This window comes from Triplophysa rosa, linkage group LG16 (assembly GCF_024868665.1).
Source record: "Triplophysa rosa linkage group LG16, Trosa_1v2, whole genome shotgun sequence".
In the NCBI taxonomy this organism is placed as follows: domain Eukaryota; kingdom Metazoa; phylum Chordata; class Actinopteri; order Cypriniformes; family Nemacheilidae; genus Triplophysa; species Triplophysa rosa.
The window spans coordinates 23719841-23775933 of record NC_079905.1 but is presented as its reverse complement, the minus strand read 5'-3'; the positions used below and the strand labels follow the sequence as shown (position 1 = coordinate 23775933).

The 56093-nt window shown below is 44.0% G+C and overlaps 1 protein-coding gene across 1 annotated transcript; it reads left to right on the top strand.

Moving 5' to 3' along the window:
* Positions 1 to 16155: 16155 nt before the first annotated feature.
* LOC130567112 (CMP-N-acetylneuraminate-beta-galactosamide-alpha-2,3-sialyltransferase 1-like) lies at positions 16156 to 55287 on the top strand. Its single transcript, XM_057355025.1, has 7 exons — positions 16156 to 16224; positions 18904 to 19231; positions 19426 to 19616; positions 33148 to 33327; positions 33892 to 33937; positions 34040 to 34159; positions 55123 to 55287. Exons 2-7 carry the CDS (start codon positions 18989 to 18991, stop codon positions 55285 to 55287), a joined length of 945 nt encoding a protein of 314 aa, XP_057211008.1. The 5' UTR covers positions 16156 to 16224; positions 18904 to 18988.
* The last annotated feature ends 806 nt before the right edge of the window (positions 55288 to 56093 follow it).

Here is a 56093-nt window from a genome sequence, read left to right as displayed (position 1 = left end):
ATCACGTGAACCAGGTTATCTGACTCTGTCCTTTTTCTTAGTTCCTGCAAAATAACATCTTCTCAAAACATACATCCTGTGGTCAGTCGCTAGTTTTGAGGAATGTTCTCTAGGGACAGTTTCTTTTGGGGAGTGGTCTCCTAGAGACAGTTTCTTGTGGCCGGACAACATACCAACATTCTTAACATTCTTTTAGTAAAAAGAAAACACTCAATCATCTAATGCTTTTAATTATGTAGCGTTGTTTCTTAATCCTATGATTCATTAAAACACATCACAACTCATGATTATACTTAAAACATATGCAGTGGATTGATTCATAACATTTCTGTGTTGTGTGCTGTGTTGCGTGTGTGTGTGTGTGTGTGTGTGTTGGTTGTTGTGTGTGTGGTGTGTGTGTGTGTGTGTGGTGTTGTGGGTGGTTGTGGGTGGTGATTTAGATAATTTATGGTTCCAACCCCCACTTATCCTGTCTCACTTCGTTTGCCACAGTAACTTTCCACTGAGTAAAATAGAAAGCACATGACAAAAGCACACAGCTTAATGATTTAATGAAAGAAAACACTTATTGATTATATTGATAATTAAATCATACTTTTTATATGAATAATATTCCCACATTTCTCCCTGTTTCTCATTCCACACTGATTTCCTTCTCTTCTTAATTCTCGTGCTTCTCCCAGTCTGTGTCGGATCGTTAGTGTTTGCAGCACAAGCGTAGCCAGTCTTGACTACCTTAAGTATCGTGTCCGGAAATATTGTTCCAGTCTAGTCGTGATATCTTGCCTTGAAATCTTGTTATCTTGTCTTGCTACTCAGTACTCACCATTTGTCCTGTCTGGCTCCAGTGCTGTTACCACTACCGGGTGTCTGCATTTTTCTGCCTTGTTTACCCCAGCGACCACGGCTACCGGACCTCACCTCTCGTCTATCTGGGGAAGCAGGAACAAGTTCTCTCACGGAGTGCCTAAAGCATATAAGGTGGCTGTTATAAGGCCCCTTGTCAAAAAACCCCAACTCGACCCTAGAGAACTAAGGAACTACAGGCCTATATCAAATCTACCTTTCATATCTAAAGTTCTGGAAAAAGTAGTTTCAACTCAATTATGCTCCTTCCTCCAAAGGAATGACATCAATGAAGAATTCCAGTCTGGATTTAGAGCATGTCACAGTACAGAGACTGCTTTGATCAGAGTTACAAATGATCTGCTATTGGCGTCTGACCGAGGTTGTATCTCGTTATTGGTGCTGCTAGACCTTAGTGCTGCATTCGATACCATTGACCACAGCACACTCCTACATAGACTCGAAAATTATGTCGGCATTAAGGGAATAGCTTTGAAATGGTTTAAATCTTATTTATCCGACCGTTTTCAATTTGTAGCAATAAACAATGAGGTGTCACGCAAATCGCAAGTCCAGTACGGTGTACCACAGGGCTCAGTCTTAGGGCCTCTGCTCTTCGCATTATACATGCTACCTCTAGGAGATATAATAAAGCGACACGGAGTTAGCTTTCACTGTTATGCTGATGATACTCAACTTTATATTTCCTCGAAGCCTCATGAAACACAGCAGTTCCATCGAATAATGGAATGCATAGTCGATATAAAAAACTGGATGAGTAACAACTTTTTATTACTGAACTCGGACAAAACGGAAGTGTTACTTATTGGACCGAAAACTGCTATAAGTAACAACCAAGAATACTGTTTAACTATTGACGGATGTTCCATAAAACCCTCGTCGTCAGCAAAGAATCTTGGCGTTCTATTCGATAGTAATCTGTCATTTGAGAGCCACGTCGCCAAGAGACACTCGGATTTAACGCTATTGGAGACTTCTCTCTAGCACCATCATTGTGACGTATGGTCTACTCACCTCTCGAGGCAAGTCCCGGCCTTGTCACCTCTCCCCTACAGTCTTTACGGCCGAGCGCTCGAGCCATTTTTCCCAAGCCCTGGTTGTCCCACATTGTCTGTTCTGTTGTGGAGTTAATTTCATGCCAGTTACTGTCTGATTGTCTTTGGGAAATAAATCTGTTAATCTGCTTTTGACTCCGGTTCCTTCCTTGACAGAACGATCCGACCAGTATGGAGTCAGCAGCACCAGATCCCATTCGCACCGCCCTCGCTCAACAGGGAGCTATGTTGGGGCAACAAGTCAACCGGCTCAATGCCACCGCTCAGAAGGTTAGCGCTCTCAATGCTCAAATGGCCAATCTCGTGGCACTCACAGGGGAGCTCCAGTCCAGTCTCAGCACCGGGAACCCATTTCGCCAGGAACCCGAACCTCGGGCCAACAACCCCCCCATCTACAGTGGTGATCCCAACTCATGCCGAGCTTTCCTTCCCCAGTGTGCTCTGGTTTTCACCCTGCAACCTCGCCGCTACCCTACTGAGAGATCTAAGGTGGCATACGTCCTTACGCTCCTATCCGGGTCTGCCCGGGATTGGGGAGGAGTAGCAGTCTGGGACGCTGAGGACCCCTGTTGCGCAGTGTTCAAGGTCTTCCGCAAGGAGATGATCAGTTTGTTTGATCGCACAGCCCAGGGGGACGAGGCCTCGGCTCAGCTGGCTCGACTATCTCAAAGGGGAGATTCCGTGACTGAGTACGCCATCCACCTCAGAACTCTTGTTGCAGCCTGTGATTGGAATGAGAGCACCTTACGCGCCCGTTTTCTTGACGGTCTAAACGCCGATATCGTGGATGAGTTGGCTCCCTTAGATTTACCCATTGACCTCAATTCCCTTATCAGCCTTTCAGTACGAGTGGAGAGACGCTTGACTTGCCGTCGCCAACGACGCCTTACCAACCCCTTTCGGCACCCCCACACCCAGCCAGTCATGTCTATCCCTGTGAATTCCACCTCGGAACCTGAGCCTATGCAACTGGGGCGATTACGTCTGACCCCGCAACAGAAACAACAACGTTTTTCTCAGGGACTGTGCCTATACTGTGGCAGAGCCGGCCATTTCGCCCAGGGTTGCCCGCTAAAATCCAAAGCCCACTAGTAATCCGGAGAATCCTAGTGGGCGCTATTACATCAACTTCTCCAAGCAATCGTTCCTGCCTATCCTTTCGTCTGCTGTTCCAGGGGGCCAACCACACGGGGCATCCCTCCTAGACTCTGGAGCCGAGGGCAACTTCATCAATGAAACCACGGCTCAGCAATGGGGAATTCCGGCTATTCCCCTCTCCCAACCCGTGGAAGCCTGGTCAATCGCGGGTAGACTCCTCTCAACTATCACGCACGCCACACCTCGTGTAAGTCTTTTCCTTTCTGGGAATCACCACGAGAGTATTGTGCTGTACATCATTGATTCCCCAAGCAACCATATTATCTTGGGCCATCCATGGCTGGTACAGCACAATCCTCACGTGGATTGTGGTAATTGTTCTGTTTTAGCCTGGAGCCAATCGTGTCATGTGTCTTGTCTTGGTCCTGCTGCCTCTCCTCTCTCTGTTTCTTGTGTTCCGCAGGTGCGATCCGCAGATCTGACCAATGTCCTGGAGGAGTACCACGATCTCGGCATGGTCTTTTGCAAGTCCCGGGCTACCTCTCTTCCTCCACATTGCTCCTACGACTGCACCATTGATCTCCTCCCGGGCACTTCTCCGCTCAAGGGCCGGCTATATTCCCTTTCTGGTCCTGAGAGAGGGGCCATGGACAAATACATCCAAGAATCACTCCAGTCTGGTCTCATCCGGCGCTCGTCATCCCCTGCGGGCGCGGGATTATTCTTCATTCAGAAGAAGGATGGCTCCCTGCGTCCGTGTATTGACTATCGAGGTTTGAATGACATCACTGTTAAGAATAGGTACCCCTTGCCTCTTATGTCATCCGCCTTCGAACTCTTGCAGGGAGCCCAGGTCTTCACCAAGTTAGACCTCCGTAATGCTTATCTTGTCCGCATTCGTGAGGGTGATGAGTGGAAGACGGCGTTCAACACCCCTACAGGACACTTTGAGTATTTGGTTCTTCCTTTTGGTCTGACCAATGCTCCGGCCGTCTTCCAGGAGCTCGTTAATAGCGTTCTGGGTGACATGATAAATGAGTTTGTCTTCGTGTACTTTGATTACATTCTAATTTTTTCCCCTTCTCTCCAGGTACACACCCTGCACGTTAGACGGGTCCTCCAGCGCTTGCTTGAGAACCAGCTATTCGTTAAGGCGGAGAAGTGCGATTTCCACGCCGAGTCTGTTACGTTCCTTGGCCACATCGTTTCCTCGAGCGGAGTCAGAGCTGATCCTGTTAAGATTAAGGCTGTCGCCGAATGGCCCATCCCCGACTCTCGCAAGGCACTGCAGCGCTTCCTTGGTTTCGCCAACTTCTATCGGCGATTCATTAGGAATTTCGGCGTAACCGCCACGCCACTCACGACATTGACCTCCACCAAGATGCCGTTCAGATGGAACCATGACGCTCAGGTTGCCTTTGACATTTTAAAGTCCCGTTTTGTCTCTGCTCCTGTTTTGTCTGTTCCAGATCCTACACGCCAATTCATTGTTGAGGTCGATGCATCGGATGTCGGGGTCGGTGTAGTACTGTCTCAGCGATCCGCCTCTGATGAGAGGGTTCACCCATGCACCTTCTTCTCTCACCGCCTTAGCCATGCTGAACGTAATTACGACATTGGTAATCGGGAGCTGTTAGCGGTACGAATGGCCTTGGGAGTGTGGCGCCACTGGCTGAAGGGGGCAGCGCAGCCCTTCTTGGTCTGGACGGACCATAAGAACTTGGAATACATCCGTTCAGCCAAGAGGGTGAGCTCGCGCCAAGCCCGATGGGCACTCTTCTTCGGTCGGTTCAACTTCACCCTCTCTTTCCGGCCTGGGTCCAAGAACGTGAAACCCGATGCTCTCTCGCGTCAGTTCGAGGCTCCAGAGAGGGAGTTCCCGATCGAGACCGTCCTTCCTAAGGGATTGGTAATCGGGGCTCTCTCTTGGGGTATCGAACAGCGAGTGGCAGAGGCCGGACGGGGGGTGCAAGTACCAGTTGAGTGCCCAGAGGGCAGGTTGTCGGTGCTGACTGCGCTGCGCTCGGATGTCCTCCGGTGGGGTCATTCTTCTAGGTTAGTCTGCCATCCAGGTATTCGGGGAACGTCGGCAGCCATCCGCCAGCGGTTCTGGTGGCCTTCTATGGCTGCCGATGTCAAACAGTTTGTGTTGGCCTGCACCATATGCGCTCAGAACAAGTCACTCAATCGCCCTCCTGCTGGTCTGCTTTGTCCCTTGCCCATCCCCTCCCGCCCATGGTCTCATATAGCCCTTGATTTTGGACTTCCTGTATCCATGGGGAACACCGTGGTCCTCTCGGTGGTGGATCGCTTCTCCAAGGCGGTCCATTTCATTCCACTCCCCAAACTCCCCTCAGCCCGGGAGACTGCTCAACTGATGGTAGACCACGTCTTCCGCCTCCATGGCCTGCCTGTCGACGTCGTGTCTGATAGGGGCCCTCAGTTCTCATCCCGGTTCTGGAAGGAATTCTGTAGACAGATCGTGGCCTCTGCGAGTCTGTCTTCAGGGTTTCATCCTCAGACCAATGGGCAATGCGAGCGGGCCAACCAGGATCTAGGAAGAATGCTCCGCTGTTTGACATCCTCTAACCCGAGTTCCTGGTGCTCTCAGCTCTCGTGGGTAGAGTACGCCCACAACTTCCACCCCTCGGCCGCGTCAGGTATGTCCCCATTCGAATGTTCTATTGGCTATAACCCTCCGTTGTTTCCATCACAGGAACCCGATGCTGCAGTTCCATCCGCTCTGGCCTTCGTCCAGCGTTGCCGCAGCACCTGGGAGAAGGCCAGAGGGGTTCTGGCCCGAACTGGAGGACGAACTAAGGCAGCAGCCGATCGCCACCGGTCCTCTCCTCCAGCTTACGTTTGTGGTCAGCAGGTATGGCTCTCCACCAAGGACCTGCCCCTCCGAGCACCTTCTCGCAAGCTGGCGCCAAGGTTCATTGGCCCATACCGCATCACTAAAGTGGTTAATCCGGTGGTCGTCAGGCTCAGACTTCCTCCCTCCCTTGGTCGGGTTCACCCTGTTTTCCATGTGTCCAGGGTTAAGCCTGTGCTTTGATCACCTCTCCATCCTGCAGGCAATCGCCCTTCCCCCCGCCCCCTCGTCTAGTGGATGGCTCCCCGGCCTACTCGGTCAGGAGACTACTGGACGTCCGTCGCTGGGGGAGGGGCGTTCAGTACTTAGTGGACTGGGAGGGATATGGTGCGGAGGAGAGGAGTTGGGTCCCATCCCGGGACATTCTGGACCAGGCCTTGATCAGGGACTTCTACCGGAGACAAGGTAAGCCCCCTCCTAGGACGCCCAGAGGCGCCGCTGGGGGGGGGAGTACTGTCGGGTCCCGGGTCTAGCACTTCCGTTTTTGTTCGTCCTCTGTGTGTGTTGTTTACACTAGATCTCGCCTGACAGTTTACCATGTGCTCAGCTCCGCGTTCTTGACCCCGTCCCTCTTGTCTACTAATCATTAGCCACTTTTGCTCTCTTCGCATCACCTGGTGTCACTCTCTTTCTCCAGCTGTTTCTCATTCCACACTGATTTCCGTCTCTTCTTAATTCTCGTGCTTCTCCCAGTCTGTGTTGGATCATTAGTGTTTGCAGCACAAGCGTAGCCAGTCTTGACTACCTTAAGTATCGTGTCCGGAAATATTGTTCCAGTCTAGTCGTGATATCTTGCCTTGAAATCTTGTTATCTTGTCTTGCTACTCAGTACTCACCATTTGTCCTGTCTGGCTCCAGTGCTGTTACCACTACCGGGTGTCTGCATTTTTCTGCCTTGTTTACCCCAGCGACCACGGCTACCGGACCTCACCTCTCGTCTATCTGGGGAAGCAGGAACAAGTTCTCTCACGGAGAGAGGACTATCTCTGCCGGTCTTCTCCTCACCAAGAATCCTAGCGCCAGGGCTACGGTATTGGCTTCAACCGCCATGGGTCCGGGTTCGGGCATACTACTTCGGCCGGACTGTCTTCCCTTCTGTTGAGGACTCCCTGCCTCATTAACTCACACGAGACACTCGGATTAATGCTTCTCTTGGAGGACTCGTTAACTCACACGAGACACTCGGATTAATGCTTCTCTTGGAGGACTCTTTAACTCACACGAGACACTCGGATTTAACGCTATTGGAGACTTCTCTCTAGCACCGTCATTGTGACGTATGGTCTACTCACCTCTCGAGGCAAGTCCCGTCCTTGTCACCTCTCCCCTACTGTCTTTACGGCCGAGCGCTCGAGCCATTTTCCCCAAGCCCTGGTTGTCCCACATTGTCTGTTCTGTTGTGGAGTTAATTTCATGCCAGTTACTGTCTGATTGTCTTTGGGAAATACATCTGTTAATCTGCTTTTGACTCCGGTTCTTTCCTTGACACTAACTTCCTACCACTTGACATGTGATACACCACAATCTTCACATCTAACCCCCTCTCAAACCTTGAAACATGATTAAATCCTACACAATCTTGAGATGTAAGACCTGCAGCCGTCTGTATATCCCTAGCTCTGCTTTCTAAGTCATGATGCTCTGCCAATGTATCTAGAAAATGTGCTAAACAAATTGCAAAACACAAATTATTTGTCATGTTGCTGGGGGAGAATAAATCTCTTAATCACCTCATTATGGGCTATATCTGTTAGTTTCTTACGAACCCCACCATTCCTACTTCTAGCTATGGACACATGTAATTGCAAGTTGTCATCGGCCATCACCTGATCATTACTTTGTGCGACAGCTTCAAACTGATCTACAAAAAACCTCTCATCATAGCCATTGTCGGGGCACAACACAGTGTTCACATCCGATTTTAGACTGGGGCTTCTGAGACTGATATTGATAAAGGACCCTTCACAACCCATCTGTCTGGAGAACGTCACAATTTCTGACAAAACATTTTGTACGAATATAGTGTAAGCGGCCATATCTGTGGACGTGATTTCTCTCAAATTCGTATTTCTGTGAATCTCTAAACCATTAATATAGGGTCTTTGGACGATAGTGTAATCACCTACTGTACCATCATCATGCACAAGTGTGTCTAAATCATTCTGACTTAAACCCATAGGGGTATCTGTCAATGGATCTGGAGAATTATTCATTTCACCATTACCGTTTGTAACAAGTTAGCTTGTGTTTCAAAATACAGATTTTGCATCTGAATAATTTCTTCTATCCTTTCACAGATGTTAGGGGGTGATGATTCATCTATTTCAGCCTCTGAGACCGACAGATCTTGTAAAACCCTATCAAAATTTAGTCAGGCCCCAAAACGTCGATCTGATGATCGATAATGTCTTGTAACTGTTCAGTTATAGACACCTCCGGAACTGCCGAGACGACCAGGGGAGAGTCGCTGCAGGAAGGGACAGTCCACTGCACCACGTCATACCGATTCCAGCAGAAATAGATCAGTAGAGACCGTAGAATGATCATAAGATCGAAGGCTCCTAAGAACAAAAGGTGAATGAATGAGCACGCCGACTTCCGGGAGCATAATGCACTTGAATGACTGTAATACAAGAGGAGTTCACTCAAGTACTGAGGAGCTAAACCATGTAGGGTTTTATAGGTAATAAGCGAGATTTTAAATTTAACGTGATGCTTTATAGGTAACCAGTGCAAGGTTGACAGAACCGGGCTAATGTGTTCATACTTTTTTGTACGAGTAAGAACTCGAGCTGCCGCGTTTTGGACCAGTTGGAGTTTTTGTAATAAGCCTGCAGGGCAACCACCTAACAGTGCATTACAGTAGTCTAGTCTTGATGTCATAAATGCATGAATTAACTTCTCTGCATCTGACATTGACAGCATATGACGTAGTTTAGATATATTCTTAAGATGTAAAAACGCAATTTTACAGGTGTTGGCGATGTGGCTCTGAAATGACAGATCACTGTCGAATAGAATGCCAAGATTCTTTGCTGACGACGAGGGTTTTATGGAACATCTGTCAATAGTTAAGCAGTATTCTTGGTTGTTACGTACAGCAGTTTTCGGTCCAATAAGTAACACTTCTGTTTTGTCTGAGTTCAGTAATAAAAAGTTGTTACTCATCCAGTTTTTTATATCGACTATGCATTCCATTATTCGATAGAACTGCTGTGTTTCATGAGGCTTCGAGGAAATATAAAGTTGAGTATTATCAGCATAACAGTGAAAGCTAACTCCGTGTCGCTTTATTATATCTCCTAGACGTAGCATGTATAATGCGAAGAGCAGAGGCCCTAAGACTGAGCCCTGTGGTACACCGTACTGGACTTGCGATTTGTGTAACGCCTCATTGTTTATTGCTACAAATTGAAAACGGTTGGATAAATAAGATTTAAACCATTTCAAAGCTATTCCTTTAATGCCAACGTAATTTTCGAGTCTATGTAGGAGTGTGCTGTGGTCAATGGTGTCGAATGCAGCACTAAGGTCTAGAAGCACCAATAACGAGATACAACCTCGGTCAGATGCCAATAGCAGATCATTTGTAACTTTGATCAAAGCAGTCTCTGTACTGTGACATGCTCTAAATCCAGACTGGAATTCTTCATTGATGTCATTCCTTTGGAGGAAGGAGCATAATTGAGTTGAAACTACTTTTTCCAGAACTTTAGATATGAAAGGTAGATTCGATATAGGCCTGTAGTTCCCTAGTTCTCTAGGGTCGAGTTTGGGGTTTTTTGACAAGGGGCTTTATAACAGCCACCTTATATGCTTTAGGCACATGTCCTAATGTCAGAGATGAGTTAATAATACCAAGAAGAGGATCTATAATTTCTGGGAGCATCTCTTTCAGTTGATTTGTAGGTATAGGGTCTAGCATGCATGTTGTTGATTTAGATGATCTAATAATTTTAGACAGCTCATCTTGATCCACGGTATAAAATAATTGCATTATCTCCTTAAGGGCGCTGTAGTTAGTTTGTTCAGCGGGTTTCACTTCTGATTGCATTGTTATAATTTTTTCTCTAATATCTTGGATTTTATATGTGAAGTAGTTCATAAATTCATCACTGCTATGCTGATATACAGGATCAGAAGTCACTGACGATTTATTTTTTGTTAATTTAGACTCTGTGTTAAATAAAAACCTAGGGTTGTGCTGGTTTTCTTCTATTAGTGATGAAAAGTAGGTGGACCTAGACGTTTTTAGGGCTTTCCTGTATTTTCGAATACTATCCTTCCATGCTGTACGAAATACCTCTAAGATAGTTTTCTTAAAGTTGCGCTCCATTTTTCGGGCCGCTTTCTTTAGAGCTTGAGTGTGTTCTTTACGTTATTTCTCATGCTAGCGATTTGAGACAATTCGGGCAGATTATCGAGAAACGCATCTTTGGCAGTTGAAGTTATTGTTCTACCATATTTGTAACAATGAGTTTTATTTGCAGCCGTAGGCCAGTGAAGCAAACATAATACCAGATAATGATCCGAAATGTCTTCACTCTGCTGAAGGATTTTAACGTCGTCCACAATTTATACCATAAGACAGTATTAAATCTAATGTATGATTATGAAGGTGAGTGGGTCCTGACACATGTTGACTAACGCCCATGGAGTTAAGAGTGTTTTTGAAAGCCATTCCTAAGGCATCTGTATCGTTATCTACATGCATGTTAAAGTCACCAACGACAAGGACTCTATCTGCGGCCAGTACTAGTTCTGATAAGAACCCACCAAATTCTTTAATAAAATCTGTGTGGTGCCCTGGAGGCCTATATACAATAACTAGAATAAATTTAAAAAATGTTTTATCCTTATTATTAGGTGTTGAAACATGAAGTACCATGACTTCAAAAGAATTATATTTAGAGTTAGACTTCTGGGAAATGCTAAAAGAGTTATTGTAAAGTGCTGCGACACCTCCCCCTCTGCCTTTTAGACGAGGCTCGTGTTTATAATAATAATCTTGGGGGACAGATTCATTTAAAGCAATATAATCATCTGGTTTTAGCCATGTTTCTGTCAAACAGAGCATGTCTATTTTATGATCTGTTATCATATCGTTAACAAAAAGTGCTTTATTAGAGAGAGATCTAATATTTAGCAATCCGAGTCGTAACAGTTGATTATCTGTATTTTGTTCATGTTTAGTTTGTTTAACGTTTATTAAATTACTTTCAAGAGGTTTACGCATTATTTTATGTTTGCTAATCCGGGGGACAGACACAGTCTCTATTTTGTGATGTTTGGGAGAACGGATTACTACATGTTGTACATTTTGTGTATTCTGCGACGTGAGACGGCAAGCAGACAGTTGGTTAAGCCATACTGTCTGCTCCCTGACCTGGGCCCCAGCGAGTCAAGTTTTAGCATTAGCATTAAGACTTTTTGCCATATTTCTAGACAGGATGGAAGTCCCAGCCCAGGAGGGATGGAGACCATCTCGTTTCAACAGGTCAGGTCTGCCCTCAAAACTCTTCCAGTTATTTATAAAAACTATATCATTCTGCAGGCACCACTCAGACAACCAGCCATTTAGTGATGATAATCTGCTATAAATCTCATCACCACGATAAGCAGTGAGGGGGCCAGAGAATATTACAGTGTCTGACATCATGCTTGCGAGCTCACACACCTCTTTAATGTTATCTTTTGTGATCTCCGATTGACGGAGTCGAACATCATTTGTGCCGACGTGAATGACAATCTTACTGAATTTACGATTAGCCTTAGCCAGCACATTTAAATTTGACTTGATGTCAGGCGCTCTGGCTCCCGGTAAACATTTGACTATGGTGGCTGGTGCCTCTATGTTAACGTTCCGAACAATAGAATCACCGATAACTAGGGCACTTTCAGCAGGTTTCTCAGCCGGTGCGTCACTGAGCGGGGCAAACCTGTTCGAGACTGTAATCGGAACGGTCGAGTGATGTTTTGTCCTGCGACTACGCCATCTCACAGTCACGAAGTTTCCCAGCTGCGGGGAATTTTCAACCGGAACCGAGCTGTGTGTGCTAATGTTGCTCGCATCCAAAGTGTTTTCTATCGTCGTTAAACTCTTACTATCCTCAGATAAGGATTGGAAGCGAGACTCTAATTCTAAGATCTTCTCTGTCAGCCTAACTATTTCCCTGCATTTATCGCATATGAAACCCTCGTAGCTGACAGAGAAGGCTAAGCTAAACATATGATATTAGGTGCAAGTAACAATAATAGGAATAGAAGCCATAACTCACCGGGTTTGAAGTGCAATTCCAACTTACCAAGGTTTCTCGATGTATCGTAGTATACTCGCTTAAAAAGAGAAACAGTTAGCACACAAGACAAACCAGAGGCAAGATGATATTCCACAGTGTGAACAGAAAGCAAGCTAACACGCTTATTGCTATGCTAACGGCGTTAAGTTAATTATCAATTTTGGTTTAGAATCTTCAAGTAAATAACAGAACAGGGTTATTGAGATATCAGGATAAGTTAGCAACGACAATGATAAGTAACGATAATAAAATACACTAATATTAGAGCCAAGTGTAAGTGCAGGGATACAAACAAACTGCCGGCAGTGATGTAAAAAGGTAATCCTATTGTAAAAATATATAGTGTTTTGTGTATACCAAATGAATATAATCATACAATAATGAGTGATTTACTCACCACTATAAATAGAAGAAGGTATACATTTAATGATCTTAAATAACAAGAGTATAAAAAACTAAATAGTATAAATTATGCACAAGAAAAGCAGGATGGAGACCGCAAGTCTGTAGGATTAATCAGACAGGACGGAATCCTATAACTTTGTTAATTGTTTAACTCTTTGGTTTAAATCTTGAACACTAAACATTGCCTTGTTTAGTCTAACAAAAACACACATTTAGTTCCAGTTCTAGAGTTGGGAGACAGACAGGCCGGGTGGCAGACCGGTAGGATGGAAACATCTTTTGCCAGGTGATGTGTGGGGTTAGATAGGCAGATCGTAAAGCCAGAAACCAGAAGAAAACTAACCTTTGATGACCAAATCATAAAAACACACACATATAAACCTTGTTTGGGATAGCTTGATAAGAAGACAGACCCTAGATTCCATGCTGTGTTGGAAGATAGGACCCCCACTGTCAGGCAGGTGGGATGGTACTAAGTTTTTTTGCCATGTGGGGTCGGATTAGGCAGTTCATAAAGCCAGAAACCAGAAGAAAAACTAAGCTTTGATGACCAAGTCATAAAAACACACAAAGCTAAACCTCCTTTGGGACATGTTGATAAGACAGACCCAAAGTCTCAAACACTTTTTATCATTCGTCAGATAAAAGTCAAAACCAACTCGCTCTTAGAAAAAACGTCACAAGCATAAACATTAAATGCATCTCTCTCTAATTTAGAAATCACCCACAGCAGACAGACTTCACACTGGGGTTGGGAGACAGACAGGGTGAAATCACCATCTTGGTTTGGGGGTGGAGGGGTGTGTGGGTAGGATGGGGACAGAGGATCCCCCAACATAGCTGGAACTTCATTTTAACAACTGACTGCATGCATCACACTTCAACAAAGATAAGTTATTCTTTAACTTAAAACCTGATTTCAAAATGCTATTTTATCTTATTTCAGTTAATCACTATTTATCTATTTTATTAGCGTCAGTGCTTCTTATTTCTTTAACTCATCTTGTATTGCTTTATTTTCCCAGACATTATGGTCAAAGACCAAGCATTCTCAAACCAAATCCTTATCTCTTATACAACCCGGGGGGTCAGGAAACAACAAGGTCTGGAAAATATAATATTTTTTTCCTGAACAACAGCAAAGGGTCATAAATGTATACAGGATGCACGATCAAAGGGGTCATAATCATATACCTGGCAGGGGGGAATAAATTATGGGTAATAAATCACGTTTTGACATTCGGTGTATCATATTTACTACTCACATAGAATGCAACATTGAGAACATGATTTATTATTACCCGGCTGGAAGCTGTGGCTTAAAATATGAATTTACTCATTTGTGCATGGTTGTGATGAGCACAGACACCTCTCCTTCTTCTGTTTTGTAGCTTGATATCTCCCATTTAGAAACACTAGATGATACGTGTCACCAGAAACAAGTTTGAGCCAGAGTCACTGGAACCATGCTCCTCACTTTCTCAAGTCACCACACCCGCTACACCTGCTGTGGTAGATATGTCATTTACCGGATGTTCATCGAGGGCCTCTTCACCATCTGTGACTTGTGTTGATGAAATTCCTTCAGCAGACCTGTCAGCCATCCATAAGGACTCTTCCAAGCATTCAAATAAACGCAAGAAAATCCATAGAACTTTTTAAACTTTTGCAAATACATGTGGCATTGAATTGACTTCATAGATAGTGCTTTTTATTACAAATACTGTGATGAACCATCAACTTTTACCATTAAAAGAATGATAAAACTCCTTTCTGAGATATGTTTGGGTCTTATTACAGTTCTGTTGGTTTTCATCCCACAGATAATATCACTCCAATAGAATCCAGCAGTGACCATCAGAACCATGATACTGTAGTTAATATCTACTGTCATTCTCACTATGTAATCATTCAGTCAAGTTTCTGTAATACTTTCTTTTGTTTCAGCAGTGGTTTTAGACAGGACTGCTGACTGTGGTCAGCAGTGATTTTAGACAGGAGGTGGGGTACTCGAACTTGGACTCGAGTCTTGTCACGAACTCGGATGAACTTGTACTTGCACTTGTCACGGACTTGGACATTTTGGACTCCGAAATTAGGGTCCAGACACTGGATGAGTAAAAACAAAATTACTTAAATTATTATTTACATTGTGTTGTCACAGCATTGAGCATAGGCAATGGTTGACATTTCTGTTCTTACGCATGGGGGTCGGCATGCACAGAATTTGCTCTAACAGGTGTTCAGCAGCAGCAGATTTATTTCCCCTTATAACCAAGATGCCATGTAATAAGAGATTCACTGTTTAGTGAAGACAGCTTGCAAAAGTAAGAGTGCAGAACGTGGTAAGTGACGGCTTAAAAGCGAGCGCTTGCCTATTGACAACTAGAATATTTTTCATGCTACTTAGAGCAGAGTCCTACATGGGCCTGTTTGGTAAACCCACACCTGACCAACAGATTGTGCAATAATCACACCATAGGGCCATTTATTGATGCTCAAGCAACATCCATTAAGAGGTGTAAACTTTTGAATGGGATGATCTGTGTAAATTGTTTGTACTTTGTTTAATTTATTTTACTTTGTTTAATTTATTCATTTAGTAGAGGCTAAATAAGATGTAAACATTTTAAAACTAAGAAAAGTGTACACATCACCATCACCTTGACCTTGACCTTTTGAGCATGCAGGTAAACGTATGATTGAACTGGATTAAAAGTAAATATAAAAAAAAATGATTTAAGAGCTCAGTGCTGAGTTTACAATTGACCTTTCACCAGAGTTTGATTGACAGGCAATCTGACCAATCATAATGAAGATATATGCCAAACAAACCAGACAGGTGAGTCAGTAGATTACCTTAGTAGATACTGTATGTGCATTGGCATATTTCCACAGTTCTGATGTTCTTTCATGTTTAATTCGGGCATACAGCATACATACTATATGCTGCTTAAACTGAGGCTCTAAACATTAAAGCACCACAAAACAGTATTTATTGTTTGAATTTATTACAAATTACAAACTTTGAAAGCTGAGACTTTATTCAATACCTAAAGATCTTCTCTGTCGGCGCTTTGTTACTATCCTTTTCACTGTATATAAAAATGCAATATCAAATCATATAAACCTTCTGGACTTGACTCGGACTTGGATGTTAAGGACTTAAATCCAACTCGGCCCCTTTGGACTCGAACTTGGTCGCGGATTTACCTAATAAGGACTTGGACTTGACTTGGACTCGACAAAGGTAGACTCGGACCCAACACTAGGACTTAAATCTTATAGTTTATATATCCAAACATTTTAACTTTCAAATGAATGTCAATGTTTTTCACACTTGAAAGGGAAAGCAAAAGATTAGAAGCCGTGTTGAAAGTGGAGAAGGTGTTCAAAAATTCGGCCAGGCCCATTTGGAGTTATTCAAATTTTCTCAGTGCAGCGTAAAACAAACACCACAGAGACACACACACACACACACACACACACACACACGTCTGGCCATTTACCAGCAGAACTGCAGGACTTCAGTTTGACTGACGCACTATAATCTGCTCCTGAAACAGCATTCATGATGAAACATGTGCAATGTGAATGCGTCTTTCTTCTCTCTACACCGGCACAGGTGAGTTCACATCATTCAATGACATCACATCAGCTATTCAGTCTCAGTGCATGCATCTTGTGTCTTTTCATTGGATAACTGACAGTATGCCGTGTTTGAGTTCTGTCAAGATATCAGAGGTTTAACCCAAACAGATATATATGCTTATTATTCATGTAAATGCAACTAAAGAGAACTAATGAGTAGTCAAAAGCGTTATAGCCCAGTAACTGTGAGGGTCGGAGTCAATGGCATAAGCGCGGTTTTGCAATTCTTTCGTACAAACCTAATATGATCATATTTGTGCTGTAGCTGTTGAGTAAACATGCAAACACAATAAAATCAGAGTTAGACAAATATTCTTTTATAGTCAACTTTTACTGTATTACTGTCAATGGAATGGCTCAGAGATGACGTGTTTTTGTAGGCTAACCCGGAAGTAAGTGCCGCGACTTTTGGAAGATCGCAAAAAATAAGCTCTGTGATTAACAAAGGTTTATGATGTTTACATCTTTTGTCTATCAAGATAATCTTTACAAATAAACACAGCAGTTGTTACTTTTGAAGCGGAAATACAATGGGCTAACAGCTAACAAAAAAAGCTAACAGGATGCTATCTGTCACGGAATATGTGGGAGAACCCAAATGCAGGCAGGCAGAGGTGAAGGGGTTACCAAAGAGGATTTTATTCTTTTAACAAAACAAAAGGGTACAAAACAAAACACCCTCGATGCGGGAAAACGACAGGGCACAAAATAACAATACAAACAACAGGACGCAAGCTAACTGATACTAAACTAAAAAATAAACACTAAGACAAAAACTAGACTGAACACTTACTACTGGGTGGGGAATTTCACAGACAACAGGAACACATGGCAGACGAAGGGCACTCGACGACACTATATACATACGTAATACAATAGCACAGGACAATGAAACATGAGGGTATATAAAGGGAAGACAAACGAGGGATAATTACACGGGGCAGGTGTGGGACATTAGACATGAGAGGAAAGCAATACAAGAAACGAGAGGGGCGGGGCTGACGACAAGACATGAGAAAACACATGAGATGTCAAAAAACAAACATCTCATGGCTTCCTCACATGTAACCTAAGGCTTTGCCATGGCTCTGCTACAGGACCAAGAAAAACATGACTAAAGGAAGAAGAGCCATGACAGCTATCAACAGACTACACTTAAGGTCGCTTGATATCAACGTCATGCACCACCACCAAGCCTCCAACAACTCTTTCAAACTTTATTAAAAATGTGTTCCATGGTAAGTAATTACTCTGTGAATGAATTCACATCTACGTTTGAAGAGATTTGTGCCATTGTTGCATTATTTGTGAGTTTTATATGCGTGATGACCTCTAACGTTTAAAAAAAATCACAAGCGGTTATAACTGGTGTGATTTATGTCATAAACCCTATTCGCACGGGATTAGTATTATCTGGGGACCTCTGGTCATTTGTAATAATTGCAGAGATTGTCTGTGATCATGTTGCGCATTCGCACTGGATAAGTGAACTCTGTGATTTTACTCGAATTTACTGACTTATCTCCCGGAAATGACGTGAAGGCGCTTCCCTCTTTCTAAACATGGCACGAAAGAGAGCTTAACACGGATGCGCTGTCTGACAGAGATTCACCGACGCAGCCTTTAGCCCTTTACTGTACACACCAGGCTGGACCTCGCGTTGCGTTTTGCCTCGTCCCACAGTTTAGAAGCTGTCTATCTTCATTGAACATGTCAAAGCAACTGTTAAGAGCGTGATTACATAATGTAACGCTAGACAAAGGCTGTCAAAACAAACGGATGCTGCGTTAATTGCGTTAAATATTTTTCACGCGTTAATTTGAAATAATTAATCGCATGCGTTACCGCGTTACCGTTGACAGCCCTACTTGAAAGTCTTGTCGTTGTAGGTGTATTTGTATGTAAACAGAAGAATGTTCCTTACCGCATGCTGCCATGCATGTCATCCATCTCCATATATTCCTTCTTTTTTGTTTCGCTCTTCTGATCCTGTCATGTTTTTTTACAGTGAATATTTTCTCTCTGCCAATATTATTGTTGTCTGGTATGTAGCGACATAACCCAGCACCCAAAATACTGTGAAAACACTCCAACGCAGCTTCCATTCTTTGCGAAAGATGACTGAAAATGTGCACAGAAACCTTGAAAAAATGAGATACGATCCCGCCAAATCTTGTTCAAAATTTCAAATCGCAGAGATGCCGATTCGCACTGGACTAATATTATCACAGGGCCTCTGTGTTCGTCAAAATATGGTAGGTAATTTGTGGGGGAATTTTTACTTGACAAATTACAGACATGGCCGTTTCGCACGGGATTAAGATCATAGACAATCTCTGCAATTATTACAAATGACCAGAGGTCCCCAGATAATACTAATCCTGTGCGAATAGGACTATAGAATAAAACGTGATGATATTTAGAGGTTTTGTTTACCAAAAACCCACAGACTTTGGAGCGATGGAACCAGAAGTCCTAAAATGCTAACTCGCTTCCGGGGTTTGCATACAAATATACCTCATCTCTGCGGCTCCCTATTTTTCAATGACTCATTTTATGTTTCAATTTAGTCCATTGTGACCACTTACCACACATATTGTCAAAAATGAAGGTCACCACATTTTGAATGAACTGAATCTTTTTCCGAATGAAGGTGGAAGTGTTCACTGAATATAAGACGACCTAAAGATCCAGAGCTTTCTCACTTAAGGACTTAAAGGAGGGAGGAAGAGTAAAAGATGTCGGGCTGTGTCACCAAAAGAGTCAGAAACATCATGCTTTGCATCAGTGTGGTCGTCTCCCTGTTTATATTCTCTCGACCGACCACGCGTCGGCTGATATTCGGAGAGTGTGCATGCAGTCAGTGCGTCATGGACCTCAGATATGACCCCTGGTTTAAACAGCGCTTCAACCCCCATGCCCAACTATTACTGACCAAAAAAAACAGTGTACTCAGCAACGCCCTCTATCTGTGGTGGCAGGTACGTGTGGAATAGTTTCTCTATGTCTGCAAAACCACCTGTTCATTAGCAGCACCTTTTTACAACGTCTTTTTGGTGCCTCTGGGTGTAGAAATCTAGACGACATCTGAATGGTAGCCACTGAGTTTAATGTGGAGTCCATCAGGTAAACAGTTAACCTGTTCTTTACCAGTTCTTCCAAAATATTTCAACAGAAACTCCAATATAAGAGTAAAGTAAACTACACGATGGTGGCAGAGATGTTATTTTCCATTTTCCCAAATGAAGAAGATTATTCAGACGCTGGACCAGGACGCTGCAGGACTTGTGCTGTGGTGGGGAATTCTGGGAACCTGAAAAACTCGCACTATGGTCCTCTCATCGACGGCCATGATCTTGTCATTAGGTGAGTCTTCGTGCCTTAAAACAGTCGTTAAATATCATAAAGATGACCATTTCAAAATTGACACAAAATCACATCGCAACTATAATGATAGTTGTTGGGATCACCTTTTTGCAGCTGATGAACGATTAATCAAACGATAAAAATCCTGCGGAGCGAGAGAGTTTAGAATAAACATAACACTATGATCCTTTGGTGTGGACGCTCGTACAGTTATCATTGTAATTATTAGTCTTGTTTTGAGTAGTGCGGATTATTGTTTGCACATTTACATAAACTCTACTCCTGCCATTTGTAACTAGATTTGTATGTTGGTTCAACAGTAGTCAGTGGTATGAGGTGTTTCTATGTGGTCTATACGTTTCACTGTAAAGCCTACAGTACGTCAGCTGACGGTTTGAACTTTGCATACGTTTTGGATAGTAAATGATGTATGGTGGGGTCCTGAAGTCTGAGACCACATCTGGTCAGAAAATCTGGTAATCAGCTTCAAACTGGAAGCAAACAGAAAGAAACATTACGACTTCAAACACATGACCTTGGTTGACCAGATTATTCCAAACCTTACTTCAGGGTGTCATGTTGATAAATGTTTACCATCATACCAACTTATTTTCTCCATACAATAAAAGTGAATAGCAACTCACTCTGCCTCGTCTGCTTTCGTGTTGGAGCACCATTAGTGTCAGTGTATGATGACAACATTTTCAATTTTGGGTGAACTGTCTCTTTAAGACTCACAAGGAAACCACCTGAACACCTTTGGACAAAACCTCAGATGTCCTCATGTCTATGATATTGATAAACCAGCTGTTCTCAGCGAGACGATCAGATTATGTTGCGTGTTTGTGTAATTATTTCTCTCTCTCTTTTGCTTCCGGCTTTGCTACTGTTTGGACGCATTTACTAGCGCTCCGTGCTTTGCGCTTCTGCTTTTATGCTTTATCTTATTTAAACACCAGCAGTTCAGTACAGTGCTCAGACTAAACAATTAAGAACTAAAACCAAAGACTCTGTGAAATACTTCAAAACTTTTGGAATGCTCAGCAACCAGGATTTTTTCTAGGATAGTGGTCTACCATCTTACTGCCGACAATTGAAACTCTTAAGGAAAACTCCGCTGCCCACACTCAAACTGGTGTGAAAATGCCTTCTTTTGGATCAACAACCACCTGCTGCTCAAACTGCTACAAACTTCTACAAAAGATTGCATTTCTCGAAACAAAGTTATTTTCGATACTGCCGTCTCTGCAGGAACACACAGCTGAGCCTCGCCGTGGACCCCCTCAGCATACAGCCGGTGAGTTCTGTGAACCCAGTACTTCTCAACAGATTATATTGAGCTCAGACAAACCTGTACAGATGCAAACAAAGGTAACTGAGGACACAAACCGTTGGCAGAAACAGGGCACAAGACCTAAAGGTGCTCGTAATATTAGACTGTCAAGAGTTTCACAAATTGCTGCATTAGCTTCATCTACCCCAGATATGGCTAAGACTCGACTAGACAATGTTGGTATTCTACCACCCCCTGTACATCTTGAAAATAGATTTGAGGCACTAATGAATATGGGTGAAGAATCCCCAAATGTGGTCAGGAAAAAATCAAAAGTGGACACTGCAGCTGGCAGACGCTCTGTGTCAAACAGGCAACGGCACTCTGCTCAGAAAGCAGCCGAGCCCAATACTCTGATAGTGGGGGACTCTATTATCAGAAACCTTCGTAGCAGGGCTATACTTACATACTATTTCCCTCAAGCAATGATTACTGATGTAAGCAAGGAACTGTCCATCATCCTGACACAACATAAGTCTGTAAATCGGATTGTCATACATGTGGGGAAAAATTATATTCGAAAAGAGCAGTCTGAGCTCCTAAAAAGGGATTTTAATGAACTCTTTGACATGCTTGGAAAACTGAAAGTTCAATCGTTCATCAGTGGACCTCTCCCAGCTCGGGGAACAAATATGTTCTCTCGGCTACTCAGTCTGAACACATGGCTGCAAAAAACCTGCAACATGAGAGGACTGAACTTCATTGACAACTTTAATCTCTTTTGGAGTCAAAGACAACTTTTTACAACAGATGGCCTCCACCCAAACAAACTTGGTTCAAGAGTGCTAAAGGACAATATCCTCTTCTCCCTCCTTCACTCATCAGCAGAGTGTGCCAGTCCACTCCTGAATGGCACACATACACCCGGCCTCAGTGACCCACCTCAGCAGTCGGATGGACATTTGGGTAACACCACTCAGGCCGTACCCTGCCCAGTGACATCACATCAGTTGGACGATGACGAAGACTCAACACCCAAGGACATTTCTGTGGATAACAACCGGGAGAGCCAAAACAACATACTTCAGCCTTCAGAAACACCAGACTCACAGCCCCTCTCACTGCACACTCTCTCCCTCTCTCCTACATCATCTCTTTTGAGCTTCTCAGAGAAAATGGAGGAACTAGTGTTTGCTGTAACAAAACTCTCCCACTCTATTGTCGCGAGTCCACAAGTTTCAACTAAAAAGCGACGGGCCCCACAACCACCAAAGCCTCTGGGTCAACCTAGCCAACCCGTTCCCTCTGAAAGAGCTGTCCGGCCTCTGCCACAACGCCAGGGATCACACAAACCCCCTTCTGCTGGAGGTGGACTAAACAGGACTGCAAAGAGCACTGGTAACTGATATGAATTGGGTCCCCGCTATGATAACAGCAACAATCTCAAATATTTACAGAACAAGTGGGAACCCAGTGTTCCTTTAGTTTTCCCTATATCTGTCCTGATAAGTAAGCCAAAAACTAAGACCCTTTCCAGTCGTATGGCAAACCTATCTAATCTACTACTTATTAGACGTCACTCTGAGAATGACAGGGGTAAAAAACAAAAAACTGTTACTATTAAATTAGCACTTTTAAACATTCGTTCACTAAAAAACAAATCCTTTTTGGTCAATGACCTCATCACCAGTAACAAACTGGACTTCATGTTTCTAAATGAAACTTGGTTAGATGATTGTTGTAGTGCTACAATCCTCAATGAATCTGCCCCCCCAAACTTTACTTTGATAAATGTTTGCAGAGCTATTGGGAGAGGTGGAGGAATAGCTGCTCTATTTAAAGATCTCTTTCAATGCAAGCAAGTGTTACTTGGTGACTACCTGTCCTGTGAATACTTGAGTATTGCTTTAAAAGGTTCACCACTCATTCTGTTTACAATTATTTACAGACCTCCCAAATACTCTTCAGTCTTTGTTGATGACTTTACAGAACTGCTATCAGCTATTTCCTCAGAATTTGACTGCTTTGTTATTGCTGGAGATTTTAATATTCATGTAGACAAGACAGAAAGCAACACTGCAAATGAACTCTTAAATGTTTTAAACACTTTTGATCTGATCCAACATGTGCACGGTCCCACACACAATCGTGGACACACTCTAGATCTGCTCATTAGCAAAGGCCTAAACATTTCTTCCACTATTATTAGAGATGTGGCGCTGTCTTATCATTTCTGTATTTTCTTTGATATATCAATCAGTCCTGCCACTGAAGATAGACCCATCTCTGTAAAAAAGAGATTCATAAATGAGAACACTAGTGAGCTATTTATGAATGCTATGTTTCTGTCACCAAGTATATCTGCAGACCCTATTGATGTTCTCCTCAATAGCTTTAATACAAAAGTAAAAAATGCTATTGATGCCATTGCTCCATTAGAGGTCAAGGCGATAACTGGCAGGCAGAAAGCACCCTGGAGAAACACACCAGCAGTACAAAGCGTGAAAAGAACATGCAGAAACGCTGAGCATATGTGGCGAAAAACAAAACTTGAAGTTCACTATAACATCTATAAAGACAGTCTGCATGCCTTGAATGTTGACTTGGGCAAAGCTAGACAGAACTTTTTCTCTAACATTATAAACTGCAACATAAATAACACTCGCACTCTTTTTGCAACTGTAGAGAGACTAACAAATCCCCCGAGTCAAGTTCCCAGGGAAATGCTGTCTGATGACAAATGCAACTGATGAGTTTGCAACTTTTTTCTTTGAGAAGATCAATGATATCAGAATGGAAATCAGCAAAGCTCCATGCGGCAGTCTGGTCAATCTGACTTCAGTACATCAGAAATTAGTTACTCTGTCTGAATTTCAGACAATTGATCACAAAACCTTGGAGGAAACGGTACAGCATCTTAAAGTGTCAACTTGCAGCCTTGACACACTTCCCACATCCTTTTTCAAAAGAGTGTTTAACTGTTTGGAAGCAGATCTCGTAAAAATAGTAAATAGCTCACTGCTCTCAGGAACTTTCCCAGAGTCCCTTAAAAATGCAGTTGTCAAACCTCTATTAAAAAAGAGCAATCTAGACAAAACCTTACTGTCTAACTACAGACCAATATCAAATCTTCCTTTTATAGGCAAGATCATTGAAAAGGTTGTCTTCAATCAGCTGACCAAATTCTTGAACTCTAATGGCTACCTGGACTATTATCAGTCTGGTTTCCGTCAGCATCACAGCACAGAGACAGTTCTCATAAAGATCATAAATGATATTCGATTGAATTCTGATTCAGGCAAAATATCATTTCTGGTATTACTAGATCTCAGTGCTGCCTTTGACACGGTAGATCACACCACACTCCTACATAGGCTGGAAAACTGGGTAGGGCTTTCTGGGTTGGTACTTAAATGGTTCGGGTCATACCTTAAAGGGAGAGGTTACTATGTGAACATAGGCAACCATGAATCTGACTGGACACCCATGAGTTGTGGTGTTCCACAGGGCTCGATTCTCGCTCCACTCCTCTTCAATTTGTATATGCTCCCACTTGGCCAAATAATGAAAAAGTACAAAATTGCCTACCACAGCTATGCAGATGACACTCAGATCTACCTAGCCCTCTCACCCAATGACTACAGGCCTATTGACTCTCTTTGCCACTGCATTGAGGAAATTAACAGCTGGATGTGTCAAAACTTCCTTCAGTTAAATAAAAACAAAACTGAAGTCATTGTTTTTGGTAACAAGGATGAAACTAACAAGGTAAACACATACCTTGACTTAAGAGGTCTAAAGACACAAAGTAAGGTAAAAAACCTTGGTGTCATTTTAGAGTCTGACCTTAGTTTCAGCAGTCATGTCAAAGCAATAAGCAAATCAGCGTACTTCCATCTCAGAAACATAGCCAGAATCAGATGTTTTGTCTCAAACCAAGATTTAGAGAAACTAGTTCATGCTTTAATCACCAGCAGGGTGGATTACTGTAATGGACTCCTTACAGGTCTTCCCAAGAAGACCATCAGACAGCTGCAGCGCATACAGAACACTGCTGCCAGGATTCTGACCAGAACCAAAAAAATCTGAGCATATCACTCCAATCCTCAGGTCCTTACACTGGTTGCCAGTTACTTTTAAAATTAACTTCAAAGTATTATTAATTGTCTATAAATCACTCAATGGTCTAGGACCTAAATACATTTCAGATATGCTTATTGAATATTAACCAAACAGACTTCTGAGATCATTAGGATCAAGTCAGTTAGAGATAACAAGGGTTCACTCCAAACAAGGCGAGTCAGCGTTTAGCCATTATGCCACCCATAGCTGGAATCTGCTTCCAGACGACATCAGACGTTCACCAACAGTAGCTACTTTTAAATCCAGATTAAAAACACACTTGTTTAGCTGTGCATTTACAACCTGAGCACTGTACTGGTTTACATCAACTGCACTTCTATCTCTAATTTCCTTTTCTTTTTCTTTTGCTCTTATTCTTTTTATATATACACTCACATTTTTAATCAATTTTATTGCTGTTTTATTGTCTCTTAAAATCTAAAGTATTTGCGATCTTAAATCATTTGCATTTTAAAGATACATCTTATTTCTCTCTGTCAATCATTTTATGTAAAGCACTTTGAATTGCCCTTGTGTATGAAATGTGCTATATAAATAAACTTGCCTTGCCTTTTGAAAGTGAAAGTGACCTATTAGTCAGATATGGTGACCCACACCCGAAATGTGACCTCTGCTTTTAACCCATCCAACTCAACTCAACTTTATTTATATAGCGCTTTTACAATTTTCATTGTTACAAAGCAGCTGTACATGAGACACATTGACTACAAGCAAAACAATCAAAGTTGTACCTGCAAAAACAAGAAAAGGTTGAAAACACAGAAGACAGACACACCCACACACAAAACACTCCACACACACAACACGCACCAACACACACACCCACACACAAAACACTCCACACACACAACACGCACCAACACACACAGACACAGAGACACACACACACACGGATGCGCACGCACACACACACACACACACAACACACACACACGTACGTACACAGACAAGTACGCACACACACACACGCTCAGTGAGAGCACACATTTAGGATAAAGGAGAGAGAAGCACAGGTCAAATATAACAGATAATAAATTCCTATATGCAATATTAATTAAGTAAAACTTTAAGATTCTAAAGCAGCCCCCCCGGTCAGGCAGATAGTGCAAAAACAGTATGCAAACGGTGGCGAGGAACCCAAAACTCTAATCGAGAAAAAAAACCTCAGGAGAACCCAGGCCCAACCAGGGGATTCCAGTTCCCCTCTGGCAAAAGCTGCTGCCTCTGCACAAGCTCCAGAGAACTTGCACAACAAGGCTAAATAAAATAAATAAACTTAATAATAAAATAAATTATAGTTTAAGATTATCATTAATAATCTAATAGCATTTGAAGTTTTGTGGTGAAGACATGTCAAGAGACCGCGTCCTTCTTTATCCAGCTCTATCATCTCAGCTCTTGTCAGGTCCCCACTTCCCATTCTCCGCTCTACCATCAGGTCAGGCCATGAACTGCATCCTGCTCGCTGTGGTAACCTTGGAACAATGAGACAAGACTGGCTGAGAGTAGAGTACTGTTCTGTACTCTTTGATGCAACAAGTACATCAGTTGTGTTTTTGGTTCCGGTTGATCTAACTAATGCAGCCTAAACCCTCTGAAGATTTATATTATGGAAGAGTAGTGTATGCAAGATTAAAAAGATGCGTCTTTAGTCTAGATTTAAACTGACAGAGTGTGTCTGCCTCCCGGACAGTGCAGGGAAGACTATTCCAAAGTTTAGGCGCTAGATAGGAAAAGGATCTACCACCTGCACTTGATTTTGAAATTCTAGGTATTACCAACTGACAGGACGCCTGAGAGCGTAATGCACGTGAAGGACTGTAATACAAAAGGAGTTCATTCAAGTACTGAGGAGCTAAACCATGTAAGGCTTTATAGGTAATAAGCAAGATTTTAAAGTTAACGCGATGCTTTATAGGTAACCAGTGCAAGGTTGACAGAACCGGGCTAATATGTTCATACTTTTTTGTACGTGTAAGAACTCGAGCTGCCGCGTTTTGGACCAATTGGAGTTTTTGTAATAAGCCTGCAGGGCAACCACCTAACAGTGCATTACAGTAATCTAGTCTTGATGTCATGAATGCATGAATTAACTTCTCTGCATCTGAGATTGACAGCATATGACGTAGTTTAGATATATTCTTAAAATGGAAAAACGCAATTTTACAGGTGTTGGCGACGTGGCTCTCAAATGACAGATTACTATCGAATAGAACGCCAAGATTCTTTGCTGACGACGAGGGTTTTATGGAACATCCGTCAATAGTTAAACAGTATTCTTGGTTGTTACTTATAGCAGTTTTCGGTCCAATAAGTAACACTTCCGTTTTGTCCGAGTTCAGTAATAAAAAGTTGTTACTCATCCAGTTTTTTATATCGACTATGCATTCCATTATTCGATGGAACTGCTGTGTTTCATGAGGCTTCGAGGAAATATAAAGTTGAGTATCATCAGCATAACAGTGAAAGCTAACTCCGTGTCGCTTTATTATATCTCCTAGAGGTAGCATGTATAATGCGAAGAGCAGAGGCCCTAAGACTGAGCCCTGTGGTACACCGTACTGGACTTGCGATTTGCGTGACACCTCATTGTTTATTGCTACAAATTGAAAACGGTTGGATAAATAAGATTTAAACCATTTCAAAGCTATTCCCTTAATGCCGACATAATTTTCGAGAGAGTAGTGAACACACGTACACCCGGAGCAGTGGGCAGCTATCACTGCAGCGCCTGGGGAGCAAGTAGGGGTAAGGTGCCTTGCTCAAGGGCACCTCAGTCGTTACCCGCCGGCCCTGGGAATCCAACCGGCAACCTTCTGGTCATGAGTCCGACTCTCTAACCATTAGTTAGCCTTTTATTTCTGTGATATCCGTTTCACCTGTCCCGTCTCATTGCTTTATTCAGTCTTCATGTGTTTTCTTTGTGCTTGGCTGTGGGTCTCGTTCTCTTCTGCCTCGTCTGTGTCAGCCGGTTCAAGTTCTTCTGTTCTCCTGCTGTGCGCTGCTGTTTTTCATTTCAAGCATTATGCTGATCCTATCATTTGTAATTGAAATAATAGTATAACATTATAAACATTTGTATAAGTGGTGGTCTCAGACTTCTGAAGGTCACTGCACATCTTTCTTTATTCTGCAGAACTGCTGTAAGAATTACAATATCAAGTGTGAATATGTAGAAATGTAAACGTTAACAACTTTTTTATAAATCACTTTTTATTTTCGTCATTTGAAAGTTCTAATGGTTTGATATTTTTAAGACACTTTCGAAGGGCTCCTGTGTTATGCTTAGCTTTATGGCTTTTATGTCACATGACAAGTCATTTGTTATACGGAGTGTCTATTTACACCGAGTACAAATAGGCCGCCTGGTTGGCAGAGCTCCGCCCACCAATATGTGATTGGAATAGAGAAAGTATAAGAACAACAACATATCAAACAGCGACTCTAGTGTCGTGAGGTGTAAACTCTGTATAGCTTGGAACAGGATGCCGGGGTTCTAATTTACCTTTTGCTGAAAACACTCTATTACCTTTTTCTATCACATTACACATCATGAAGGCATTTGTTTTCAATAAAATGTATTTAAGACTTAAGATTCATTTTTATTCATAAAGTTTAAGTTTAGGGTTAGGGGTAGGTGTAGGGCTTTAATATCTCAATAAGTTGCCATCATTTTAATAATTTATTTAAATATAATGATGAACACTTTGTTATTATTGCATAATGTTTAATGCACAACAATACTGAGGTGCAAATAGAAACGTTATCTGCCACTATTTATAAGTATCATCTAATTACTATTTCTACTTAATCCAAAGATCGAGAATACCGTTATCCAGGTATCGAGGTATAATACAGGTATCGAGAATACCTTCAGGCCCGACCCCAGCCATTCCATCACTGGTTGGTCGATCCGGGACAGTTCCTGCCCCGTCCCAACAGCCCACTTCTAAGAGTTTTCTCTCTCTCTGGGTGTTTATCATAGCTGCTCTCACCCTCTACACGACGGTGTTCGGCAACTCAACGTTGTGTCACGGCGAGACCCAATGTCGAGGATAATCATCAGCCTAAGCACTCTAATGCGATGGTGCGTTGTGCTACATCATCGCCAGGCAGGTAAAACTGCAGAGCCGATCTCCTCTCCGGGGGCCCTCCCACGGCGAGGGATCTGCACTGCCAGCCATTGAACCACCCACGGGAGGTCGATAAAGCAGAACGTACCCCTAGCCTCCCTGTCTCTGTCCCTGGGAGCCTGACAAGAGCTTCCCAAACCGTCACGGTGACTACGGGATACGGTCCGTCTCGGCTACGCGATCCAACTCCCCAGACGCCCGCCCAAGTTTTGGGGCATCCTCTAAACCTCAGTTAGAGGCAAGGATGCTCCCGTGCTTCGGGCCGAGGTCGCCACCCCTCTGGTGAGGAAGCGATCGTGCTCGTCCTTCTAGCCGAGATGTTCAACGGGTTTTACAGCCCGTGCTTCATCGTCCCCAAAAAAGCAGGGGTCGCTAGATCTGCGTACCCTGAACAGGCACCTACTCAAGCTACCGTTCAGGATGTTCACGCAGAATTACATCCTGGCATCTATCAGATGTCAAGATGGATTCATGGCAATCGACCTGAAGGACGCTTACTCTCATATCTCGATTCTCCCTCGTCATCGCCCGTTCCTACGGTTCGCTTTCGAGGGTCAGGCATATTAGTACAAAGTCCTCCCTTTCGGTCTGTCCCTGTCCCCACGAGTCTTCACAAAGATCGTGGTAGCCGCCCTCACTCCCCTCAGGGAGAGAGGTGTGCGGGTACTAAACTATCTCGATGACTGGCTCATTTAACACACTCGCGAGATCTGTTATGTACACACAGGGACCTAGTGCTTCGGCACCTAGATCGATTGGGACTACAGGTCAACTGAGAAAAGAGCAAGCTCTCCCCTGTGCAGAGCATCCTCTTTTTTGGTATGGAACTCAACTCTGTCTCCATTACAGCGCGACTGACTACAGAAAGCGCTCAGTCAGTGTAGAACTGCCTGGAATATTTCAAGCAGTCAGCGGTCCCCCTGAAATTCAGAGGCTCCTGGGCACATGGCATCCTCGGCGGTGGTGATACCCCTCGGGTTGATGTACATGAGACCGCTCCAACACTGGCTACAGAGTCGAGTTCCCTGGAGAGCGTGGCACACCGGCAGCAGGCGGATTGTGATTACGCCTCTCTGCCGACGTACGTCTTCAATGACCTTTCTACGGATGGGGGTCCCTCTCGGGTAGGTCATGAGGCACGTCGTGGTCATGACAGACGCCTCCCTGGAGGGTTGGGGTGCCGTGTGCAACGGGCACGCAGTGTCGGGGCGATGGACGGGCCCCCGCCTGCGCGGGCATATTAACTGCCTAGAGTTGTTGGATGTGCTACTTGCACTGAAGGGGCTACATCCTCTCGTGCAGGACAAGCACGTGCTGGTCCGGTCGAACAGCACAACTGCCATAGTGTATATCAACCGCCAGGGTGGCGTTCGCTCACGGCAGCTAACACGACTCGCCCGACGCCTCCTCCTGTGGAGTCCGCAGGTGAGCAGATCCCTGCGAGCCACACATATCCCAGGCGACCTGAACCAGACAGTCGATGCGCTCTCTCGTCAGTTGACACCTCGCGGAGAGTGGCGACTCCACCCCCGCGCAGTCCAGCTCATTGGGTACAGTTCGCGCGGGCTCAGGTAGACCTGTTCGCCTCCCTGGAAACCACCCATTGCCCGCTAGTGTACTCCCGTCCGGGGCCCCCCTCGGCATGGATGCTCTAGCGCACAGCTGGCCGTGGGACAAGCGGAAGTACGCCTTCCCCCCAGTGAGCCTCATTGCACAGACTCTGTGCAAGGTCAGGGAAGAGGAGCATCAAGTGTACTAGTTGCGCCATACTGGCTCAACCGGACTTGGTTCTTGGAGCTAATGCTCTTGACGACAGCTCCCCCCCAGTCGATTCCCCTGAAGAAGGACCTGCTTGCCCAGGGGAAGGGCACATTATGGCATCCCAGGCCAGATCTCTGGAACCTCCATGTCTGGCCCCTGGACGAGATGAGGAGATCCTGAGTGGCCTACCCCCTGCGGCGGTTAAGACCATCACTCAGGCTAGGGCCCTGGCCACTAGGCGCTATATGCCTGTAAGTGATGCCTCTTCTCATCCTGGTGCTCTTCTCGAAGAGAAGACCCGCGGAGTTGCTTGATTGGGAACGTGCTGTCCTTCCAGAGACTCGAGAGTAATCTCTCCCCTTCCACAATGAACGTGTACGTAGCTGCTATTTCCGCTCATCACGACCCAGTTGCTGGTAAGTCTCTAGGACAGCACAACCTGATCAATTGGTTCCTAAGTGGTGCGGGAAGGGACTGCCTCTGTACCCTCTTGCGACCTTGATGCGGTCCTGTAGCCCCTTGGAGATGCCGCTCTTTCTCACCTCATGATGAAGACGGCTCTCCGGATGGCGCTCAAGAGTGTAGCGGACCTAAAAGCATTCTCCGTGTCCACAGATTGCCTAGAACTCGGGCCCGGTGATTCTCATGCTATCCTGAGACCCCGGCCCGGCTACGTGCCCAAAGTTCCCACCACAATCCCTACACCAGGTGGTGAACTTACAGGCGCTCCCCATTGGGGAGGAAGACCCAACCCCATCCGTGTTGTGTCCAGTACGCGCATTGCGCCTGTGCTTGGACCGCACGCAGAGCCACAGGAGCTCTGAGCAGCTCTTTGTCTGTTTTGGAGATCAGCAGGGAGGGCTGTCTCAAACAGAGATTGGCGCACTGGATCATGGACGCCATCACTACGGCGTACCTGTCCTAAGATCGCCCACGCCCACTGGGTGAGAGCTCTCTCCACACGGAGTACAGCCTCCTCGTGGGCACTGGCTTGAGGCGCCTCTCTGGCAGACATCTGCAGATCTGCTGGTTGGGCTACACCCATCACCTTCACGAGGTCCTACAGCCTCCGCATAAAGCCGGTATCAGCTCGAGTCTTGCAGGCATCAGGCAAGACTGGCGGCCGGTAGGGTGTACGCCTATGACAGTACCTTCCCCCTTTTCTCCTAAGGGGGTCAGCGTACTAAACCAGCCTCCCTTCTTCCCCCACTGGGTGAAGAACAGGCACTCCATCCATCACTAAGCAAGCATCTCCTGCGGGTGGGCTGGGCAGAGCAGCCCTGCCCCTTAGGCCAGGTACCAACTGAGTTATCCACAACATAGCTCTAACCGGACCTAGTGCTACCAGACATTTTAACCCCTCAGCAGGGTCGTTCCGTCTGATGTATCCTCATGATTGGTTCCCACCTTGGTAACCCATGACCTTCCCTAGGTGGACCTCCACCTCGCGGTTATCTCCTTCAGTCCGCACATTCTTCCCATGAGTTCTCCCCCATCGGTGAGACCATGTTGGTATCTCCACTAAACTCCTCCCTCCTGTAGGAAGTGGTCTCTGTAGCGCATCCCACGCTTGAGGAAGTAGCGCTTACCCAGTGGCCTTACGGTACCAGGCGGCTTCTCGCTGTTAGAGAAACAAGGCCGCTGCCTGTGAGGCCCGAAGGCAGGGGCCTGCCCACCTTTCAAGTAAAACTCTGGGACCCCCTACCTACCCACTGGTAGGTTACAATTTCGCGGTAGCGCTCACAGCTGACACGCCCAGGCCAGTCACCGTCGCTTCGCTGGAGATTGTGACAGGGCACAGTGTTGTGGCATTTTCCATAGGAACCCCATTCTGTTGGCTCGACACAACATCGAGAGACTGACAGAAAGGGAACGTTTTGGTTACGGATGTAACCTCAGTTCCCTGATGGAGGGAACGAGACGTTGTGTCCTTCTTGCCACACACGTGCTGCCCACTGCAGCAGTCGTGAGAGGTCTCTGGCTCCTCACAACTAAGGTGAATGAATGAGGCACTTTTCTAAGAAGTCGGAAGCGATTGTTTCTTAGGGATGAACCCCATCTGTCGGCTCGACACAACGTCGAGAGACTGACAGAAAGGGAACTGAGGTTACATCCATAACCAAGACGTTTTCTCAACTTTGTCAATTAATTTTAAACAAACAAAAAAGATCTATCCTTTTATCGGCAACACATCATCAGCCTGTTGTCTGTGTGTATTTAGGATAAATAAAGGTCCAACAGTGGGATACGAGCAGGACGTGGGCTCAAAAACCACTCACCGTATCATCTACCCTGAGAGCGCTGTGGACATGGACAACTCCACTCACATGGTGCTCATTCCATTCAAAACTGTGGACCTGCAGTGGCTCATCAGCGTCTTCACCACCAAACACATTGAGCGGTGAGAAACACGCACGCACACACACGCATGTCTGGTTTATTATCTCCGTGGGGACAGTCCATAGGCGTAATGTTTTTTATACTGTACAAACTGTATATTTTATCCCCTATCCCTATCCCTAAACCTAAAGATCATAGAAAGCTTTTTGCATTTTTAGATTTTAAAAACTATTGTTCTGTACAATTTATAAGCTTTTGTGCCCATGAGGACCTCAATTTTGGTCCCCACAGTGACACGAGTCCTCATGTGTTGGTGTGCATTCAGGTTTAGGTCCCCACGGGGATATAAAAACATGGACAAACACGCACGCACACACACACACACACACACACACACGCGCACACACACACACACACACGCACACACAAACGTAAACTCATGTGTGCTTCATCAGGATAAAGTCAACTTTATTTCTATAGCGCTTTTTACAATTTGAATTGTATCACAGCAACTGTGAAGTAAACAGAATGTGCACACACTTCAAGGTCTTCTACTGCTTCTGTCTTCAGATAGAACAGGATGTATCTGCGATGACTGTTTTAACACATTATTGTTCCTCTTCAGAACATATATTCCAGTAAAACCCACAATAAAGGCAAACAGAGATAAGGTGAGCACTAGTTTAGTGTCTCTAAAAATCAGATATTCACTCTTTCAGAGAACAACAGGTACAGTAAGAGCATTTGATTTTGATTTGTTTTTGTTATGTCAGGTGATGATTCTCCATCCCGCTTTTCTCAAGTATATTCAAGAGCGCTGGCTGCTGAAGCATGGCCGATATCCATCCACGGGCTTCATTACGCTCATATTCGCTCTACACATCTGTGATCAGGTAAAACTCACACAGATAGTTTATACAGTGTGTCTGTGATGACTGGAAACACAACTTATTCTTAACATGTTTAAAACATACATACAAACTAATGTAAAACCATAACCTGATCTCATTTATGTTGAGTAGGTATAGGTACAACTTTAGAAATTTACATTTTGGATAGACATTGGGGTCATAATAAATTCATAGAATTCATCATGGGGGGGTGTTCTGAAACCCTCTTTAATGCTGCATTGTTCGTGAGTTATAGCTCAAGCTGTAGGCCTACCTTAATGTTGGCAAGCTGGCAAACCAGTAAAGGAGGTAGTTTAAAAGAAATGATTGTGATGGAGTTTGGACAAACTTTGGCAGCGATCCATCCAGGGGCAGATTAAGGTGGTCAGGGGTCCTTAGGCTGCTCTTTGGATGAGGCCCCCCTTAGGTGGTTTTCAGGTGCCTTTCACGCTTGCAGTTTAGTTTAGTTTAGTTTGTTTATAAAGCACCTTTATAGTACACACGTGCTCCCCAAAGTGCTGTACAGACATAATGAAATTAATAGAAATACCAAGGGTAGAATAAAGAAAAAAACACAATTACAACAAATACACATGTCCAACGTATTTAAAAAAGCACCTCTTATACTGTATTAAATGCAAGACAATAAAAAAAAGATTTAAAACAGGTTTTAAAGAACAGAAAGAGTTTGAGCCTGCCTAATATCCAGAGGCAAATTATTCCAGAGTTTTGGGGCCGCCACCGCATAGGCACGGTTACCCCTGCTTTTAAGTCGTGCACAGGGGGAACTAGGAGTAAATGCTCAGCAGACCTAAGTATTCTGGATGAAACATATGGCTGTATTAGGTCTGAGAGATATTTAGGAGCAAAGCTTAGTTCGGAACGGGGCACGGTTTGCATGAAAAATCTCTAATGTAAAAGCTGTCACGCAAACTCAAGTGCGCACCAGGGTACCGAACCCTGCGCATGCGCTTTAGCCGATTACAATGTATTTACTTCAATAAAACCCATGTACGAGATGATAGCGTTGGTCATTTACCTTTATAATACCAGATACCATTATTTACCAGAATAATTGTAAATATGGCTCACAATGGATATAAATTAAATTGAGAGCGCTTTGCAATGCCAAATGTTTAACTCGTATTGTAATATTACAATGTTTTATTTTTTTAGACATGTATATTACACATCTTATTTCACATTATACACGTACAGTATAACCAGTGATATGCACAAAGGGTAAGTGCAGAAAAGTATTAGTGGTGGTCGTTTTTCTTTTCTAAATATAAAAGAGTTAGATCAGTTTAGTTATTTATTGCATTTTAAAAGCCATAAATTAAGCATTTAGCAGAATTAAGTTTACACTTTTGGTTCAGCCCTCCATTACAGTCCCATTTCTCATGTGGCCCATTGGGATTAATTGCACACCCCTGAATTAGAGGCATATTTGAAAATGTCAAGAATAAAAATTATGTATACTGTAAATTATTACACTGTAAACCCGAATAAATTGGCAATACTCAAATATTTTTTGAGTTTTAGAGATTCTTCGTTTAAGTAAACAGAACCTTCAAATTTTGATTACTGTTAAGTTAAAGTTCTTACCAAATCTTAGTTAGTGCGACTTAAATATTTAATTTATCCTTTTTATGAAATTAAGTGGACAGAACTTAACAAATAAGTACCAAAATCACATTTTTAAGTTAACTAAACTAAATTATTTCGGTTTCTTTATTTTGCATATTCCTTAGTCTTAATATGCATAAATCAAATACCTTGACTTACGCAACCCAAAATGAGCAAGAAGAGACTGATCTCAGAATTGGCATTAGCACAGTCACTGCTCACTGGTAACATAACACATGTTACAGGTGAAATGTAGCTTCACAGAGACTAGGCACATGCACCACTCTTCTAAACAATGGTAACCACAAAACTGAAAAATATGTCAAACTTTTCTAAATATCTAAGAGAAGTGAACATTAAACACTAACAAGTCTTTAACTTTACTAAAAACATATAAAATAATCATATTTTTAAAAATTTACTCTCCTAATGCAGTCTGATGCAAAGCATGCTGGGAATTGGAAATCCTTCTTGACCAATTGTTGAATTAACATGTTTAAATTAAGTAAGGAGCATATACCATTTTTGAGTTTTAGTCAAGTTAATAAAAAATAATCATTATACTTTACTCAAAAGTAAAAAGAAATGTTTCACGAACTTAAAATATTTAAGTAAGTAGAACTTTTATAACTTTTTTTTATAAAATTAAGTTTACATTACTTAATCTGTTTGATTATTTTGAACATTTGGGTTTACAGTGAATAATAATGTGTCTTTGCCATTTTTTTAAATATAAAACTATTTATAAAACACAGGGTAGAGGGAATTGCATGTACACACATACAGTAGTTATCAAATTTCAGTTTGGAATAAATAAAAAAAGATTTAATTTAATGTGCGAATAATATGCGGCCCTTAACAAGGATTCGAAAACTTTATGTGGCCCTCGAGGTAAAAAGTTTGCCCACCCCTGTTATAGACTGTCATGAAACGGTGAGGGAACAAGGACAGAGGACCCAGGTGCAGACAGCGGGTAAGGGATTAAAAAGATTTTAATAATAAAATAAAACAAAGACAAAACAAAAATCCACGAGGGGGTAAAACAAGAACAAGGACACAGGAAAAAAGACTAACTACACCTAACAAGACTAAAGATAACATTTACCATTCAATACAAATAACTAGACTAGACTAGACTAGACTAGACTAGACTAGAGTAGACTAGACAGGAACTCACCCACATGAAACGAATGACAATGAACCAGCACAGGACAGAAAACACAAGGGCATTATAAGGGATCAAAATCAAGAGGGGACAGGTGTGGGGCATGAAATCATAATGAGCACTAATGAGGAAACAAGAGGGCAGGAACAATGACGAGACCGGAGAGTATGGAAGGCCATCAGTGCCAAAATTCCCCTCGCCACATGAGGTTCTGTCGTGATTCTGTCACTAGATCAAGAAAAGCAAGACAAGATGGGGCAGAACCATGACAATAGACAGTGGTGCTTTATTTTAAAAGTATTAAATTTCATTAAACGTAATAAAATAACGTGGCAAACAGTTGTTTTCAGTGAATTCAGACCCAGCTCAAGTGTCGTTTACACTGCGCTCAAGTGAATAAAAAACACAATATATTGACTCGTGTTCAGTTTACTATCATGTGTCATGCACGTTTGTGATGATGTAAGATGAATGCAAACGCACCAGGGTTCTATATAATCAAGCTGAGACACAAAACCAACGCTGCGAGGGGTGTCGGGAAGAATCGCACTCGGATAAACACACATTGAGACAGCAAATTCTACAGTGTTTCCTCTACATTCCTGGCTGCTTAGCAATGGCAAACACCAGGAGAGCTCAACTTCCAGTTTTATACAAGTATACGTGAAATATAAATGGGCCCTAATAACGCCTCGGTGGATCTTTACTGAGACACAAACCACTGTGCATTACATAAACTGTGTATAAAACAAAACCATATTTAAAAACCAACCTGTCATGATTCGTGACAGGTGAGACACAGTGACAAGGAACAGAAGACCCAAGTGCAGACAGGAGGTAAGGGGTTAAACAGACTTTTAATAAATAATTAACAAAACAAAGACCCACGTGGGGGTAAAATAACAGACTATAAACATGACATATGACAAGAATATGGACTACTTACACTAAACTAAACTAGAGACAACATTTGCATTAAATACAAAAACTAAACTACACTTAACGACAAGAACTCACCCACATGAAACACGACACAGTACAATGAACCAGCACAAGACAAGAGACACAAGGTTAATACATAGGGAGATAAATCAAGAGGGGACAGGTGCGGGTCATGAACTAATTAACAACTAATAGAGAGGAAAGGGCGGGAACAGAGACTCGACACCGGAGAGTGGAAGGCCAACACGGCCAAAACGCCTCTCTCCACATGAAACAAGAGATTCTGTCACGATTCTGCCACTAGGTCAAGAAAAGCAAGACAAGATGGGGCAGAACCATCTAGCATGCCATCTAGCAATAGCAGTGACGTAAATGAAAATGATTGACATGATTTCACCAGCAGCTGATTGGACAGATGTGACCCAAATGTAACATCTGTCCAATCACCGGCTTATTTTTTGTTTACGCTGAAAGTAAATTTAAAATTAAAATAAACTTGGTCAATCAGAGACCCCTAAACAGGAGGGGCCCCTAGGCAAGCATGTGTGTTAATCCGCGCCTGGATACAGCGGATACAGCCATTTATTGTATGTGCACTATTTAATCTGTGAAAACTACCATGTCCAAGGCTGCAATTCTAAAATCAATGTATCTGCCACAGCTGCAAATTCTGCAGCTTTTAAATCAGCGTAAGGTGCTGAGGTGAGGGTCAGCGTTGACGTTTGATGAGATAATGGTTAGAAAACTTCTGATTTATACCAGTATACAGTCTACAGTAAGTTTAGATATGTCTGATTGTGTCTACCGTTGGCTTCTTGTGTGTTTTATATATACTTGATGGCTGATCTGATAAATACCGGCTTGTATGCTTGGTTGCTTCAAGGAATCAGTGTTAGTCTATCATTTAAAATAGGGTGACCATACATGCCATTTTTCCGGGGCACATCCTGGCCTCCGGAGGTCGCATTTGTCGATCGCACGTTTATTATTTTAGGTTTTATTTCAGGAAAGCAACCGTTAAATTTCAAGGTAAGAATTGAATGAAACTACAATGATTATGTCTTAAGAGAAATACATGTTAATTGTGTAACAGGTAGGAAATATACAGAAACTGAATTAAGTTCTTAAACAACTTAGTGTTTACTGCTGTATTCTATATTAAATACAGATGGATTCTGATTAAAGCTACAAAATACATTGAATTCCTCTTTTCTTCTGTTCTTTTATTAACATTAGTGACAGTAGTTAACAAGAATGAGCCCCTTTAAGAGCTTCCAAGAGACACAGATCTGACACGTTTCTCATTTTCACAACTCTATGCATTCACAAGTTCGACTATGCAGATAATAACATAGTAGTGATGGTAGAAAGGTATGCGTATTTGGCGTGCTGTCCAGGGAGCGGGCCCCTGAGCTTGCCAGTTCCGCTGAACCTGGTGCACTCTCCCCCCCCCCCTGATCAGGGAGAGTGCACCGAGCTCGGAACTGGCCCGAACCCAGAGCGCACCCCAAAATGCATTTTACGCAGGACAGCAGCCGGTTGACACACCCCCCCCCAACGTTAGGCTTAAGGCTGCGGAGGTGGAAGCCTCGTCCGATGTGGTGTAGGAAGGCGAGTTAAGTCTCTGAGGGAGCGGAGGGCAGAGATGCAGGTTCTTGCTGAAGAAGGTTAGGCTGCGGTAACTGAGGTGCGGGTTCCTGCTGGAATTGTGCTTGCTGCGGCTGCGGTCAATGGAGATTGGGCTTCTGCTGAGCGTTTTCTACTGGGGCAGCAAAGATGAGATGCGGGCTCTTGCTGGAGCGGTGTTTGCTGAGGCTGTGGTTATAGAGATGCGGGCTTCGGCTGAAGCGGTGTTTGCTGAGGCTGTGGGAATAGCTATGCGGACTCCTGCTGGAGTAGTGCTTGCTGGGGCTGCGGTAATAGAAAAGCAGGCCCTTGTTGGGGCGGTGCTGTTGAGGCTTATGGTAATGGGGTACCGATTTGCTGTTGGAAAGGTGGCTGCTGGTGTAGCATAGAGGGTGTGGATGGTTTCGTTGCGGTGGTACTGGCTTCTGAAAGAGAGAGTCTGCTGCGGCAGAGGGAGATGGAAGCTCAGGCCCCTGCGGGGGTGGTCGCTGCGGCGATACTGGCTTCTGGAGGGGAGCTTTCTGCTGTGGCAGAGAGGAGAAGGATGCGCTGCTCCTGTGGAGGTGGTTGCTGCAATGAAGTTGGCTTCTTGAGGAGAGGTGTATGCGGCGGAAGAGGAAGATGGAAGCGCTGGCCCCTGCGGGGGCGGTCGCTGCGGCGATACTGGTTTCTTGAGAAGAGCTCTCTGCTGCGGCAGAGAGGAGATGAAGGCGTGGGCTCCTGTGGGTGGTTGCTGGGCGATTCTGGCTTCTGTAGGGAAGGGGGGGTGTCTGCTGCGGCAGAGGAGAGATGGAGGTACGGGCTCCTTTGGAGGCAGTTGTTGCAGTGAAGCTGGCTTCTTGGGACGTGTATGCTGCTGTAGCGGTTTTAAGTAATGTTATTATATTGATGAGCAAAGCTCACCAAATATGGTTCTCCACCAGATCTTTCAAGATCATATCCATGAAAACACGGGCCCCTTCGGGATGATTGCTGCGGCGATACTGGCTTTGTAAAAGTGGAATTTTGTTTCTGCAGGGTACGTGTTGGAAGTACGGGCCCCTACGGAGGCGGTCGCTGCTGTGATACTGGCTTCTGTAGAATTGGTGTCTGCTGTGGCAGAGCACGAGTTGGAAGCGCTGGCCCCTGCGGGGCGATCGCTGCGGCGATACTGGCTTTTGTAAGGTGGAAAATTTGTTTTCAGCGGGGTACGGGTTGGAAGCGCGGGCCCCTGCGGAGGCGGTCGCTGCGGGAATACTGGCTTCTAGAGGAGGAATGTCTGCTGCGGCAGAGCACGAGTTGGAAGCATGGGCCCCTGCGGGTCGATCGCTGCGGTGATACTGGCTTTTGTAAGGTGGAAAATTTGTTTTCAGCGGGGTACGGGTTGGATGCGCGGGCCCCTGCGGAGGCGGTCGCTGCGGCGATACTGGCTTCTAGAGGAGGGATGTCTGCTGCGGCAGAGCACGAGTTGGAAGCACGGGCCCCTGCGGGTCGATCGCTGCGGTGATACTGGCTTTTGTAAGGTGGAAAATTTGTTTTCAGCGGGGTACGGGTTGGATGCGCGGGCCCCTGCGGAGGCGGTCGCTGCGGCGATACTGGCTTCTAGAGGAGGGATGTCTGCTGCGGCAGAGCACGAGTTGGAAGCACGGGCCCCTGCGGGTCGATCGCTGCGGTGATACTGGCTTTTGTAAGGTGGAAAATTTGTTTTCAGCGGGGTACGGGTTGGATGCGCGGGCCCCTGCGGAGGCGGTCGCTGCGGCAATACTGGCTTCTAGAGGAGGAATGTCTGCTGCGGCAGAGCACGAGTTGGAAGCACGGGCCCCTGCGGGTCGATCGCTGCGGTGATACTGGCTTTTGTAAGGTGGAAAATTTGTTTTCAGCGGGGTACGGGTTGGATGCGCGGGCCCCTGCGGAGGCGGTCGCTGCGGCGATACTGGCTTCTAGAGGAGGGATGTCTGCTGCGGCAGAGCACGAGTTGGAAGCACGGGCCCCTGCGGGTCGATCGCTGCGGTGATACTGGCTTTTGTAAGGTGGAAAATTTGTTTTCAGCGGGGTACGGGTTGGATGCGCGGGCCCCTGCGGAGGCGGTCGCTGCGGCGATACTGGCTTCTAGAGGAGGGATGTCTGCTGCGGCAGAGCACGAGTTGGAAGCACGGGCCCCTGCGGGTCGATCGCTGCGGTGATACTGGCTTTTGTAAGGTGGAAAATTTGTTTTCAGCGGGGTACGGGTTGGATGCGCGGGCCCCTGCGGAGGCGGTCGCTGCTGCAATACTGGCTTCTGTAGAAATGGTGTCTGGTGTGGTAGAGCATGAGTTGGAAGCACGGGCCCCTGCGAGGGCGGTCGCTGCTGTGATGCTGGCCTCTGAGTGGTGTCTGCTGCTGCCGAAGGTAGATGGAGGCACGGTCCCCTGAGGGGCGGTCGCTGTGGCGATACTGGCTCCGTGTTGAGTGATGTCTGCTGCTACAGAAAGAAGATGGAGGCACGGGCCCTTGTGGGGGCGGTCGCTGCTGCGATGCTGGCCTCTCTGAGTGAGTGATGTCTGCTGCGGCAGAGAGGAGATGGAGGCACGGGCTCCTGTGGAGGCGGTTGCTGCAATGTAGCTGGCTTCAAGAGGTGTCAGCTGTGGTAGAGAAAGATGGAAGCGCGGGCCCCTGCGGGGGCGGTCGCTGTGGCGATGCTGGCTTCTTAAGGCTTGCCGACTGCTGTGGTGGAGAGAAGGAGGCGCTGGCCCTTGCGGGGGCGGTCACTGTGGCAGTGCTGGCTGGTGAAGTGAAGGAGAAGCCTGGTAGGAGGTAGGAAGGCTGAAGCTAGAACATTCGGGTGATGAGGGTGCGATGTGCCTCTCTGATGAGGGTACGGTCCGACCTGATATAGCTTTTGAAAGCTTCTGATGTCCAGCGGCCGAGCGCTTGGATCTGAGACTGTGAGAGGCCTTTTTGAGCGGCCGTGGTTGCCGCGCCTATGCGGAAGCAATGGCTGGAGAAGTGGCCTGCCGGCATGCCGGATTAGAGCAAAACGGATTTTAGGTGTTTTTGCAACCAGAAACGTGTGGCAGGGCGGTTCGAGTCGTCTACGAAGAGAGGGTCTGATGGAGATTTTGCCTGAGATTTTCTGAACTGGAGGTAGGCTAAGAGGGTTTGGTAGGGTTGGATTTGGGACTGGAGATTGAAAATGTAGATGGAGTAACCTTTCCTGGTTTGATCCATCTTGCTCTGCTTTTAGAAGTATGAGATTGTCTCTGAATCGAGCACTGACAGGTCGGAGACTGTGGGGTCTACTTTTGGGTTGAAATTGGATGTGGTGGAGATTTCCGAGCACCTTAGAAAACCGAAGAAGGCCAGAATGAACATGGCATCGAGTGTGCGGGCAGTATGTATGGAGTGATTTCTATGGTAGTATTAGTATTTCTATGGTAATGGGTTGCCTGGCGTCTGGGCGGGCGGGTTGTGCTATCTGGATGCACTTGATGAGCATGGATGCTTGAGGGCTGGCTATGGCTTGGGAGGGTGAGTTGAAAATGAGTTTGTGAAAAAAATAATATTTGAATCTTAAAATTAAAAATAGAATGCCAACCCACAGAATGAATATTTGAATATTCTGGTACAGCCCTAGAGGAAAGATGCTGCAAAAACGGTCACGGGACTGCTTAATATCAGAAATTTCTCCGTGCTGATTGGTTGTATTACATGAACATGCTCACCATTAAAGTTTATTTAACTTTGTTGTTCTGTTGAACTCAAACTCAACTCAACTCAACTTTATTTATATAGGCTTTTACAATTTTCATTGTTACAAAGCAGCTGTCATGAGACATATTGACTATAAGCAAAAAATTAAAGTTGTACCTGCAAAAACAAGAAAAGGTTGAAAACACAGAAGACAGACTACCCACATACAAAACACTCCACACACACAATATGCACACGTACTAACACACATAGACATAGAGACACACACACACACACACGGAGCGCGCACGCACACACACACGTACACAGACAAGTACGACACACACACGTCACAGACACACACCACACACACACAGGTGCTCAGTGAGAGCCACATTTAAGATAAAGGAGAGAGAAGCACAGGTCAAATATAACAGACTATAAATTCCTATATGCAATATTAATTAAGTAAAACTTTAAAATTCTAAAGCAGCCCCCCCGGCAGGCAAATAGTGCAAAAACAGTATGCAAACGGTGGCGAGGAACCCAAAACTCTAATGCGAGAAAAAAAAACCTCAGGAGAACCCAGGCCCAACCAGGGGATTCCAGTTCCCCTCTGGCAAAAGCTGCTGTCTCTGCACAAGCTCCAGAGAACTTGCACAACAAGGCTAAATAAAATAAATAAACTATATAAAAGTAAATTATAGTTTAAGATTATCATTAATAATCTAATAGCATTTGAATTTTGTGGTGAAGACATGTCAGAGACCGCGTCCTTCTTTATCCAGCTCTATCATCTCAGCTCTTGTCAGGTCCGCCGCTTCCCTATTCTCCGCTCTACCATCAGGTCAGGCCATGAACTGCATCCTGCTTGCTGTGGTAACCTTGGAACAATGAGACAAGACTGGCTGAGAGTAGAGTACTGTTCTGCACTCTTTGATGCAACAAGTAAATCATTGTGTTTTTGGTTCCGGTTGATCTAACTAATGCAGCCTAAACCTCAGAGGATTTATATTATGGAAGGTAGTGTATGCAAGATTAAAAAGATGCGTCTTTAGTCTAGATTTAAACTGACAGAGTGTGTCTGCCTCCCAGACAGTGCAGGGAAGACATTCCAAAGTTTAGGCGCTAGTATAGGAAAAGGATCTACCATCTGCACTTGATTTTGAAATTCTAGGTATTACCAACTGACAGGACGCCTGAGAGTCGTAATGCACGTGAAGGACTGTAATACAAAAGGAGTTCATTCAAGTATTGAGGAGCTAAACCATGTAGGGCTTTATAGGTAAATGCAAGATTTAAAGTTAACGCAATGCTTTATATAACCAGTGCAAGGTTGACAGAACCGGGCTAATATGTTCATACTTTTTTGTACGTGTAAGAACTCGAGCTGCCGCGTTTTGGACCAGTTGGAGTTTTTGTAATAAGCCTGCAGGGCAACCACCTAACAGTGCATTACAGTAATCTAGTCTTGATGTCATGAATGCATGAATTATCCTACATCTGACTTAGCTGACTAGTTTAGATATCTGATTCGATTTACAGGTGGAATGGCCTCAAATGACAGATACCGAATAAACAGATCTCTACGACCGGTAAGTTCTCTAAGATAATATAGTTCTTCATCATAATGTTTTGATACTGACAAGTATCCAAAAGTTTTTACTTACATTATCTATATCCTATACTTGTGAGGTTAGATAGACGTGAACGCTTTATAAATCCATAGTATATACATGTGAGATACTTAAACGTTTGATTGACTTTTTTGGTAAATTCTCTTGCAACATTCACAAAGATTTACATCATCAGAATAACGATAAATACAAAAATGGTCTATTACTTTCAGAAATTAAGATAACTTGTAACATTACAACTGCTGACGACGAGGGTTTTATGGAACAGCCGTCAATAGTTAAACAATATTCTTGGTTGTTACTTATAGCAGTTTTCTGGTCCAATAAGTAACACTTCTGTTTTGTCCGAGTTCAGTAATAAAAAGTTGTTACTCATCCAGTTTTTTATATTCGACTATGCATTCCATTATTCGATGGAACTGCTGTGTTTCATGAGGCTTACGAAGGAAATATAAAGTTGAGTATCATCAGCATAACAGTGAAAGAATCGTCGCTTTAATCTCCTAGGTGATGTTATCCGCTTTATTATATCTCCTAGAGGTAGCATGTATAATGCGAAGAGCAGAGGCCCTAAGACTGAGCCCTGTGGTACACCGTACTGGACTTGCGATTTGCGTGACACCTCATTGTTTATTGCTACAAATTGAAAACGGTCGGATAAATAAGATTTAAACCATTTCAAAGCTATTCCCTTAATGCCGACATAATTTTCGAGTCTATGTAGGAGTGTGCTGTGGTCAATGGTATCGAATGCAGCACTAAGGTCTAGCAGCACCAATAACGAGATACAACCTCGGTCAGACGCCAATAGCAGATCATTTGTAACTCTGATCAAAGCAGTCTCTGTACTGTGACATGCTCTAAATCCAGACTGGAATTCTTCATTGATGTCATTCCTTTGGAGGAAGGAGCATAATTGAGTTGAAACTACTTTTTCCAGAACTTTAGATATGAAAGGTAGATTCGATATAGGCCTGTAGTTCCTTAGTTCTCTAGGGTCGAGTTGGGGTTTTTTGACAAGGGGCCTTATAACAGCCACCTTATATGCTTTAGGCACATGTCCTAATGTCAGAGATGAGTTAATAATACCAAGAAGAGGATCTATAATTTCTGGGAGCATCTCTTTCAGTAGATTTGTAGGTATAGGGTCTAGTATGCATGTTGTTGATTTAGATGATCTAATAATTTTAGACAGCTCATCTTGATCTACGGTATAAAATAATTGCATTTTCTCCTTAAGGGCGCTGTAGTTAGTTTGTTCAGCGGGTTTCACTTCTGATTGCATTGTTATAATTTTTTCTCTAATATCTTGGATTTTATATGTGAAGTAGTTCATAAATTCATCACTGCTATGCTGATATACAGGATCAGAAGTCACTGACGATTTATTTTTTGTTAATTTAGCCACTGTGTTAAATAAAAACCTAGGGTTGTGCTGGTTTTCTTCTATTAGTGATGAAAAGTAGGCGGATCTAGAAGTTTTTAGGGCTTTCCTGTATTTTCGAATACTATCCTTCCATGCTGTACGAAATACCTCTAATTTAGTTTTCTTAAAGTTGCGCTCCATTTTTCGGGCCGCTTTCTTTAGAGCCTGAGTGTGTTCATTATACCACGGTGTGGGGCTGCCATTTTTAATCTTCTTTAAACGTAGTGGAGCAACTTTGTCTAGCGTTACCGAGAAGGTGGAATTAAAATTTTCAGTGGTAATGTCAAGATCTTCAACGTTATTTCTCATGATTTGAGACAATTCGGGCAGATTATCGAGAAACGCATCTTTGGTAGTTGAAGTTATTGTTCTACCATATTTGTAACAATGAGTTTTATTTGCAGCCGTAGGCCAGTGAAGCAAACATAATACCAGATAATGATCCGAAATGTCTTCACTCTGCTGAAGGATTTTAACGTCGTCCACATTTATACCGTAAGACAGTATTAAATCTAAAGTATGATTACGAAGGTGAGTGGGTCCTGACACATGTTGACTAATGCCCATGGAGTTAAGAGTGTCTTTGAAAGCCATTCCTAAGGCATCTGTAACGTTATCTACATGGATGTTAAAGTCACCAACGACAAGGAGTCTATCTGCGGCCAGTACTAGTTCTGATAAGAACCCACCAAATTCTTTAATAAAATCTGTGTGGTGCCCTGGAGGCCTATATACAATAGCTAGAATCAATTTAAAAAGTGTTTTATCTTTAGTATTAGGTGTTGAAACATGAAGAACCATGACTTCAAAAGAATTATATTTAGAGTTCGACTTCTGGGAAATGCTAAGAGAGTTATTGTAAAGTGCTGCGACACCTCCCCCTCTGCCTTTTAGACGAGGCTCGTGTTTATAATAATAATCTTGGGGGACAGATTCATTTAAAGCAATATAATCATCTGGTTTTAGCCATGTTTCTGTCAAACAGAGCATGTCTATTTTATGATCTGTTATCATATCGTTAACAAAAAGTGCTTTATTAGAGAGAGATCTAATATTTAGCAATCCGAGTCGTAACAGTTGATTATCTGTATTTTGTTCATGTTTAGTTTGTTTAACGTTTATTAAATTACTTTCAAGAGGTTTACGCATTATTTTATGTTTGCTAATCCGGGGGACAGACACAGTCTCTATTTTGTGATGTTTGGGAGAACGGATTACTACATGTTGTACATTTTGTGTATTCTGCGACGTGAGACGGCAAGCAGACAGTTGGTTAAGCCATACTGTCTGCTCCCTGACCTGGGCCCCAGCGAGTCAAGTTTTAGCATTAGCATTAAGACTTTTTGCCATATTTCTAGACAGGATGGAAGTCCCAGCCCAGGAGGGATGGAGACCATCTCGTTTCAACAGGTCAGGTCTGCCCTCAAAACTCTTCCAGTTATTTATAAAAACTATATCATTCTGCAGGCACCACTCAGACAACCAGCCATTTAGTGATGATAATCTGCTATAAATCTCATCACCACGATAAGCAGTGAGGGGGCCAGAGAATATTACAGTGTCTGAAATCATGCTTGCGAGCTCACACACCTCTTTAATGTTATCTTTTGTGATCTCCGATTGACGGAGTCGAACATCATTTGTGCCGACGTGAATGACAATCTTACTGAATTTACGATTAGCCTTAGCCAGCACATTTAAATTTGACTTGATGTCAGGCGCTCTGGCTCCCGGTAAACATTGGACTATGGTGGCTGGTGCCTCTATGTTAACGTTCCGAACAATAGAATCACCGATAACTAGGGCACTTTCAGCAGGTTTCTCAGTCGGTGCGTCACTGAGCGGGGCAAACCTGTTCGAGACTGTAATCGGAACGGTCGAGTGATGTTTTGTCCTGCGACTACGCCGTCTCACAGTCACGAAGTTTCCCAGCTGCGGGGATTTTCAACCGGAACCGAGCTGTGTGCGCTAATGTTGCTCGCATCCAAAGTGTTTTCTATCGTCGTTAAACTCTTACTATCCTCAGATAAAGATTGGATGCGAGACTCTAATTCTAAGATCTTCTCTGTCAGCCTAACTATTTCCCTGCATTTATCGCATATAAAGCCCTCGCAGCTGACAGAGAAGGCTAAGCTAAACATATGACATGAGGTGCAAGTAACAATAATAGGAATAGAAGCCATAACTCACCGGATTTGAAGTGCAATTCCAACTTACCAAGGTTGCTCGATGGATCGTAGTATACTCGCTTAAAAAGAGAAACAGTTAGCACACAAGACAAACCAGAGGCAAGATGATATTCCACAGTGTGAACAGAAAGCAAGCTAACACGCTATTGCTATGCTAACGGCGTTAAATTAACTATCACATTTGGTTTAGACTCTTCCAAGTAAATAACAGGAACAGGGTTATTGAGATATCAGGATAAGTTAGCAACGACAATAATAATTAACGATAATAAAATACACTAATATTAGAGCGAAGTGGGAAGCGCACTGATACAAACAAGCTGCCGGCAGCGATGCAGGAAACAGGAAGCAGCATTTAGGAGGGTTTTTAGTGGGTGTTTTATTGGAAGATCAGCTCCGAATATGGAGGTACATGTGTTGGCCGGGGGTTTGCGTCCGGCGCCAGCAGCTTGAACTTCTGGAAGACAAAACGGGAAAGAGCATCAGCTATCTGGTTTTTTGACCCTGGGATGTGTCTAGCCGTTAAAATGAATTGATCGCAAGCTGATATCCAGATTTGGCGTCTGAGAAAAGGCATCAATGTGGGAGAGTGGAAATGGCCGTTGTTGATGCATTGAACGGTTGCCTCGTTGTCACAATGAACAATGATGCTGGAGGCAGACCATTCTTTCCCCCAGAGGAAGGCTGCAACTACCAGTGGGTATAGTTCGAACAGGGCTGACGATGCGAGAGACTGGGATAATTCTAGGAGCTGGGGGGCCAGGTAGAAGCAAACCAGCGGCCTTGGTAAAACCCCCTGAAACTGACGGAGGGGGCGGCATCGTTAAACAGACGTATGTCTGCGGGAAGAGAGACCATGTCGCTGTAGAAAAATGATAGGCCATTCCATTGCCTGAGAAACTTGATCCATAAGCTGAGCTCGTCGCAGCATGAGGTAGTTAGGGTTATCGTATCCTATGATAATGCGTGGGCGGAGGATGCTAAGAATAGGAGATGCGAAATGAACGGGCAGCCTTGCGGGATGATGCGCATCGCGAAATTAAGGTGGCCGAGAACTGATAAAAGCTCGCGTTTGGAACAACGGGGGTTGGTTATGAGAGAGGAAACGATCAAAATCGTCCTATCGATTTTTTCATTTGGCAATGACGCCTGGAAGATTAGTGAATCTTATTTGATCATTTGAATTCGATGGACGTGCTTGGCCCGGCGGTTTTGTCTTGTGCAAGGGGGATGCCTAGCTTCGCGAAAACTTCTTGCGCTGTTGAGAGGTGTGCGGCTGGGATGGAGTCGGGAGGTAAGATAATTAAGAAGTCATCTAATAGGTGAATGAGGTAGGGGATAGCGTAGTTGTTAGCGAGGATCCAACAGATCGTTTCTGACAGAATGTCGAAGATTTTTGGGTTGCTTCTGCATCCGAAAGTGAGTCTGACGGAGAAGTAGAATTTCTCGCGCCAGCAAATGCCGAAAAGATGCCAGAAGTCTGGGTGAATGGGCATGACTTTAATTGCAGAGGTGATATCGACTTTAGCCAACCAAGCTCCGCACCTGGCACTTTTAATGAGAGTAATGGCTTGGTCGATGTCGTGGTAATGGAGAGAAAACTCTTCGAGCGGAATGAGGCTATTTATGCTTGGAAAAGGGGAACCGTGGGGGGACGAGAGATCGAATATGAGGTGTTTTTTACCTGAGAATTTTCGCGTTGCTACACCGATGGGGCTGACGCGATAAACGGTAAAGGGGGGAGCGGTAAAAGGACCGATCAAGAAATCGGCGTCGATCTCTTTTTTGATGAGGAGATCGACCGTCTCGGGCTCGGTCAGTGCGGACTGGAGATTAGGGCAGATTAGGCTGTGTGAGAGTGGACTCGATGCCGGGGTTAAATCCGTTCAAAAGACCTGACAAGAATTTTTTTTTTTTGGGTTCCTCGCCACTGTTTGCATACTGTTTTTGCACTATCTGCCTGACCGGGGGGCTGCTTTAAAATTTTAAAGTTTTACTTAATTAATATTGCATATAGGAATTTATAGTCTGTTATATTTGACCTGTGCTTCTCTCTCCTTTATCCTAAATGTGTGCTCTCACTGAGCGTGTGTGTGTGTGTGCGTACTTGTCTGTGTACGTGTGTGTGTGTGTGTGTGTTGTGTGTGTGTGCGTGCGCATCCGTGTGTGTGTGTGTGTGTCTCTATGTCTATGTGTGTTAGTACGTGTGCATATTGTGTGTGTGGAGTGTTTTGTATGTGGGTATGTCTGTCTTCTGTGTTTTCAACCTTTTCTTGTTTCTGCAGGTACAACTTTAATTATTTTGCTTATAGTCAATATGTCTCATGTACAGCTGCTTTGTAACAATGAAAATTGTAAAAGCACTATATAAATAAAGTTGAGTTGAGTTGAGTAATCAGTAAATTGAGTGTCTGGGTGGTAGGACAATTCAGAAGACAAGCAAGAAACAATCGAGTCGATAAATAATTTTTAGATTTTTTATTGGTGGCTTTGTGTACGGGGCACACAAGGCGGGCATGGCCACTGCCGCAAAAATTACATGTATGGAGGTAGTGGCAGCGTTGCCTTTTTTGGCATATTCTTGTGTCTTTACGTTCATCCAGGCACAAAAGAGAAGTTACTACTGATGCGCTGTCTGACAGATTCTTACAGAAATTCACTGATGCAGCCTTTAGACCAAGTTAAATTATGATACTAAACAAAAATGAGACATGACATGTGAGACTGGTAGTATAGTGCAAAAAATACTGCCTTTAAACATTCACCCACTATCCATAACACAATACCATTGATTCCATTTACAGTTTCTTTTAAATTGTTGAGACACTAAAAGTGTAGCATTTCTTTACAGCGCAACATCGTCATCCACTGGCCTGGCAAGCATAATACAGTGTTTTTTAATTTGTTTTCACAAATCCGTTTAAATGCAGATCGTTTTGATAAGTGAAACTTTTCAAAAACGCAAAGGAAAAACTTTTCTGTTTTTTATTTTGTAAACATACTTTAAGGCCCACTCAGTGAAACCATTCACTCTTGGGGCAGTGACAAAAAAGGTTTGGCAAGATAAGAAATTTAAAAATCTTTTAAAAACTTGTTTTAAAAGCATGCATCAGAAGTTTTAAAATGTACTTAGAGTATTTATGTTGATTTTGTGTAATTACAAATAACATTTGCACCCCTTTTTTATGAAAGTTAAGACCGAAGGTGCCTGAAAATGTCAAATGGAGTAACTGACAAAGAATGAGAAATATTATATACTTTATCTACGTAGATGGAATGTGAACATACTCATAAAAATAAATAATTTATTTTAAAATATCACACAAAATAGATTTTATTAGAGTTATCTCTAAATTCAAATATAATGCTTTTTGCAATTTTTATTGGGACACATGCTGCAAACACCTTTTTTCTATGTAATCTTTGACAAATTATGTAAATATGGTTAAAACTATATTAATACACTAAACTAGATGTTTCTCTTTTATTCCACATTAACTTTCTTGTATACAATACAATTTCTTGTGCTCAAAGTTCCCACCACTCCCTTCAGGGACCAGGTGGTGAATTTGCAGGCGCTCCCCCCTTGGGAGGAAGACCCAACCCCTGCCGTGTTGTGTCCAGTATGCGCCCTGCACTTCTACTTGGACTGCACACAGAACTTCAGAAGTTCTGAGTAGCTCTTTGTCTGTGTTGGAGGACAGCAGAAGGGGAGAGCTGTCTCCAAACAGAGATTGGAGCACTGGATCGTGGATGCCATCACTCTGGCATACCGATCCCAAGATCTCCCGTGCTCACTCCACCCGGGGTGTAGCCTCCCCGTGGGCACTGGCTCAGGGCGCCTCTCTGGCAGAGATCTTCAGAGCTGCGGGTTGGGCTACACCCAACACTTTTGCGAGATTCTACAACCTTCTTGTCGAGGCGGTGTCGGTCCGCATCTTGCACGGCAGGTAAGACCGACGGCCGGCTGGGCATACACCTGTGAAGTGCCTTCTCCCCTTCATCAGGTGAGTCAGTGCGCCATTTCAGCTTCCCTACTTCCTCCACCGGGCAAAGTACAAGCATCCCATCCATAACTAAGCACCTCTCTGGTTTACGAGCCGGGTGGAGCGGCCCGTATTCCATGCCCAGTATAGGTAGAGTTTCCCTCAGGAGGCGAACCTCTATGCCTGAGCTAGTGCTCCATACGTAGTAACACCCCCTCTTTGGGTCGTCCTGTCTGACGTTTCCTCACTCTTGGTTCCCCTGCTGGTGAACATGTGACCTCCCCTCAGTGGACTCACTGCTTCTGCGCACCCCTGGTTGGGGCCCTGCTTTTACTCCCATGAGATCTCCCCACTGGTGAGGCCGTGTAGGTATTCCACGTATTATCTCCCTACGGTAGATGTGGTCTCCGTAGCGCTGCCCCCTCAGACGAGGGGGTAATGCTTCCCAGTGTTCCTTATAGTGCCGGGCGGCCATCTCGTCTCTAGAGTAGGAAGGCCACCGCCTGTACGGCCGTTGGTAAGAGCCTCTCGTTGTTGACTCACTCGAACCGATGCCTTACTACGTCGTGACGTTGCTCAGCACCGTGGCGTTTCATATAGGGACCCCATTCTGTCGACACAACGTTGAGAGACTGACAGAAAGGGAACGTCTTGGTTACGTATGTAACCTCAGTTCCCTGATGGAGGGAACGAGATGTTGTGTCCTTCATGCCACAATGCTTCGCCATCCGCTGCAACGACCAAGAATGCCTCTCAGGTTCCTCAGCCCAAAAGGTGAATGAATGGGCACGCATCTTCCTTTTATACCCGTATGCACGGGGCAGAGACTGGCATGCCATGCCATTTGCCAAGTTAATTGGCCTTTTAAAAGTACAATCAGAGATGATATGTTCTCAAGATCAAACCCCATTCTGTCGACACAACGTCTCGTACCCCCCATCAGGGAACGGCGGTTACATCCGTAACCGAGGCGTTAATTTTCGTAAGGGAACAAAGCATGACTCATAGTAATAAACACAACAATATACCAGACAAACATAACCATTTAACCAACTTTCTTATGGTATAACCCCCTAAAATCATGGACAAACACGAAAAATGATGATGAACAACGTCGGGCAGGCAAATCACGTGGTCTCGCGAATTCAGCCGCTTCGCATTTGAGATGCTCCTGGTGTACATTGGCACCTCATTGAGGATGGAACAAAACCTTACCGGAGCCGTAACATGCCACAGATGCGTGCGGTGTAAACTAGGGGTAAGGAGAAAGGTGAAGATGTGTTAGAGCAGTGGTTCTCAACTCTGGCCCGTGAGATCCATTTTCCTATCGAGTTTAGCCCCAACTCTGATACACACACCTAAACAAGCTAATCAACGTCTTCAGGAATAGACGCCTTCAACTTAATGCGGCAAAAATGACATATTGTACCTATATTATGTGATGTCTGATGCTCTCTCAGATTAGGTTAGGGGTGATGTATTCTTTATGGTTGGTTGATTAGGGAACAATTGATGATCAAGTATTATTAATTTTACAAAAACATGCATTTTTATTGGTAAAAAAAATATTGGGTCCATTCCACTGGACACAGGGTGTGAAGGGGTTTAATTTTGTTCCTGAAATCCACCCTCATTCTGAGGTCAGAATCATCTTGTTTCCAATCTTACTAAAGGTTTTGAACAACTCTACTGATGCTGATTCCAGTTCAAACCCTAGACTGGATCTATTGTGTCTGCATTTTTATTACCTTTGTTTTACATTATTATTCAATCAAATATCACAAACTATGCATCATTTGAAAGCTAAATCACTCAAAATGTATGTTCTGAACTTATTTTTGGAATAGAAAAAATGCTCAAATATGGGGAGCTTATAAATGAGGTTCAACAGATGAGTGGGATTCACTTAATATGGCTCCACGTCAATAACTTTCAATCTCATGACAGATTTTCACTACACAGTTACCGTGGGAAAAATCACGGTATTATCACAATATCTGCTGATTTAAAAATAATAATAATAATGCTATCAGTGAAATGAATGTTTAATTTAGTGTATTTTGTGTTTTCTAGTTTTTGTACAATGAATCACATTCAAAACACGTGTGTAGAAAGTATCACAATCCTAGTCTGTTCCCTGGTTTGTTTGCCCCCATGTATTCCCCCTGGACTTCATTTCCCAGGATCCTTCATGCACCCTCACCTTTCACCTTAATCAACCACAGTTGCATGTCATCTCATCATTAACCCCAGCTCATATAAGCACTCCAGTCTATCCTTTCCTTTGTCTGGTCTAGTGTGTGATATTTTCCCTTGTCATTGATTATTGTTGTTCAAATAAATTACTTAAAGTCGTCTTCAGTGTCTCAATCTCAATAATCTCCTGACAGGGATACAGAGAGAGAGAAAGTTTGTAACCATTTTGAGTCTTGGCGCAAAATTTTGAGTGTATTTTGAGTTGTCATATGTGGAAAATTAACACATCAATAATCGTGGTTTTAATATCAATGTTATTGTTGATACCAATGTAACACACATAACCTGGATATATACTGTATGTGCAAACAACTAAAATTTATTTGCTGATCATACACGTGAATTTTAGGCAGCCAGGTCACAGAACATTTTAAGATGAATGAACTTTTGTTGTTGTTACAGTTGGGTGTCAGACTTAGCTCTAGATGTAATAAGATGACAGTAGTGCATGGTCTTTTGCAGGTGAGTGTATTTGGTTTTGGAGCTGATGAAACTGGAAACTGGCATCACTACTTTGAAGAAAATAAACACAATCATAACGCTGGCAATCATGGTGGAGCCTATGAGTATGGTCTCACACGTATCCTTCATGCAAAGAAAGGAATTTGGCTGTACAGAGGGTGGTGATACTTTCCATGATTTCTCTTTCAGGACAATGATTTTAAAGGCATGACATGGATTGAATGGTTTAGGTCATTATGAAGAAAGACTGAAGAAATAAAAAATGAATAAAAAGCACAATGTTCTTTGTGTATGTGTATTTTTAGTGCAGAATGTAATTGTATCTGAGGTATTGTATAGCAGCTGGATACTGTCATAAACCCAGTCTGTGTTCCTCTGTCTTTTCTCTTTGTGCCTTGTCTTGTTAGTTCCCATGGCAACTAATTAGTACCAGGTGTTTAATGTTACCTCCTGAGCCTCCAGCTGTCATGGCCGCCATGCTTGAGCTATCAGCTGTCATGGCTGCCATGCCAGTGGTCCCAAGTCCTGTGATCCTAGACCCTGCCAAGATGCCCACCTCTGAGACTCCCGAGCTGCCTGCCTCAGTCAAGATGGCCACCCTGGCTTCCTGCTTTGCCAGCTCCGCCCTGGTGTCCAGCCCTGCCTGCTCCGCCCTGGCTCCTTGCTCTGCCGGGTCCGCCCTGGCACTCTGCTATGCCGCCCTGGTGCTTTGCTGCTGTTCCACCCTGGTGCTCGGTTGCTCCGCCGCTGGCTCTGCCCTGGTCTACAGGCCCTCTGACCCACACCGTTATGCCTAAGCTCCACCTACCTCCTGGACTTATTTTAGGAGTGGGGCTCTGTCACAAGCCCAGTCTGTGTTCCCCTGTCTTGTCACTTTGTGCCTTGTCTTGTTAGTTCCCATGGCAGCTAATTAGTGCCAGGTGTTTATTCTTACCTCTCGTTATCCCGTGTATATATACCCCTGTGTTTGC

Excerpts from the sequence above, each read along its gene's own strand:
- LOC130567112 (XM_057355025.1), top strand. The coding sequence starts at position 18,989 with ATGTCGGGCTGTGTCACCAAAAGAGTCAGAAACATCATGCTTTGCATC. Across the intron at positions 19,232-19,425 it reads CCCTCTATCTGTGGTGGCAG|AAACTCCAATATAAGAGTAA; the intron begins GTACGTGTGGAA and ends ATATTTCAACAG. Across the intron at positions 34,160-55,122 it reads CTCTACACATCTGTGATCAG|GTGAGTGTATTTGGTTTTGG; the intron begins GTAAAACTCACA and ends GGTCTTTTGCAG.